Source organism: Chanos chanos, chromosome 1 (genome assembly GCF_902362185.1).
Source record: "Chanos chanos chromosome 1, fChaCha1.1, whole genome shotgun sequence".
In the NCBI taxonomy this organism is placed as follows: domain Eukaryota; kingdom Metazoa; phylum Chordata; class Actinopteri; order Gonorynchiformes; family Chanidae; genus Chanos; species Chanos chanos.
The window spans coordinates 30,424,289-30,489,439 of record NC_044495.1 but is presented as its reverse complement, the minus strand read 5'-3'; the positions used below and the strand labels follow the sequence as shown (position 1 = coordinate 30,489,439).

Below are 65,151 nucleotides of genomic sequence, written 5' to 3'. Positions count from 1 at the left end.
GGAGACTGCATGGAGACTTCAGCAGTTCCGCAACACAGGTTAATTATAAGTAGGTCCGCATGTCGTTTTGTCCATGAACTATTATTCATATTGAACGAGGCTGAGCACCGCTTTGACCATACATATCTCTCCCCATTTACCCATGACTTTGAAGCTGAACCGTAAGGCGTGTCATAGGGCAGGGCTAAATATATTATTTGTGACACTATAACGGAAATCGTTTTAAAAAATTAGCATCCAACTTTTTTTTTTCAAAATTGTAAGTGTATAAAGGGAGTTATTGACTAGTGATAACTAGATGAGCTCTTGTGTTTCACATTTTTATTTTCACATAATTGTTTTAAGAGGAGATGACGAGTACTCAAATGGAATTTCTCGACAACGGCTGAGTAACAATTTAAGGAGGAGATTACACAATTAACTTGTGTAAACTGAATTAAAAAGCGACATTTATCATTCGCGTGCATTAACACGTATACGTACGCGCGTCTCTTTATTTGTACGTTAGTTAGATAGTTAGTTTGTTTGTTTATGTGTTTGTTTGTTTGTTTGGCAAGAAACTGGGGACATGTTTATTTCATTGAGAGGCTATTGGATCACATTATGGTCTTTAATAAAATACTGTGAGATTTTCTATTTCTTGCAGAGGTCACTTCTTGCTATTCTGGAGCTTTGTGCAAAAAGGCAGTTGTATCATCTCATCTCTATGTTGATTGTCCTGTTCTCGGATCAAATTAAACAGGAAAATCTATGTTCCATGCCTTTCCTGAACCATGTGCACGCAGGACTGTATGTGACTTGTTACACTGCAGGGTTGCACTTCTGAAATATTACAATGGACCACTACAGAGACATTTAAAAAATCTTCAAATTATTCAGTTTTAGTTATTGTCACAAAACTTGCAGCTACAAAGATTTCTCTGATTTTTATGAAATGCCCTGGCAACACTTCATAACTGGTCTGTATTTTATGCATTTGATGAGTTATCTCTTTTGCAGAACATTTGTTATCCATTGCTAGAAAATGACGGCAGTATCCTTCTACTGAACTGAGGATTATTCCATTGAGCAGTATTGTGGGACCTAAATACCCTGTCAAATAGCAGGCACCTGGGCCTGGCCTGCATTGTCATGCATGACCTGCATCATCATAGGATTTTAACTGGCTGCTCAACTCAGGAACCAGACTTGTCGAAGCACCTGCTTTGAATATGTTTTATATCCTTCAGCTCATATTTTCTGTGTTACCTGTAGTTTTCTCACTTCTAAGAGCATAAATTATAAAACCTTCAAGACTGTGAAAAGGTTTGGAGTTGGCTGTGTAGATGTAAAGAAAGAGAGAGACTTAAAACTTTTCTCAAACATTCAGTATTATGATCACGAATCCATCTGTCCTCAGTTTCAGCAGAACATTGCTGCTCTTTCGCTTTATTCCATCTCATCATTTTCAGTATCATAAGAATTACAGACACATTGTTTGCCATATTTTATATCTGCTTCTCATATACCTTGCTGTTATCCTCTCTCTGACCCAGCAAATCACATTCAGTGTAAACACATTTTGAGGAATGACAGCAAGATTATTATAACTGGCCTCTAGATCCAATATTGTTATACTGAGTCATTCCACTCACAAATAGATCTATTCCTCAAAACAAACAAAAAAACAAAAAAAAAAAAAATAGGTTGGGAAACTGACAGGTAACGTAACTGCCATTATAATGCTGAAGTATATCCAGCCTATTTGCATTAAAATGCAAATACTCGCTTTTAAGTGAATGCTGTCTTAAATGGGTTGTTTTCTGAAATTAGAAATATACAGGAAGAAACCAGATTTGAATGACACCCTTTACTGCACAGCTTCCCACTACCGAAAATAGTTCTGATGATACTACTGTCCTGCATATGAAACAACTGACTTTACACTGGGCAGACATCCCTGGGTTGTGGTGAAAGTACTCGTATTCAGTATAAAGATACCAAGCAATGATCTATACTGGACGTCTGTTTACATGCATTCATCAACATATATTTTGTGTGATCTTAAAATTCCATATGACATTTCTGTTACATTTTCTCTGTTTAATCCAATCAATTCCTGTGACTATGCTGCCTGTTTGCTGTTTTGAACTTGTTTATAATGCACCACAAATAGTATTTATCACAGATGGCTAGCATTCAAAACCCTTGAACGTGCAGAGGAACATAATGGGAATACCCATTCTCTACTGTTTGCAACTTCTCAGCTAAGACATTGTCAACCAATGAAATGTTACATTGACTGTTAATGTAAAACCAAAATCTATACATATACATATACTGTACATACAGACATATAAATTTTTTCATCTATTATGGGCAAGTTTCCCTTCTGTCTGCTGTTGCATGCTGTCTTTAGCTTGAATGATTCAGTAATTACCCAGGTAAACCCCTGTTCCCTCATACATAGTTTTGATTTGCAGCAGTAGAACAACATACAACATCCTCCTCACACTTAACTACAGTCAGGTCAGAATGACATTATATTATCCTTCACCTCACACACTCAATCATGGGAAGTCTGTTAATCCTGAAAATGAAACAACAGAGAACAAATTAGAGACCTAAATATTCTCAAACCCACACCCACACCCACACCCACACACAGAAACACATATGGGGGAGCAGGTGTAGAAAAAAAAGAGCCCAACTGAAGCATAAAGCACACGGGACACCTGGTCATCTGCACTCTTTTGTCCTTGCATGAACATCAGTTATCACCCAAAAGGTTTTTACAGTATGTTTACCCAGCATATAGATTTAATCATTTCACAAAAGATGATGTTTTCAAAATGTAAGAGAGAGCTTCCTCCAAAGCTCTTGATTTACTGGTAAAAAAAAAATTGTAAAGGAGACATAGAAATGAAGAAAGAATTTGAGCCCATTTTCCTGCATGTCCTGAGTGAATTAAGAGCTGGTCATTAACTTTCTCTCAGTTAGGCATATCCCTGGAGATTACTTTGGTCTGTTTTTCCTTCTTTTGTTTCTTCAAGATTTTTAACTTTTCCCATTATCCCAAGATGTAGATAAAAGAAACATCAAAACATCAGTGGACAATAAATTACCAAACATTTTGAGTTTGTGTCCAGTACATCATGTAGTTTGTATGATGTCCTCTTGTACTGTATACGTTGATGTACACAATTATCTGTTTTCTTCAGGCAAGTGTACACGTGCATATATATGTGGTAAGAGGATCACAGTAAAAATACATTTCTTGGGTGAAATATTTCTGTTAATCATCCTAAAGATTGTTCTATCTAGTGCAAAATGCTGGACGTCAAAAACAACCAAGCAGTAACTATAGTTTTTTACACAGGTTTTCATTCATTCTTTAGTGGGCACATAGAAATGTCATTTGCAATTACCATTGACTTACACATGATCATACACATACACATGATTTGAAGATCATTTTAATGCACAAGAAATGTTAATGTCTCTTAAGGGTTGGTTTACATTACTGCATGAAATACCAGATGCTCTATTATTCTGAATACACAATTTTCCCTCCTCCTACAGTGTTGTGAGGATTGACAGGCCAAGACCCAATCACAGACCCAGTAGGTAAAATTAGGTTTATTTGAAAAATCAGGAAGCAATGTCCAGTCCAAGGTCAAAACCAGAAATCCAGAGAGCAAACAAATCCAAATCGTTAGGCAAAAGATAGGTCAAAAACAAGTTCAACCAAGGTCAAAGCCAGTGATCCACAGGGCAAACAAAACCAAATCTTTAGGCCAAAAACAGGTCAAGGTAAACACAGTCAAGAGTTCAAATCACAGATGGCAAAAATTCACACAGCCAGGCACAGAGAACAAGCAGTCACAATCTGACAAAGAACAAGTACAAACACAGGACTTAAATGCACAGAACAATTAACAGCAGAGACAGACTATTGGATGAAACAAACCAACTAATGATAGGGCTCAGGTGGTGGTCGGGGGGAGGGGGGGTACACAGGGACAAACAGAAGCACATGGCACGACAATACACAAAATGGCCAGCAGGGTGGCCAAGAGACACTGGCAGACGTACTGACAAGTGTAGACATTTGCCTTCAATTTATTTGTATTTCCAGTTTATTTGTATTTCTGAGAAAAACGTTTCTTCATGAAAAATAAATGCAGTGAGCATTGAACTTAAAAGGAACATGTAAACTAACATTTCCATCTGCGTATAATCTGTTATCTAGACAATGTAACAGTACAATACACTAGAATACAATAATAATAGAATATACAAAGATAGTGGTTGAATTCGGTTTAATTAATCATTTTGATTCTGCTCCTTTATGGAAATACTGTTAGGCAAGATAAAAATACATATCCTTTCATTGTTGTTCGTAATTTCATTCTTTGTTTACAATGTCTGAAATGTTTGTGCAGTTTCAGGCTGTTTGTTCAGTTGATTTGTACAAAAATACATAGAGCCGTCATGGTAACTAAATAAATAAATAAATATCATTTTTGCAAATCTTAAGGAAAGGAAATTTAAATTAATTGGACGAATACAGATTGCTTCCTGGGCCTGATTGGTCAAGTTCCATACCCATACCTTGCATGGGTGAATGGACAAGACATAGACATGAAACTTCTCTTAAAAATATTAATAGATACATAAGGACAAAATAGCAACTTCACTGGTTGTAGCAAACTGACACAACACTGCAACTAAAATAGAGATGCCAGAAATGCCAGTGAATACCAGTGATAAAAATAATTAATGTTTTCATACCTGAGAGAAGAAATACCGGTTCTCCATTTTCTCCTCTCTTTCCCATACATTCATGTGTATGACTTTGATCCTGTGTGTATTAATATACCTTAGCAGAACAACAGCTTATGTTTCCATTACATCAATCCCAATAGCTGCCCCCACCCCGAACTTTCCCAATACTGCTGATCCTTTTCTCTCTCTCAAATGCTGAGACATCAGCATAGGCACATGCATATCTGTCAGTCAGGCAGAGAAGAAAACTTGAGCAACATGGTAAACTGACCTTTAAATGAGCAAACAATGATCATAAATACCATATGGAGAGAGAGCATGAGGGAGAGATTTCAAACTCTGTTAAGACAAATTTGGGGAAAGCCATTAAACCTACAAGTTAAAGATAAGCAATTGTTAGCCAAACAAATACTCATAAGTGTAATATATTTCTATACATGCACCTGTTTTTATGTACAAGTCTTTGAGTCCAGTCCTTTCATCAATAAAACAGTCAAACCTTAAACACCAGAATAGGAATATTTGTGGTCTTTGAGCTATGGCCATGTCAATGCCTGACTAAAATCATTTCCCTCATCTTGGCCATGAGGTATGGCCCGCTGATTTAATTACCACAACACGTAATGCCCAGAATGTGCAAGGCCCTGAAAATCGAAGTATTTCTTTCTCTCAGCTTTACATTGGTGACATTTGAACCGATGTGTTTCAGTAGAAGTTAGAAAGGTTAGTCTGGATCACCCATTTGATTTTTATTATAGTATTCTTTTCATGTGGATATAAAATTACTAGGGTATAGTGTGGTGAACCAGCCTTTATAACGTGTCAAAACAATGATTTTTCTAAGAATTCATCAACAACATTTATAAATAAGACAAACTGAATTGTAATCAGATGGGGTCTGAATGTACAGCAGTTCCTGTACCGACGGTCATAAACCTGAGAGACTAAGAACCATGCTGATGTAGCTTTGTCTGTTCCGAACTGCTTTTTGCAAAGACATTTGATATTCACAGTTGTATCACAACTCATCAGGAAAAAAGTAATAGTCAGCACTTCTGCAAAATTTTACTCTTAGTGCTGTATTTACCCTCTCTGAGGAGGGAAAAATGTACATTTACTTCCTAGATTTAAATAACACAGACTTAAGCTGTCTTTTGAACTATACCTTTATGGTGATCCATTATTTTCTAAAAAATAGACTTCTGCAAATTACCACTCACTACTGTACTACACAAAATTCAGCCAGCAGACCTGCACAAAACCTAGTCATTATATTCTACTGAATGAACAGTGTGGAAGAAGCCCTGAGCCCACTGATTTTGACAAACCGATCACATAAAATTGTCATAGGACATGAAACCATTTACAGAAGCAGGAAGCTAGAGATGTCTGTGGTGAAACATCAAGACCCTCCATCTTTGAAAATGTATATATCATGCCAAAACACTGACAAAAAGATAGCCATTGGATTAGGACGAATATCTTATTTCAGACATGTGCTGATGCACTAAAATATACATGAGCACTGAGGTCTACCTTTTCTCTCACTTCCCTCTGCCAGTGTTACACTGGCCAGAGCAAAATCAGCAATTTTCAGTACTGCAATTTGCCTGATTCTACAGAGCCAGATGGTGATCACTGCTGAATCCTCAAGGCGTTCTCAAGTCATCTGCCCATGCATCAAGACGGATGATCACATTTGCAACCATAAACACAAATTTGTCAGCATTAGACTTGATCTAAGACCAATTTAATGTTGGCTCATTTACTATGTAGCCACCTCTGCAGACCTGAGAAGAACTGGTCAGCATAGTAACTTGCAAAGTTTAATGTGTAATGTGTCATATGGGATATAAACTGAATGAAAGTTAGAGACTTCTCAACAGACATATTATGTGTATGTTGTAATGTTCTCCATTAAATTAAATAATTACACTATCTGTTAGAAATATTGGGGGGGGGGGGCATAACATATGCGTGAGAAACAGTGGGAGTGCAAAATAAATATGGCACTGAGAGGGGCTTGGAGTTAGCTTGTTACACTCTCTGTTAATTGAACTACTGGCAATGCTGATGAGAAGAAGCATTATTCAGCATATCTAAGGGTGCATCTGAATAGTCAAAAAATTACGTGCTATGTCCTTTCCTAACCACTTTTCCTTGACCTCGATGAAAAACGTCATGAGATCAAGCAAAGATATGAAGGAGAATTCATAAGGACTTAGGAAAAGAGAACTGCGGTGCTGAGAGAATCCAACTACACTTACACTTGGCTGCGTAATTATGTGACGGCGGATGGCGTTGACCTGGGTCTGCCGTGGTGAAACTACAATGTTCTGAAGATGGACTACAAAGCGCATCTTAGATACTTCGCTCCGTACGCTCTTACCGTGTTGTTTCATGCAGGCTATTTAACGTGGACAACCCGGTTAAAAATTACTTCCTTAACAAGCCTGGAATTTAAATTTTAAAAAAGGAATATAGGCTACCAGTCACAAAAGTGAAACGAATGGTTGCTCACGTTCACCCTCCTGCCCACTCATATTTATCGACATGAATCCCAGTTGGTATTATTGTATGAAAATAATTATCACATTTATGCAAGATAGCCGTAACATGTTAGGCCTACAAATTTACTACTGTACATATCATCATTCTTAACTTTCAAACATGTTGAATTAAAAACATCATCTGGCTTTAAACTTCTCATCTCCCTTGTTGGTCATGTTGATATGATCCATTTAGAAATAGAATTTAATTTGTTTTGCAATTACTATTTGTACTTCCGTACTAAGACTTTCTTTTAAATAGTTGGAAAATTGTTAGTAACAGTTTAATTGTTTTCTATTCAGAATTTAAGAAAGAACGCATGAGCACGAGGCGGTTTGCTCGAGCCGTCCTTTTATAGTCAGAAATTGTTAGAAACTGTTCAGAAACTGTTAGCTTTTGGAGAGCATATACGTCTTTTGACCGACACCATCACTTTGTCATCTTACTTTTATTATTTTATTTTACATGTATTGAATCATCAAATCATTACATGAGAAAACTTCAGCCAGATAATCTTTGTGTCGCGTCAAGGATATGCTTGACACTGTCCCACGGTTAGTAGTGTTATATTCACGTAAGCGTTTGTTTTCCTGAACGGCCGAATGGTGCATTGCTTTAAATGTTGCTGCCGCAAAGACGAAATGATCTCCTTTCCTTTCGTAAAGGATGGTTCAGTGTACCCTATGCTAAAGGAGATAGGAAAGGAAGCACTGAAGCATCTTTCCTTAGCATTTAAAGAAGTCGACCAGCTCTTATCATGGCTACCACTTGGATACTTCCGCGGCATTTCACTTAGTTAGGAACCTTCCTAAGCAAAGACTATTGCACCCTTAGTTTGCACATTGAAAGTTCCAGTCACCTGTGCGGCAAAAATGGAGTGACACTGATGATGTACTTTCTGGAGGACATCTAGTGGTGGTTGTAGTGATGCACTCAATTAAAAATAAATAAATAAATAAAAACCACTTTACATGGGCACAAAAATTCACAAGGATGGGGATCAAAGAATATATTTTACAATTTTTTAAATGTAACTTTTAACAGTAATTTGTACACATCACCCATGTGTTGCAATGACTGAACAACTGAGCAGACTTCTCATGCAGGGCAGCTCTTTTAAGGACTTTGTGAATGTGCTTATTTACAGATTTTTGAAAACACTTCACTTGGAGTGGAAGCTGGTGAGGCCTTGGTGCCCACCCGCACGGTATGCTTTACCAACTCTCAGCAGACGCACAGCAATGTGGATCCCTCTGGAGGTCATACTTAATGCTTGTTGCAGTTAGCTAGACAAGATGCCTCACTAGCTGTGTGGTTGTGAAGATCACACTGTTTGTGAATGTGTGTGTGTGTGTGTGTGTGTGTGTGTGTGTGTGTGTGTCCATATATATGTCAAGAGCTGGTGTGAAAACTCAAAGTCCAATTTATGCAGCATGCAAGATATCCCACAACATACAAATGAAGAGAGAGAGAGAGAGAGACTGTTGCCTGTTGATGGGATGGCAACACTTACAAATAGAGCAGAGTGATGAAGAAATACATCTTCTTTCTCATGACAAGGCCCAAGCCGATCTAAGGTCACAGTAAAATCTCAGAGGTTTAGGGTTCTACCTGGCTTTCATAGACAAAATGAGAAGAGGTTTCAGGGGAGAACATTACAATCAGAAATGTCTCACTTCTACTTGTTCTAGCAGTGTTGTTGGGTTATCACTTGAATTCTTAAAGACATTAAGCATGATAAATAAGCATTTTGGCTGAATCGGACTACGCAGCCTCTGTGTATACATACAACAACATCTGTGAAAGTGTCATTGCTGGTTACGTACCCAGAGCAGGGTTTCCACTAAGATTTTTTCTTGTCCATCTGGTCTCCGGAAAGAATTTATTTTACCAGACAAATTTGAAACTTACCAGTCATGTTTCAATGTCAGTCTATGTTACAAATGTAAATATAATGTACACCTAGGTTGATGAAAGAATGACAACGACCTCAAATCAGTTTTACTATTTAATGAACAGTAACAATGAAGCAAAACAAACAGCAACGACTGACGATAACCTCAATATTAGCCACTAAAATGTAGGCTATTATGAAACATCTGTAACCTGTAACATCTGTAGCCTGTTTATAAAAAGGCTAGGCCTACATGGCATCAAATGTAGCCTGCAGCTTGCAAGGATGTTTCACTGTCAAAACACAAATGTCCTGTTTAGGGGATAGCCTTCATTATAGCTATGTAATCTAAGAGCATTATTACCAAAAATTCTGACCGGCAAATTTTTCATTTATCGATTTTCTATAAATTTTAACATAGCAAAAACCGGTAATTATGGGCTAACGGTAAGCCTGATCCAGAGTAATGTGAAGTGTAACGGTGATGGAAAAATTCCTGATTTTTTTTCTTGGCAACTGAAGACAAGTGCAATGCGCAAGTGCTTATAGTGTTCTCAGCACTTTTTTTGCAATGTATCCAAACTCATCTCTTATCCATAGAGTGAACAAATAACAATAAAATCAACTATAATAAAAATATTCTGTTGTCACCAAAGTGAAAGAGAACAAATCCTCTCTTATTATACCAGCTTTCCTTTTTCATCACAACTGTCTGAAATGAACAACAACACATATACAATCAGCACTGAAGGAGGAAAATACAGTGGAATTATTTTAATATCACCTCAAATTGTCAAGCTGTATATCTCATGTATATCACTGTGAAATACATAGATTTATCGGATTGCTAAATGTTGATCAATTAGTACAAATGAACCATACTACACAGATTATCAGTTATGGAAAAATGAGGTTGGAGCCAGTCTATTCTGTCAGATGTTGTTCCACAGTTAATCTACAAAAGCAAAAACACACAATGGTCTCTGTTAGACACTGTGAGAAAAACAAAATGCCTTGCTTACATGAATAATCCAAGCATATGCTATATGCAAACTGCAGACGTTCTTCAACAAAGATAGAGATCCTCAGAGGAACTAGTTTGGAGGCAGTTTAATTCAGCCCCCTCCTTTTTAAACTATGCTTGAATTCCTCTTATGACAAGGTAAGTACTACTCTCATATTCTATCCAATATATTTACATTTTTTTCCTCTACCCAAGTATATTTTCTGATAGCCACATGACTCAAACCTGAACACCGTCAATTTGAATAAACTTTTCAATTCTGAGATAGAGAGAGAGAGAGAATTAGTGTGTTAAACAGCACTCACGGACTGGAAGGCAGAAATAAGAGATTTCCAGGTACTTGTAGGTCCCAAAGCAAGGATCAGAAAAGATAGTGTGCGAAGCATGCACATAACAGCTGTGCTTGTCCATTACACCTTTGAAAGCAGGTAAGAAAAACAAAAGTGAGCAGACAGAAATATTATACTGTAGTGTACTATGGTATTAAGTAAATATGTGACAATAAATCTAGGTCTAAATTAACTCACTGCTTGGATACTTCAGTGAATGTTTTAGGAGCAAAGCAGTTTGTATTGGTGATCTGACCGGAAGGCCGTCCAGCAGAGCAAATTGTGCTATCTGTGCGTCCATAATTTGCTGTGTTGATCTGAATCACATAATTCCCTAAAAGGAATCACAAGATTTTGTTGCTGTTTTCAATTATTTTGATTCATTTATTGAAACTTTTGGTAAGCCCACAATTTTAAAAACAGTCAACCCAGTTTAGAAAAAAAACAAAACAAAACAAACGACATTAACAATTAGCACATGCACCAAATGTCTTACAACTGACAAAACCCTTGCTGTTGTTTTTAAGTTATACAATGCATTTTAAAATTAGTACAAAAGGCTATGTTGTGAATCTTGTAGACTACTAGATTTTGCAGAATCAAAGCTCATAAGCCTGCTTGTTAAGCCAACATGTAATAAATGTAAAATGGCTTTGATATGTCTTCACCACTTTAATCAGTGGAATATATTTAATTTGACCTCTTTAGGTCTACCAAGTCAAAAGACAGCACCGATATCATGTGGGTAAAAAATGCATGTTACCACTTAAAGGCATTGCAATATATGATGTGAAATTTCAACTTCACAACAAAATTGACATGTTGTTGAACTGCCACTGAGTGAGTTTTTTCAGGATGTGTAAGATTTGTCATGTGAGACTCACATGTGAGGATATGTAAGACTTTGCTCTTGGGCCATTGTGGGGACATCATACTTGGGACGTTAATAAAGAGAATCTTCACCACCGAAAGATGTCTTCACCCAATATCTTCAGTATCTAACAATTTGGAAATCTAACATTACTACGGTGTGATACTGAAAACTATTTAAATATATATATATATTGTAGTCTTGTAATCACAACCAAACTTCAGTAAAATCCTTTTAAGATCACTGAGATCTACATACCCATCAATGAACTGCTATAATCCCAGTCTTACAAGATGTAGCCCATGTAAAACGTACTCTTAAATGTTGATGCCAAGTTAAAATGTCTGAGTTGTGTTAATATGGTATGAGGGCACCTTTTTGTTCAATGTCAGAGGGGACACAGCGGCTTTATTATGGGTTTACCTTTTACAGTCATTTCTGTCAGAACACAATTTTAGTGTTAATGGGTATTTAACACTGAGAATATTTTTTATCCAGGACTGGCCTCAATCTGTGCCCAGACCCTTATTATTTTGCCATTTAAGAGTAATATTATTACAGCATTACATGACTCCCGATCAAGTTAAAACTTTGAGTGCAGTAATCCCGTTAAAAGACATATTTCAGGAGGGGAAAATAATTATTACAAATTAATATGACCACCATCTGAGCATCCATTAGACAAGCTTAACAATGGCCACTCATCATGAAATTTGGTGGATGTATTGCAGAGATGCTCAGAAGTCAATTTTTGCACATCCAAGGCAAGTCGTAAGTCTTTGGTCACAAGTCCAAATCAAGTCTCAAGCCTTGACTTGTTTGTAATGAGTGTTCCGTCATATGCTGCATGCCATCTGGTCTGCTTAGAACACTGCATTGCTATATCTAAGGAAGTCAAAGCATGTACAGCATTATCATCACTCCTTTATCTATTCGCATACAGCATCAACACTGATTACATGTTTGGTATATGATCACTTTAAAAAGGCTATTGCAATATGAAAAAAATACAGAATGAAAGCTTTCCTTTAAAACGTTAATAGCTGTATTGTGCAATTTTCACTCATCTTTTCAAAATATTCAGCGAACGCCACTCTAATCAAGTTAACCTCCCTTAGCTACAAAGCTAGTGGCAAGTTATATACCTGATGCTGAGCTAACATGTCTGCTAACCATAGGCGCTAATGTTAACTTGTCCTTCACATTACCAAGTGACTGACTGACCCTATTCAGGTGCGTTTTGAGGTGATAAAATCTGATGTGGTCAATCCAGCATACTTTATTTTGATAGTGCACACCTTGCATCTAGCCTTTCTTTAGTTTGGGCCTTGTGTGAAGGCATTACAGCCAAAGGTTATCACAAATGGCACAGCAGGTGTGCTCACCATGGTTACGGTGTTGTTGCTGCAGTTTACAGTCATCTGTGGCCGCGCGTATGCATAAAGTTAAGCCTGATAATAAGGGAGGGAAAGACATCCAGCTCGTCAGATATTTCCTTAATGTTAATGCACCAAAAAAATAAAATAAAATAAAATAAAGATTGTTCATGAGTCCCAAATTTCGAGTAAAGTCGAGTCTCAAGTCCTTTGAGGATGAGTTTCTACTGTTTGCAACTTAAGTGCGATTCGAGTCCAAATTGCAAGCTTGAGTCATATCTCTAGTGTACTGTAATCTCAGCATAATCTCAGCACACCTGGAAAAATTTAGGTGACTTGGGAGAGTTATGATAGGTAAACAAGTTTTATTTTTGGATATATAGTGTACAAGCTTTTAACCTACACTAAGTGATGCTTCAATTGGTTGGGATTATCACAGTCAGCAGAAATAAATGAGTACTTCATTTGCATGGACCAGAAAAATGGGGGTGTGACCTTTTAATGTACAACTATATTCATTACTATGTGTTCTATATTTCGTGAACACATCAATCTATCATCACACAGTTTAGTACACTTGCTCTACATTTGCTTGCAATGGAACAATGAAAAATTCATTGGATGGTCGTTCCTTGGTGGTGATACAACAAAGGAATTTGTAAAAATAACCCTTAGGCTGGCTGTTTGTTGAAGCATATTCAATGCACTCTTCATTTTGAATGGATGATTTTCAGGTAACATTTTAAGATTGCATTTTTTTTTTTGTGGTGATTTTAAACTTTTTTTGACTCAAGAGCACCTATGTCAGCCCTTAACAAATGAGTTAACTATTTACATTTAGATGTAGCACTGTTGCCACCTTCTGCCCCATTTTCAGTCACTGGTGTGTTCTACCAAGCTGCTCTATCATCTTGCTTAAAAACATGCTTAAAAGACAATAGAATGTGTATTAGTATGGCAGCTTATAAAGTCTTTGAAGGAGCACACAATGTATAATCAAATCTGAGCACAGTTCTTTCATTTTATCCAGAACTATCTCTGCTCATTGCTGAGATTTAGTAACTAAGTTTCTGTCATATTGTGTCTGTTTCTGCTTCTCCTAGATTATTGTGAAGGAATGTGTGAAGGAATGAATATCAGAAGGAATGAATATCAGAGATCATTCATTTTTCAGCTAATTTAAACATGTTGGAAGGAGGATGTCAATAGGGATAAAATAGCTACTGATTTAAAAAATTGTGGTGAAACAAAGATCAGTTAAGTACAAGAAGTGAGGACAAATTATTTACCACAGTTCAATTTACTGTATCCAGCTTCACATGTCAGGCTGGTCCCTAGAGGAATGAGACAGAGGTGGTATAAGAACTGATATGTCATGGTTATCATGTAGCTTACCCTTGGTAGATTAAAATAAGTCTAATTTTCATTTCAGATTTTAGTGATAAATAAGAATGGAGAGATACACAGAGACACACACTCACATGCTGGGATGCACTCATAGGTTGTGGTAAAATATTTGTAAGGAGGCTCATGGGCAAACACTGATAAATAACGTGTTAAAAGCAAAGTACTGGAACAAATATATTCTTTTAGATTGTTGCCAGATGACACACAGTGATTACGTTTCAACTACCATTTCTGAAGTGTAAAGTGTACAGGGAGCCAAAAAGAGGTGCTTAAGAAAATATGTCCATGTGCTTCACCTGGGTCTGCCAGCCACACTTTGTAAATGAGCTGCGTTATGACAATATCTGAGGCTGTAAACTGTAAATAGGCAGAAGCTCAAGTGCGTTCTTATCGTAAAGCGTTGAATGTTTGTAAGATTACAAGGCTGAGAGACTGTTTGCTCTCTTGTTTAGCTTGCAGTGCAGATAGTGTTAAACGAGCAGTATTTTGTCTTATAAATAAAACATTATTGTATGAAGTTACAGAATGCCATCATTGTACGAGTAAAACATCATATTGTGCCAGACTTTGCCACATCTCTCATTGATGACAGTAGTGAGTTATGATTCTCTGCTGCCCTTCCCAGTTTTGGAAAGAATTCAACTCTCAAAAATTCACCGTATTCAGTATATTTATACAGCTCATGTGAGCAAATTCAACCAATCATAATGAATGAATTGTCTGGCAAGCAACATATTTCAAAGCTCTAACAAGTGAGTTTGTGTAATCTGTCAGTCAGCTTGTTTTAGATATCTAAGTTATTTCGGTTCACTAAAGAAAAGAGTAACGACCTTTCATAACTAAAACATTTTGTATCAAATCAAGGTCCCACTCAGAGAGTGTGAAAGGGAGTGAGTGAGGTAGACAGAGGTAGATAGATGGAGACAAGGGAGAAAGAAGGAAATAGAACACAACCACCCTTGGTAGATTAAAATAAGTCTAATTTTCATTTCAGATTTTAGTGATAAATAAGAATGGAGAGATACACAGAGATACACACTCACATGCTGGGATGCACTCATAGGTTGTGGTAAAATATTTGTAAGTTCCATAACATGGGTCAGGAAGAGAAAATGTGTGAGGGTTGATCTCACACTCTCTTCTTCCATTACATCTGTGAAAATAGCAGAAACGTAGCTGTTTCAACACACCACATTTAACTTTTGTACAAGCAACATAACATTTCAAATCTTTATTATATCATTATCCTAACTGTAAGGGAAAAATACATTTTCAGCATTTTTTCAGCATATGCTTCTTGCTGATACAAGTGGCCATATTCACAGTTGTGATCTTGTTGTATTTGGTTATTTACAGCCTTACAGCCAAAACAGCTATTTATTATTAAGGGTCCTGCTGGCAAATATATCAGATAGCATCATAGAATGCAAAAAACCTCCACCACATGCAGGAAGGTATCATGCTTAAACTGACTTTGAGTAGAGGTTGCGGTGTAATTCTGGAGAGCAGTCTCTGTATGAAAAGATCTGGTTGCTCATCTGTTTAATGTCTGGTTAATGCTATAGCCACATACAGCAATCTTTTATCAGTACTGCACCTGTCCACACAGCATGCATAATGAAAGCAGTACCCATATTATATTTAAATTGTTTATTTCATAGCAAGCTTTACAAACAAAATATGGATAAAGATTTGCAGATCAAAAGAAAGAGATCAATCACAAAGTACTTCAATATCCAGCCTCTAAAGCAGTAAAGTTGACAGTGTGCAAAGGTCATGAATTAGCATTGTGGGTATTCTCTTGGTCTTATCAAGAAAAAAATAAAAGTAGTTACATTTGTGAGATGAGTGGAACCGCCTGCAAACAATTTGTGTTTGCCAGCTCCGTTGGAGGTCGACCGATACTGCATAATTCTTTGTCTTTTCGTCCATATGTAGCTGACTGTACATTTATCACGCCATCCACTGAAAACAAAAAGTTTGGAATAGCAGATGATGTTACATATTAGTGGTAAATCATGTTTGATATTATCATAAATCTAATTATTTGTGAAGTTCACTTAAAGAAAAGTTAAAGGATCCAAAGAATACGGGTACAAGGAGTAGCCCAATATTTAAACAGCCTTAATCTTTCAGCAGTGCAAGCTGTTTTAGTGGCTGGACATAAAGAAGCAGCCACAGTTGTAGTCACATCCCACTCAAATAAAGATGGGCTTAGGTTGGTTCAATCAAATCTAGTAGTGTGGTAGTGCTGTAAGTTTCTTTAATATCAGGTGGTTCTTGAGTAACTTACCACAGCTCAAATGCTGGACATGTCCATAACAGGTGATTACAGTCTCTAAAAGAGTGAACAGAATCACACATATTCATCAGTAAGCTTATCACTGCAGTTAAAGAGAGATCATTTTGATGTAATTTCATTTCTGTTTTGAGGTAACCAAATATATAATGTTTTTTCTAATACTTATCTTACTCTGCTGTATTATAATACTTATCTTAATCTTAATTTGAATGAATAATTTACATCAATTCTTATCCTTCTGAGCTCATGCAATAATTCAAAATTGCCTGTTCATTCAGTTTTTGGTCCATTTCCCACTACATTTGTCTAAACTTCACTACTCTATAAATTAGATCTTTTCATTTCATGCTATTTGCTTTCGGCATTACTTTTATTCACGATTCATTGCAGTGTGATCCACATTATCATGTTTCAGCTGTTTTTACTTGTTTGCTGAAGCACTGTGAGAGGCAGCAGCAACATACAAAACATTGATATCATTATGATGTTTAAAATTTGCACTAAAAAGTAAACAGGTCTTGACAGAGAACTTGCATCATGGCATGAATTCTTAATGCATTGTCAACAGTGTTTCACTGTGGCTCTCTAAAGACATTGCAATTTCCAAAATTTGGTTTCTAAGAGATGGCATTAAAAAGCACTACATAGCTGAAATAATAAGATACTTGATTACCTGCAGATATGTGCAAACTGGAGACTGCAAGCAGCCCTAAGGATAAAGACAACATTTTAAAAATACATACACACACACACACACACCACACACATATATATATATATATATATATATATATATATATATATATATACACACACTTTGGTAATATAACAGGACTAACCACTAAATACAACAAAACATACAATTCATACTTGTACAGTAATCTCTTTTTAAAATGAAATTCACTATAAAAAATATTAACAAGCAACAATCTGAACTTAGCATTTAGTAACTTGTACCCAATCCACTCATGCTAGTATTATGCCTTTTGAATTTCTTAAGGACAACAGCAGACACTTACACATAAATAGAGTGAGCTTCAGGCAGAGCATTTTGTAGCAGAGGTTCTCAGTGAAGATAATGTAACTGCTAGTACTGGCAGTACAGGGATGGAGTTATTCTTACATGAGCAGTTCTTATATAGCTATTTGGCAATAAGGAAATGGCTTCCTAGAAAATAGAGCCAGTAATGGCTCATTGGTTGGTGTGTGCGCAAAGATAAGAACTGATGTTTGTTAAGATTTCCTGTATGTTGCATACACTCTTTCAACACAGCTGAAGGACTGCTTTTTTTTTTTTTTTTTTTACTTTTGTACTAATTATCGTAGTCCTATTGCACACACAACACATTTACACATCATGCCATTAAACTGTCTTGAACTCTTGCTCAGTTCAGCAGTGTACTGACAGTTTTCAAGGCCACAGAAAGTCATATTTTTATTCTTTGTTGTTGATTCATTTGAGCTTAGTGTGTAAAAAAAAAAAAAAATATATATATATATATATATATATATATATATATATATATATATTGCCTGACAGCAAAAGTCAGAAAACTGGCTTAATGAAATGCTAGTTTTTCTGAATTCTGGACACATTTTCAGTTTATTGAAGACCAAAGATTGTAGCTCTTTCAAAAGTGAAAACAAAATAACTATAAAAAACAGGCTTGATCATTTCATAATCAATAGTTCAGTTCAGTTCAGTGTTATTTTTTATCTGCCCACATGTATTTTCAGGAAACAGCCAACAGCAGCTGACTAAATGTCGTTCATAAATCTATGCTCTTGTACCCACCAGACCTCTCTGTGGTCCCTCATCACAATGCCAGAGATTTAATTATTATTTTCAAAAAAGTGCAGATATGTAGTTAGAATTAATTTAAAAATAATCAACATCCAGCAACTGTTTTTTGAAATATATAGAACCCACTGAGCCAATTTTGCTAGAACTCAGCAAAATGTTTTGCCTGGATGCTGCATGTTTGCTCCTAATCCTAATTCCACTGTACCAATTAGTGAGACCTCACTTTCTTGCAGTAGCAGTATGTGTGCTGTTATTAAGCATCAACCACAATGAGCAGATGAGTTTAAAGCAGAATTACAGCTCATTTGAGATGGAGGACTGGGTTTACTAAACTTGTATGTGATAATGTGGCAGCACACAGGGAAAAGATGCTGGGGGACTGAGAGCTGTACTTGTTTTTCTCGCATAATATTCTTTTCACACAGTTATACACAAACATAAGGAAGTAGGTTAATGAAGGTTATATAGCTGATTAACCGTACTTCTCATAAGGGTAGAGGACTGGAGGTGTGTGTAAGAGACATCTAACTCTATGTAATAGGTCATTCTCATCTAAAAGCTAATCATTGCATGGCTGGATGAACGTAAGATCTGACAGTCCATGAAAACCACATGAGAAATGTATATATTTTGAAGACAGTATTTTGAACTTATGGATGAGAGTTAGTTGTCTACGTTACTGCCCTCCACTGGTCACCTCAGGAAGCACTGTACACACTGTTTCTTCTGGTTTCTACAGGTGAATTTAAATTTCCATCCTCTCTCCCACCTACATCCTGAGATACTGTGTATACAAAGACTAAAAAAAACAGTTAAGAGCACCAGTATCTTGGTCGCTGCAAAAGAGAAGTTAGTTTAACATAAATAAAGATAACAAAAAGAGTATAGGCATAAAACGCATATTTAATAATGGACTCAAGTTAAAAAGACAGCAAAATCAAAAGTATGCCGTAACACTTTCTCTTTGAACCAATGACATTAAAAAAGGGGCTGTCACAGAGCTGTCAGTGGAGAAAAAAGTGATTCAGAGGTGACTGTTTACCAAGTCATTTCCTGCAGTCTTGCATATACAAGAAGGTCTGTAATAATAACAAAAAATTCAAAATGTTAATAGAAAAAACCTTTACTGTCTCGTATTTTAAAAATTCAAGTTTAAAAAATAAAGGAAAATATTTTTGAACAGTCTTGGAAACAGTCTTTGACCAAGTGTCCATCAAGGAGTTGAATTTGCGGTGTGCAGGTACATTTTAGCTCCAGTGACTACGTCTCAATCTTCCAGGGCAAAATCGAAGGGCTCGAAGTCAGTGCGCACTCGTTTAGTCATAGCTTCTTCTTCCTCTCTACTGCTTTTACACTCCCTCCAGTCAGCTCGCATGGGGATGTTTAAGACTGCCTCACTCGCAAGTACCTCCCTGAGAGTAACACATACACACAACATACTTTATAGACAATTTACCATAGATTTCTCTCAAAGTGTTACATACACAAAGGCACACATACAGTCTTCAGATGACATCTTTAAGTAATAAACATGTAGGAAATAAAACAAACAGCACATGCACATACACATACACAGTTCCACCATAATATAGTGCACGTGTCTTACCGGCCAAACTGCAGGGGAAAGTTTTTCTTAATGTGATAGAAAAGCTTCTCTCCAGAGTCCAGTTCCACATAAAAATAAGGTGTTCCCGGAGGTGCAATCTAAGGAAAATGAAGAAAGACAAACAGAGAGATCGGTCAAAATTCATCATGAACATGCATCTCTGGTTAATCAACAGATGACTAGAACAACAGTGTTAAGAGTCGGCAGTCTGGGGTGATTTAGTAGCCTTTGTTGAACCTGTTTGAGGTCTGTGTGCTCTGGGATCTCCATCAGCTCCATCTGCTGTTCCTGCGCCTGCACCATGAATGCCTCTTTAATGTCTTCAGTACTACACCTGTCCATGGGCACTGGGACCACCTTCCACACAAACACACACAGACACAGACACAGACACACACACACACACACACACACACACAAAGAATGAGATGAAACAGTGATGACAAATAAAAAATAAGTACACAGAGAGTGCAGAGCAAAATACAGGTATTGTTTTCAACATCATCGGGAGGGAGTCCCTCAGAGTTGTTGTTCGTCAGTGCAGAAACAACATACAACTTCTGCTCAGACTTAAACTGATGACAAACTGCCAGTGAGTCAAGGTTTGGTGGAGAGTGATGGTCTCTCTTATCCCCACCTCAGCGTGTGTATTTAGACTCACTTTTATAATGTATGTGGGTCTGCTGGACTGGCCTCTCTCTTCAGACCAGTCTCTAAGGGCAGCAACCACAAAAACCAAGAGGGTGCTCACACACATGCCCATATATCTAGGTTACCTGCAGCTGAAGGTGCTGACTGCGATAATTCCTCTCAAACAGAATGCACCGGTATCCGCGGCTCTTACAGAACTTCCTGACAGCGCTCTTATATTTTTCCATCTCTTCTACCACTTCTGAAGCCAGGTCCACCACTGACTGGTAATGACCAATGGGCAGAAGCAGCACATGGTCGGGAGTCAGTCCACCCTTAGCCAGTGCCATGTAACACTACAAACACAAACACCGTTCAACATGCCATTTCCCAAACAAACAAACAAAAATCTTTATACAACCGCATATCTTGGTCCACTGTACACAACCATAACTGTTGACCACACTAATCTTTGCAGTACATCTGACCATACCACTGTATAACAAACACACTCAGCCTGTGTAGTCGGACCACAGTACTCACATGTGTGCCAATGCTGATGACCAGGTGTTTCTCCACCTCTGGGCTAGCTAGACAAAACCAGCAGGGTCCAGATGGCTGAGCTGTAGGAGCAGTGGGAGGGCAGAGGTTATACTGTGGTCTTGGAATCATTATGAGGGACAGGTCTCTTCTATGGTCTCTAAAATCAGAATCCATAATGTGGTCCTCCATCCAAACAGTTTACATACAGCCTCAAGTTGACTTCTCCTGCCTTGTAGATCTTTGAGACTTTAATAGTGATACTGGCCTCTAAATAAACTTGAAACTTGTAGCAGTGTCTGTAACATTACTTAAAGAAATACCTGCTTGTTGGCTGGACTCTGGGTGCTGAAGGAATCTGAGCGTGTGTGTGTGTGTGTGTGTGTGTGTGTGTGTGTGTATATGTGTGTTATGGGTGAAACTTACGGGGTCTGCGAGGCTGTTTAGGCTGGGTGTGTCTATCTCCATCTGAGGGTCTTTTCCTGCCTCCTGCACTGTGCTGCTGTTGATGTTGTTGTTTCTTCTTCCCCAGATCAAAGAAGAACTGAGCTGGTGGCTCTTCCTTTTTGAAGAGAAGAATAGTTCATCTGAATCACATTAGGCTGAATGAAGACAACACCAATTAAACCACATTTACAACCAAATAACACATCACTCATATGTTCTACCAGACAATGTCTAAACAAAAAAAAAGTTTCTACAATTAAATACCTGCATCAACAAAAACCTGTGCAGTCTGAATAAATGTTTGACCACTTAGACAAATCATACTATAGATACTGCTCACGGTCTGACTGGAGATTTATAATCAGAAACACGGATGGAATTCCCATCATCCTTCTGCAGACTAAAGATCTTGCCCAGGCCCACCCCATATGCAACATGCAGCAGACTCATACCTCAGCAGCGGCTGGAGGCTTGGCTTTCTTTCCCTCCTTCATGGTTTTCCTGTAAGGGTTCTCAGTCACATCCTGGGGTTGTTTGACCAGCTCCGCTGGGTCCATATTTTTCATTGGAACAATGTTGAATGCATACAGGTACTAGGAGGGCGAAAAAATTGGCGAGCACTTCACTACAAATTCTAAGAGTCCAAACATCCTCAACAGGATTTGTAACAGTTCTGAAGTCAAAACACTGAAGAAAAAGAGGGGAGAGAGGTGTGCTCTCAGGGAATCTACCTTTTTCTTGGCTGTGTTGTTGACCGTAGCTAGAGCAATGAACCTGGTAACATGCTGGGCATTCTCCTGAAGGACCACATGATTCCTGTAAAACATAAAACAAATAGCATGCATTCAGTTCTACAACAACTCAAAAACATAATCCAGAGAATAACGTCAGTGTGAGTCCTCTGCTTATATACTGCAGCCTACCTGTATGGAAGCCGTTCATAGTACACTCCCTCCAGCGCCGAGAAGTGATAACGAGGCTTAAGTTTATCAGCCAGGTTTGCAATAGAGGCCACACCACAAAACTTTGTGTCAACTTCCTAACAAGAGACAAGAAGAGTTTAAAGTAACAATGTTCCAGTGACATCCCAGTTAAACAGATTCGTAATAATGAATGCAGTAAACTCCTCACTGGATTGTTTCCATACTGCCACACTCCACGGGGCCACTGGGAGGTCAGCAGTATGTCCACTCCTTTAAACTTGGAGTTGGATGCCAGTGGATTAATCAGAGCAGTGATGTCCTTTGGGGTGAAGCAGTGTGCTGGAGCAGGTTCCTGTAACCCCTCCCGCCCACTGACGTATGCAATCTGTAGGCCTGATGCCCCCGTAAAGGTGCCCCTCCGACCTGGAACGCAGCACACTTCAGTCATTTATATTGTGGCTTATAATAGACACTTGAAACATCACCTCATCCTTACAAGACAGGATCTCTCACCAAGATAAGTGATGTTTTCAGCCAATTCGCATCCATCTGCGCTGGGGAAATACTTCACTGTGTCTTGACTTGCTGCCCCCAGGATATATGTGTGGATGGGTGCTGGAGTTCACATAGAGGAATTGAGCAATATCCTCTTACAAATACATTAAGACATATAGGTATACGTTAAAAATAGGAGCTCCGACAATAATTACCTTTCTTGGCTCCAGATTTGTATTGCTCCCATTCACCTTCGGACTCTGGAGAGGAGCCGAAAAAATCCCCAACGCATAATAACAACTGCGAAGAAGTCAAAAGGAGGACATGCAAAATGTTTCTGATGACAGAACATCATAATGACATTGAATGTTTCATTCATTGCACGATCAGTGGAAAGCACACGTGTTTGTGCTTACATCAAATTGCCCGCTCTTTTTCTGGATGGTTTTTACCCGATTAAACAAAGCGTCAATTCTTCCTTCAACGTCACCACAAGCAAGCCTGCGAAGAAGTATTACGGACCAGCGTGAGTCCACACAACAACAATCTAATTATTTGACACTCATGTTTTCCCTCCACTCATATTACGTAGATGTGAATATACACCCGAAGACACACAAATAAGTTCCCGTAAAGAAATATATATGCATTTTTAAGAATTCAAACGACTCCGAATGATTAAACTTACACCCTTAAAGGCTGGTCTCCCATTCTGTCCAAAGCTCAACAGTATAAATACAAGAACGCGACGTAATGGATATCAATTTACCATTTTTATATTTTGAAAACACATTGAAGAACCATTTCGTGCATCGGCAATATGAGCCCTGAAGAAACACAGACAATATCGGTTTGGTTGGCACATTATAAAAGGTGTGGCGTAATATCAATTTTGCTAGAGAATATATCACTCTTTTTTTGGTACTGAATATGATAATTTACCACTACACATAAGATATAAAGAATTCTACACGTTTTTCAACATTTCTTAGCATCAGGTCTCTAAAAAGAGCATAAGTTTCTACCCGAAACATATACACGACCGACACCAAGGCGATGACAATGTAAGCATCAACTATGCGCAAAGTCTTCGTAACTTATAGACTTGTCAAAAAAAGGAAAATTGAATATTATCAGAAGTGGTTGTGTCATGTCAATATGAATACACATATATATACTTAATCAATAGTACTCACTTTCTCTGTTAACTTTCAAGTTAGGTATATGGAGTTTATCTAAATTCAAGAGGTATGCGCATTTTTGACGCAAGTGGCCTGAATCGAGTGACGTAGAAGGACCGATATCAAAACAGGAACTGTTTTCCATGTATATAGCAACCTGCATAGTATCTTTCAAATGCAAAGATAATGTGGCATTTTGGTGCATCATATCTCAGTAGTGAAAGTTCAGTGCTCGAACAATAGATTCAGATTCAGCCGAAACATGTCGTGGGAAACGAACAGCATAAACATTAGCCATTCAAAGTCGAATGGTACACTATGCAGACCCGTAACTATGCTCGCTAATTACATAGACAAATAGGTAAATTGCAACGTGTTTTTCGGCGACATTCGGATTCCCTTAATGCTCCGCTTGTTTACATTTATTTTATTTTAAAACCACCTAATGTGAGTTGAAAGAGTAACCATACATAGCACTGGATCTATGGGCCGAACATTACCATATATAGACTTCGTGACTGTATCAGGAGTTGCAGAGAGCGTCCTAGCAGGAGAAATGTAAACGAGGGACGTTTCCATTACCTTCGACTAAGAGCTGTAAATAACAACATATGCGAAACCATAGAAAACTAAAGCCTAACTAATAAGACATGTCATCACCAGAACAAATAATTGAAATTATTATGGATGATAAAACGTACAATGTCAGCAAAAGTAAACTGATTGAAAAGAGCGACTACTTCCGTGCATTATACAGCTCTGGGATGCGTGAATCTGGCGAGGACTCGGTTCAGTTACAGGGTCTAAGTGTACCAGGGCTGGAACTGGTCCTAGAGTTCATCAACACGTCTAAAGTTCAGGTTGTCAATGAAACACTGGAGGATCTAATTGAAACAGCTTCTTTTCTGCAAGTAACGTCGATGTTGAAACAGCTGCTGTCGGAAATTAGACAGGATAACTGCGTGGAGCTCTTCAAACTCTCGGAAGTGTATGGAACGTACGACCTGCGAAATGCATGCCTCAAGTTCATGAGCTGTCATTACCATCCGATGTTACGGAGGCCAGAGTTCCGCTCGTTACCTGCATCTCTGCGAGATCAGGTCAGAGAGATGCGTATGAAAGGGACGGCCACTTTGGTCGCCATTGGAGACTTCATTGGCACCTGTCTAGACTTGGCAGACCAAGACGAGCCTTGGTCCATGCTTCGGTATAGCGAGTTGGAGCAACGCTGGAAGCCCCTCGCCAATAACCTGCCCCAAGACATGGTGAACGTGAGGGGTTATGGGTCTGCCGTTTTGGATAACTATTTGTTCATAGTCGGTGGGTATAGGGTGACAAGCCAAGAGATCTCAGCAGCACATTGTTACAATCCATGTCGGAATGAGTGGAATCATGTGGCGCCTTTGAATCAGAAAAGGTAATTATTCTGTACAGCTCATTACCTGTTTTTTGACTCTGCATTAATACTCAAGGGTGATCGGACAAGATTTATGCTAGATCAGTTACATATTGTCTTTTATGATAGGCTCATGTAATTGCTTGTTAGTAGTGAGCTGCAATGTTTGTATGTAGTAAGATGTTTTGAGTAGTGTTTCTTGCCCTAGTTTGTTGTGTGTGCATTGCAGGTCGAACTTCAAGCTGCTGGCAGTGAGAGGGAAGCTGTATGCAGTGGGTGGGCAGTGCCTAGGTACTGTGGAGTGTTACAGCCCAGAGCAGGACTGGTGGACCTGCGTCTCTTCCCTGCCCGACCCGCTGGCCGAGTTCTCGGCCTGCGAGTGCCAGGGTATGATCTATGTTATGGGTGGATATACTTCCAGAGGTATGTGCTTGTGTATGCTCAATGCCATTATGCATGGTGTGAATGTTATATATAGACCCAGCTTGATACTGTGAATGTGGTCTGTTTTAGTATCTGCAAGTCTTCTCCTGTTTAAGACAATGCATTTAGACAATTGAAAAGACTGCCCAACACTAAAACACCTGATATAGCTAACCAAGGGCCTAATAACTAGTTAATTCATTGAATCACATGGGAAAGGCCGTGTCTAAAACTATGCACCTCTCACTATATAGCCGATCAATAGTTCATACAAGCTGATTATGTATAATATGACATACTGCTGAGAATATATGATTTAGCACACTGAAGAACATTCTACAAAAGGAGTATAAGGATGCCTTGAAAGGGAACACTGTCAAATCATATGCAAAAAAAAAAAAAATGCAGCCTTAGGGTAGGAACAAAAGTAAGAGCAAAATATTTAGTGTTCTCCATAACAGAAGTAAAAGAAACACAAAACTACAAGAAGCAGTTTAGAGTGTGCTACAGTATTTGAATGTACTATATATATATAGGTAGATATGTATTAATAGGTGGTTAATAGCATATCAGCTCATGCTCACCTCTCTTGTGTCTTGGTGCTTGACAGACAGGAACACCAGCGTGCTGCGCTACTGCCCCGTCTCTGACACCTGGTCTGTGTTCAGTACCTGCTCTGCCCATGTTCGTAAGCAACAGATGTTGTCGGTGGAGGACACCATTTACCTGGTGGGTGGCTACACACACGAGCTGGAGCCGGGCCGTCGGAGGCCTAGTCAGACAGAGGATGTGCTGACGGTGCAGTCCTATAACGTGAGCACAGGTCAGTGGCTCCAGCTGAAAGAGAACACGTCCAAGTCGGGTCTGAACCTCACTTGCACACTACACAACGACGGCATCTACATCATGAGCCGCGATGTGAGTTTGCCCACCAGCCTGGAGCACCGCGTCTTCCTCAAGTACAACATCTTTTCAGATGCCTGGGAGGCCTTACGTCGCTTCCCCGCCCTCGGCCAAAACATGCTGCTTTGCTCTCTCTACCTGCCCAACGTCCTCTGAAACTCTCCACCCTTCCTCATGCTGACAAGAGCCTCAGAGTTGTGCCACTGAGTAGCAATCGCAGCCCTGCACCAGGGAGAAAGCAAGGTTTGATTTTTTTTCACGATGGATCAGTTTGAAGCTGGAGCCTGCGCAGTAGAAACTGCTCCAAGCCACCTTTGTGAAATGTGTGCACGCCCTGTGTTGGTTACGGAGCAATGTTATCACAAACCACGTGAAAAAAAAAATCACTAGTACATTAACTATTATCAACACTATAGCAGCATGTTGCTTTGGGGAACTTTAAGTATCCTGTGTTGTAAAACTCCCAAGCACAGCTCAAAGAACGCTGTGTGTGTGTGTGTGTGTGTGCGCGCGCGCTTTAAATAAAAATTTTCAGGGCAAGAAAAATGTAAGCACACCAAACTGTTAATGCCAATGCACGCATACATACTAAATACAAATGCTCAATTCACAACAGGTTTACATGACCAATGCAAAGGAGGGTATTTAACAGTGAATTTAGAGAGGGGGTAATAATAAAAACACTAAACTGCAACTTAAGCATAATCATAAGTAATACACCATTAAGGCATTCTTATTATGGGAGCCTTGTTTTAGGTCTCGGAGTACATTTACTTATGAGTAGTTCCATAAGAAGATCCTGTGGATGTCTTAAGAAGTGAGAGGTTTTGCACAAATGGAACAGAAACACATTATTGCCTGACCAAAACCGCTGTGAAAGTGTTACTCTGGTAGTCAGAAGTCTTAATTGAGGCAGTACGGTAGCCAATGATGGATGAATAGGAGCTGAGATGCCATTTTAAGTTTGAAAGGATTCTCTGAGAGGTAGAACTTCTGAGACTGGTACTTTGTGTTTTTTTTGTTTTGATTTTCTATTACATGTATATGTTTTTGCTTTGTTTTAAACTTGAATTTATTTGAATGTTGTGTAGCCTGAATGTGGTTCTACAGGAAATACCTATGGATGCCTTGAAAAAATACAGTATGAAATACAAAAAGAAATAAAATATTCAGGGAAGTGAATAAACCATGTGTCCTATCATTTTTATCTATATCCAACAAAAGAAAAAGACATTTTTCCAGAATTTTTCCCCAAAGAAGATCTGATAAATAGAGGTGTCTCTTAAGAGCAGGTTTAGGTATTCCATTGCATTTACCAGTGAGACTCAAAAAGTAAAAGAGTTCTCAAGCATGACTTTGTGAAAAGAGCAGAGCGCAGTCAAATTCACAGGGAGACAGCTGGTTGTCTAAAGACAGCAACAGTCTTCTAACTGTGTCCAAACCACACTTATCCTGCCTTAAGAGAAGAGGAGAATTTTGCTGAGCTGAATATGTTTAGCATGTGGCTGTGTTTCCCTTTAAAAGTCCCTGTGACAGCTGTGGGCCCTTTCTTCTCTGCTCCTCCTTTCCTCCCTGCTCCTCTGTCTCCTCTCCTTTTTTCTCTTACTCTGTTTCGGAGTGTCAGTTCTCAAGTTCTCCTCTTCAAGGAAGTCCATGTGGACTGAAAAGACTTGCTGTCCGTAGGCCGTATAGTCTGTCACGCTGCATCGCCCCTTGATGTCAGTGGCATCATCCGTACAAGGTACCGGGCTGAAGGAGCGGATGAAACTCCTGTCTCCGAAGGCTACAGAGGTCCACTCCTTCTCCCTCACATTCGGCGTGAAGGAGCTGTCACATCTTAGCCAGTCATTGCTGAGGCTTGTGCTGTTATCAGATTCAGCCAGCAGGGGGGGTTGTGCTGAGGACACAAGGTCAGAAGCCCCCTCTGTCCTGGGCTGACTTTCTAAGCTGAAGCCTTTCTGAGAGCTGGATTTTTGCTGTGAGCTGGACCTGAGAGAGAGACTAGAGTCCATAGGCAAAGCTTCTATCTGGAGACTGAGCTGGTGTGGGACTCTCAGAGGCTGGGTGTAGCCACAGATCCGTTGGTGAAGCTCAGGAATGCTCAAGGCCAGACGGTGCAGGTCCATGTCGCTGAGAGGCCCATGCTCTGTATTAGTCACTCGCACTACCGCATGATGCTTTCGCATGGGAACAGCCACATCTAAAAAACAGGGATGAATAATTAGCTAAAGCCATACACAAAAAAATTAGCTGTAATATCATGAAAAATTATTTTGAAAGAAGAATTATGGGAGTCAGAGAGAAACATGGTGTTCAAGAAAAGCCACATGAACAGCAGAAGTAGTAACATGTTCTTCAGTGAACATGAAACAGAGGGGCAGAAAGGCTTTAAACAGCAAACTTTGAAATTAGTATTTACCTGACTGATAAGGAGCTTCAGCCAGAGAGCAGTAAGTCAACCTCAGCAAATATCTCTCTATGAAAGTTTGAGACTCGTCCATGTTCTACAGTAAAATGTTGCTTGTGCTTTTATTTGAAATCACAGTGGACATATCTGAGATTGTTTTGTGCGTTTCCATAGAGACAGAATTAGTACAAATTCGGAGCTCTGTCGAGACCACCGGGCTACTCTATGACACAGATTTCGTATTTCATTTATTTATTTATTTTAGTTTGAATAATGAAAGCGAGAGTACGGCCAAAATTATACACACTAATTTATCGATATGTCAGCTGTGCAGTTAAAGCGACGTTACAGCGAGTTCTTTCGATATAAGTAAATAATGGTAGACAGACACGTGTGATTGTTAAAACTTTATTGGTGTCACAAAATAACATACCACCTATTTCTCTCACCCACTCATTATCTAAGCCGCCTATCCTGATAAGGGTGGCAGGGTGCGCTGGAGCTTATATCAGCATTCATTGGGCGAAAGGCGGGGAAACAGCTTGGACAGGTCGCCAGTCTATCGTAGCACTTATTTCTTATTTTATAATACTTTAACATAAGCGTCGAACTCTGCTGTAGCTCCCACCATAAGAACTTTGACTCTGCTTCAGAATGCGAGTCATACTTTTTTAAAAATATAACTCAAGGCAGTTTCGCATAATTAGGGACGTGGAGAAAAATGTTCAGATTTTATCCATAAGAACGGCTCTCGACATAAACAACATCACTTTTCCTCACGGACAGACAGCAGCGTACACTCTGCACCACAGAACTGTATGACAATTATTAGGCCTAGTTATAGATCTCGTATGATCATTACAGATGTAAGTCACTTGGCAGTAGCTCCGAATGAACGGGCCTGCCAACGTTTACTCTCCCGCGTAGTGGAAAGCGCTCAGCAACTTGTCTGGCATCCATTAGTTCGATCACTATGTGCCAACAGCAGTTTGGAAAAAATTGTCTACATTTATTCAATACATGATATAATTGTACTATTTTCGTCTTAATGTACTACAGCGTAGGAGACTGAGAATGTAAACACTTCTGCAATATCCCTACCTGTCATTATGAGGGAAGCCACAGGATGGAGCTACATACTACCGTTTGATACATTTGCCTTTCGACAATGAGTCCATTTCTCTGCTTGTCCTTGTTCAGTCTGAGGTTCAAAGTTCAAGGTACACATACAGCATGAATATGTAAAATGAGTAATAGGACTAATCTATAACTATTGTCATGTCATATGCCTTATCAAAAATCAAAGTTTGTAGTCCTTCAATAACTCATCACAGGCACTTCCAACTGAGATTTTTTTTTTTTTGTAAGATTTGTTCAGCTTTGCTGTTTTAGTAAATTTAACAGAGCTCTATGTGTTGTCATCAGAGAAGTGGATGGAGTGATGGGGCAGTGAATGGCTGTCAATGGCCAGCTCTTTTGTCCCTTTAGCCAGCTGATCATAGCAAAAGAGTAAGTCAATGTCGGGAATCAATGAGCCCATCAATCTGTTAGCCGCTCCTGTAAAAGAGCTCTAAGACCACCAGAACAAAGCCAGGAGTTTTTAAGATTTCTAGGATTGCCTTCAGAGTGACAAATACACAGTATGTGTATGTCACATAAGCACACACAGGAGTTAAAGCGCTCCAGAACATTTAAATGTTGGCTGGTGTTGATGTACATGCTGTCATGTACATGACACTTTTATTTTAGCATTGGCTCTGTCTTTCATATTCATTTTGTTTGTCAGTGGATTTTCTGACACATAAGCTACATCCCCTTAAAGGACAATCAAAATCGACCAGATAATGATAGTTTTCTTTCATGACTAAATAGCAATGTAAGCGTTTAATTACCACATTCACATGAGGTATAGGCTAGAGATGTTTACCTAAGCCATCTGAATTGCCTTGTAGACAGGAGCTTGTTGAGCATGGAGACGTGTATTTGCTACTCATTCCTAAGGATGAGAGCTCTATCCTGTGCAATACAGTTACAGTAAGGGCCTTAAGAGTGGAGCACCTAAGGGAGTTTTGATAGACATGTAATGGTACACTGACTAAGTCAACTTAGGCAAAGGGGAATTGTGTGTGTGTGTGTGTATGTGTGTGTGTGTGTGTGTAATTGCGTTATGGTGGGCTGCAACACTCACTGTCAGCACTGAGAGCAAATTAATGACATAGAGAGGCAGACAGAATGTATGAGGACAAATACAGAGAAAGCGAGGATGAGAGAGAGTTAGATACAGGAAAGAAAAAGGAGAGGTAAAACGGAGGCTAGAGGATGAGAGAGAGTTAGATACAGGAAAGAAAAAGGAGAGGTAAAACGGAGGCTAGAGGATGAGAGAGAGTTAGATACAGGAAAGAAAAAGGAGAGGTAAAACGGAGGCTAGAGGATGAGAGAGAGTTAGATACAGGAAAGAAAAAGGAGAGGTAAAACGGAGGCTAGAGGATGAGAGAGAGTTAGATACAGGAAAGAAAAAGGAGAGGTAAAAAGGAGGCTAGAGGAGAATGTGCGTTTGTGTGCGGGTGAGAAAAGGAGGGAGAGCTAGAGAGAGAGTAGAGTGTGCAAGCATGAGAGGGAGAGAGAGAAAGACAGAGAGAGAGAGAGTCAGTGAGAGAGAGAGGGAGGGAGGGCAGAGTGTGTCTCTGCAGCACTACAAGGACAGAGTGCTCAAACACTCAGATAGAGGAACAGAGAGGTGAGGAGAGGAGAGGAGACAGACTCAGCCTCCACTGAAAGGTTCGGTGTTGAAAACCAGCATACTGCCTCTGCACTCAATGACCATGATACCAATTCTAACACAAGGCTGACAGCTGCCTGTTAACAGAGGACACACCAACACCAAGGAAGACAGGACTACATCGCCTCAGGAGAACACAGGAGAGCAAGCTTACATTTGAACTCTGGGGAGCCAAACAGAAGACTACAGTTTTCTTTTCTTTTCAAAGACTTGTTTATTAAGGACAACAATTGCATTGCTACCCTCTCTGAGGACATATTCAGGACATATTCAAGGCTGTGTCTTGTTTGTCTGTATGTGTGTGTGAGAGCGAGAGAAAGAGAGAGAGAGAGAGCGAGAGAGACTCAACACAAGCCAGGCTGTGCCTCACACTCCTCCTGCAAAGCTCTTCAGTACTCTGTCGTGAGCTGTGGTTTTGTAGCGTATTGTGTGTGTGTGTGTATGTGTGTGTATGTGTGTATACCTCTGTACGTGAATCTGTGTGTGTGTGTGTCTGACCAACCATGAGTGAAGCGAAGAAGAGCGAGCTTGACCTGCGGGATAAAGCCATTATGCACCAGCAGAGGAGGCTCAAACAGGCCACACAGTTCACTCACAAAGACTCAGCGGACTTGCTGCCCCTAGATGGACTAAAGCGACTGGGTACCTCCAAAGACCTGGTGAGTCTGAACTCTTCTGACATAACTGGAGAAAATCAGTTGGTAAGGTGTTGATTGCATTAATCCATGGCAAAGTCTGACAAGTGTTGAAATACGATAGATAACCGTCTGTTTAGCTTTAATAAACTGCATATTCGTCAAGGTAAATACATAATTGTGCTGTAACAGTGCCTCTATGTTTAGCTAAAAGCCCTGTGTTTTTTCACCCTTGCAAAAAAGTGCTGATTTACATATTTGTTGTGATCTGTGATTAACAAAAATTTGGAATTTCCCAACAATGCTAGATATGGGGCAAAGACCCTGGATTGACTGCATCTAGCTAAAACATAATAGTCTGTCATTCTCTCTCTCTCTTTCTCTCTCTCTCTCTCTCTCTCTCTCTCTTTCTCTCTCTTTGTCTGTCTCTTGGGTAAGGAGAATGAGGGTGTCCTGTAATAGTGGCTTTGTTTCCCTACTGTCAACTCCTGTCACTGTCTTGATTAGATACTGAATGCCCAGACTCCTGAATGTGCTCCAAGAAATCTCTACACTCACTGCCAAGCTTCACATTGTCAGCACATGGGGTGTGAGGTGTGTGTGGGTGTGCCTGTTATTACAGATGCAATTTAATCAGACACATGCAGAGCAAGGGACAACTGCAGACATACAGCAGGACTTCTTCCAATTTCTCTCTCTCTCTCCCTGTCTCTCCCTCTCTCTCTCTCCCTCTCTCTCTCTCTCTCTCTCTGTCTCTCGCTCGCCTGCTTCAGCATACACTCACTCCAAGGCAGATGCAAACTGATAGCCAAAAGCTATCAAGAGAGAAGAATTTTCTTCCATATTTTCAGTGTTAAATGAATATACAGCCTAGAATACTTGTATTAATTTTTCTTTTCATTTGTAATGACAAAAACAGTCAACAGTTGTTGGTGGCTCATACCATGAGTTAAAATCAGAAATGACTGATACAGTACATTTGTCTGGACTCAAGTCAATTTCACCTGCGCTCTCTCTCTCTCTCTCTCTCTCTGTTAGAACAATACATGATAAACATTACACAAATGTAATATCTATGCTTTTATTCAGACACAGATAATGTCAGGTGACTTTATGGAGATGACTATTTTTTTGCTTAATCTCTGCCCCCCACATTTGACGTTGTTGAGAACTGTTTAGAGATGAAGAAAGACTCACTGGTGACAAGAGGAGGAGGATGGCCTTGGAGAGGGAGCGACAGGCATCGCTGGGCCTCCCCCGCCATCTTTCTGTCTCTCCTGCTCTTCAGTTGGCTATGTCATGGCCAATCAGGAACTGAGCCCTGAGATGACACACACAGATAATGCTACATCAGAGAGAGACTAGGAGATTTCAGAGCTACAAGGATATCTGTAAACTACTGAACAGGGAGTTTGTCCTTTTGTACTCTGTCAATCTATCTTTCTATCAGTCTTGAGTGAACTGCAGACTATGTGAAGCTTTATTTCTTAACATGATCATTTTATTACATGAAGGATAATAACCCCAATAGCAGGTGAAGAGGTGACTTTGTTATGGAAACTACTATTGTAGAGTAGGATATAAGTCTTTATATATATTAATATATACTGTCCTGTGTGGTCTAGAACATGCAGCAGGACACAAGAGAAATCAGTGAAAAATGTCCCTTGTTTGTAAGGTACTAAATGCTTATTTCCAAATTTCAGTGTTTCAAGGCAGTATGTATATCATGGCTGTAAAGGATGTTGCACTAAATCCAGTCTTTGAAATGTACCTTAGTTAGCCAGTGCACCAGCTCTACGTCACGTGAAACAGTTGATAATTCAGCAGCGACTGCCGTTATATAACTGTGATTTGTTTTGCTGTTCTGTGCCCTGAGGCCCCCCCCCCTTTCTCTCTCTCTCTCTTTCTCTCTCTCTCTCTCTCTCTCTCTCTCTCTCTCTATAACAGCACAGTAACTATGCACACAATCCAAACCAAAGCAACACACATGAAACATGAAAGGACAAACTCAATCCACCATTCAAGCGTGTGTAAGAGAGAGAGAAAAAAAAGAGGGAAGTAAATTGAATATAAACATTTGTGTCTGCAGCCCTTAAAATGTTCTCACTCACCGCCCTGGTCCTTACCCCTATTCTGAGCTGAGCCCTCACTCTCATTCTCCTCCCCATCACTCAACTCATTCCTCATCTGCACCTGCTCACACTGCATCTGTGTGTGTGTGTGTGTGTGTGTGTGTGTGTGTGTGTGTGTTCTTGATGCAATATTTGTGTGAGTGTTTGTGGCCTGAGTGAAGGATAGCTGGTTGGGCTGACTGGAAGTACATATCTGATTGCGTGTATGATAGTCAGAGATGTGGATGGGTAGAAACAGTCTGTTTATAGCTGTACCAAGGGCATCAAGCAGTCAGCATGACACAGCAGGTCCAACTACAGATGCTCACCCTACTCAAACAGGCTTTTAGCTGCCCTACAGTCTATGAACATTTGGCAAACAGCTAGGGCATGTTGTTTAATACTGGTCATGCATACTGAGCACTGTTACTTTTTGCACACTATTTTTATCTGTTGTTTTATTACAAGGCATTTGCTTTCAAGACACTCCTGCTATACCTGAATCTGAGAGCTCTTTTTACTGTGACTCCTGACAGCTGTTCTAACTCTGACTCTGAGAGTTGCTTTAAGAGCTGTAAAAAACCCTTTAGCTTAGACTCTGATTGCTTTAAGTGTATTGATTGAGGGTCCTGCTACAAGGAAGGGCCGTGATTGGGGTTAAAACCCTGTGCTGTACCGGTTAGAGCAGGCTGGCAATAGAACAGCCACCAGGAGAGAGCACAGGCTAAAAATACCACCTTCTGTGGAAAAAAAAACAGCCCAAAAGCCTGTCTGAAAGAGACAGTGAGAGTGAAATAGACTGGGTTTATGTATGTCTGTGTGTGAAGGAGAGGCGGGCTGTGTGTGTGTGTGTGTGTGTGTATGTGTGTGTATGTGTGTGTGTGTGTGTGTGTGTGCATCTGTGTGTGTGTGTGTGTGTGTGTGTCTGTGTGTGTGAGATATCAAGAGCACAGAGAGAACACAGCTGTCTCAGCGTGTTGGCCCATCTCTGGCCGTGTGACAGGAAGTGTGCCGCTGGGCCTGGTGATCAGGAGAGGAGAACAGACATTAGTACGTGTCACATGACTCTCAGGATGAGAGAGAGGAGAGTCTGTCATAGTCCAATAATTAACCCACATGCCAATTAGCCACACAGGGAGAAATGGATCACGACAGACTGAGAGTGCATGCAAGAGTCACAGTAGAATTCAGATCAATGGTCAGGTCATTGATGGGTTCTCCAACTCCAGTAATGATTAACACATCATGAATTATCCTCATTCTGCACAGTAGCTTTAGTGTGACTGGCAGTTGAAATCTATTGGACTCTTGATAAAATGGTAAAGTCAAAGAGAAAGAGAGAGAGAGTGATGAGAGAGAAAGAGACAGGTGAGAGTTCCAGACAGAAGACAATAAAATGGTCCTGATTTTTTTTTAGGACTAAAATAATGTGCTATTCTTATGCAGTCCCAGTGACGGCCAAACATACATTGAAGTCAAGGCAATATGCATGAATTCTAGTAGATTAGGTTAGGGATTGGTCCTAGTGCTGAACAGGGTTGTCAATTACTGTTCCTGCCACTCTGTGACCCATAACACATTTCCACGTTCACAAATGCAAATGAGCAGTGAAAGCACGCTGCATTATTCATGAGGCTGGTATTATCTAGTCAGGGACTTGCAGACAGTGCTCTCACACATACTGGGAGTCGTGCATTTCTTCTCTCTGTGTGGCAGATGGACAAATAAAATGTAGCAATGTATGGAGGTCATACAGTGTTTATGCATAGAAGACAGTGTTGTTATGTATGAAGGACATGGTGTGTCTGTGTTTTTGAAGGATGTAGTACAGTGGTTACGTAAGAAGGACATGCTGTGCCTGTGTTTGGGGGATGTAGTACAGTGGTTATGTATGAAGGACATGGTGTGTCTGTGTTTGGAGGATGTAGTACAGTGGTTATGTATGAAGGACATGGTGTGTCTGTGTTTGGAGAATGTAGCACCATGGTTATGTATGAAGGACATGGTGTGTCTGTGTTTGGAGGATGTAGTACAGTGGTTATGTATGAAGGACATGGTGTGTCTCTGTTTGGAGAATGTAGTACCATGATTATGTATGAAGGACATGGTGTGTCTGTGTTTGGAGGATGTAGTACAGTGGTTATGTATGAAGGACATGGTGTGTCTGTGTTTGGAGAATGTAGTATTGTGGTTATGTGTAAAGGACATGGTGTGTCTGTGTTTGGAGAATGTAGCACCGTGGTTATGTATGAAGGACATGGTGTGTCTGTGTTTGGAGGATGTAGTACAGTGGTTATGTATGAAGGACATGGTGTGTCTGTGTTTGGAGGATGTAGTACAGTGGTTATGTATGAAGGACATGGTGTGTCTGTGTCTGGAGAATGTAGTACAGTGGTTATGTATGAAGGACATGGTGTGTCTGTGTTTGGAGAATGTACTACCATGATTATGTATGAAGGACATGGTGTGTTTATGTCTGGAGAATGTAGTGCCGTGGTTATGTATGAAGGACATGGTGTGTCTGTGCTGGGAGAATGTAGTATTGTGGTTATGTGTAAAGGACATGGTGTTCACTCATAAGCCTCAGTGCTGCCATTACTAGAATTCATCCGAAGGATGATGTCATTCAACAACATGTGAACTGCCTGTCTTTCACGGGGGGGGGGGGGGGGGGGGGGGGGGGTGGAAGGCTGCTCTCTGCCACATTGGCTCTGGTTACATTTAATGTGATTCTCTCTTTTATAAATAATCCATCTGTCCATTTCATGAGGCTTAAATGTATCCACTCTGACAGTCAGCTTTTTCTCACTGAAGCTGCATGTACTTTTTTACAAGTAAAAGTCGAATACATCTGATGTACTTTTCACTAGTTTTCCTCTGACTAACCACCTAATTGCTTCTGCTGGCCAACGAGTGAAAGGATATTTTCAGAGGACAGAGGATTTTTTTTTTTTATTTCTTAATCTAAACACTAATCCCTATGCTAGAGGGAAAGAACAATTTAATTCTTGTAAGAAATCATCTCAGCCTTTCCAGCTACTGAAGGAGAGTAGTGATATGAAATAACTAGTCTGGTGCACTGTCTGATATGAAATAACAACCCCTCCCCCATTCATTAACCTTTGGGTAAAACATACATGCACACACACAAACACACACACACTCATGGACACCACACACGCACAGATAGTGTCCCTGCCTTCCCTGGCAAGCTTTAATTACCTACCCCCACTGTGTGTGTGTGCTTCCGCACACATGCCATGTCTATTGCTTATTAAAGCAGGGAGGTTCATCATAGTTTTATTAAACTAATGATTTAAGGGGGCTATTAGATGCCCAACGAACAAGTTTTATACAATCAAATGAGCTCATGATTGCCCTGTGTGTGATTAGCTTTGATAGGAGAAACACAGGAGCCTCTTTGTCTCTGTGTCTTTAAAGTGGAGTGTACATTAGACATTAGAGGCCACAGAGTGTTTGGCAACATGCTTCTTTCATTTGCAATATATGCCATGTGGGATTAGTCCAAAACACTGGAACAGGATAAACCTTCGGGTACACACATACAATGATTTTAATCTTCATGTCCTGTGAAGTATTTGTATATGAGTGCTATCTTGTTGTAATTATTTTGCAGTTTAACAGATAGAAAGCAGAGGGCTTGGCTTTCAGCCCAGTCCTGCTAATGGAAGGTGAACGTGTGTGTGTGTGAGTGTGTGTGTGTGAGTGTGTGTGTGAGAAGGTGAGAAGGTGGGGTTGCATTACTAGAATTTAAGGCATCTCTACATAACTGTCATATAATTACCACAATAAGCCTTTTTACCCAGTTCAGTCATTAATGTAATGTAAGTATTGTACCAGGAGAAGAGGTAGCCTCTAAGCTAACTGCTAGAACTGATTTGTTTCTGTCTCTCTGCTCTTGGTTATATAGCTGGCTGGGTGGATGTACAGTCAATATGAGCTGTATTCCTAATAGGGGTTCTGTTGACTTTTTTGTGTCAGTGTATTTGCTGGGGGGAATGTTGAGTGACTCTGTGACTTTTTGAGATTGATTTGAGTTATGACAGGCACAGTCTGCTGCCACACTTTTCTTTCATGACATTTTTCTCTTGTATTCAGTGAACTTGCGTGGCAAAATCGAATTTAATTTTAGGACTGCTAAAAACATAGTAGTAGTAATAACAATAATAATATCTTGTTTCCTGTAAAATTACAGAAGCCTACATGGAATTGTCCTGCAAGTAAATTTACCATTACAGTAACACTTACAGTAATATTCTGTGTAAGGGAAGGACGGCATTTATACTTAATAGCTAGCAACTTGCATGGGATGTATGTGATATAGAGATGTTTATATTTGTAAGCGTGTGTGTGTGCGTATGTGTGTGTTTGCGCCTGTGTGCCTGTGTGTGTATGTGTGCGTGTGTGTGTTTAAAACTGTAAGCAGTCATTGCTATAGATTACATCTTCTAAATCAGCAGACTTGGCATCTGATGTTAGCTACAGCAATAGAGAAAATGTACTGGACATTTGACTTGTATCTGACCTACACAGGAAATGTGCTCTAGATGAGCAAATAGCAGTCAGAGCATTGCCACGTATGGATGTGTCTGTGCGTATGTTTAAGTGATGAGTGGACAATAATGTAACCATACAGAGCCATGGCTCAGAATGAGATTATAATATTACTGAGGCCTGCTTTTCTCTCTCTCTCTCTCTCTCTCTCTCTCTCACTCTCTCTCTCTCTCTCACCTCTCTCTCTCTCTCTCTCTCTCTCTCTCTCTCTCTCTCTCTCTCCCTACCATTTCTCATCTTTCTCTTTATTTCTCTTTCTAACCCAGCTTAAAGGCAGCAGACTCGCCATGCTGCCAAGGCATTTCCAACACAATATGATTTGACAATGTAAAATGGAAACAGGGCCACCTTTATTCTCTCTCTTCTCTCTCTTGTTTTTTCAGACCAGGCATAGGGTTCATGATTGAGAGACACAAGTGTTTTGGGTTGGTTGTCTGGTAACAGCATTCTGAATGAGTTCTATCCTCATTACCGATGCATCCCTCCTGCCAAGAGCAATCAGAATTCAGCAAACAAAAACATAGTAAAACATATATAAAGACCGAACAGCTGTCCGCAATGATTGCTGTCATAATTTTTATCTGCATGTTTTTTGTTTTTTTGGTTTTTTGTTTTTTTTTTTTTTTGGGTCAAAACAGACCACCTCATTAAATCAATGAGAAAATAAGATTCCCCTGCCCCACCTCCCTCACGTTTTCTCCTTTGCCCGTAGGCTTATGAAGACTCTTACAGCATATGGAGAATTTCAGTTTTCTGGGTCTTAGTCACATGGCGATTCTTTACGGAATCAGCACACAAGAAATTTCAGGTTATTAGGCTGATTATTGGAGGTCTCAGAGCCAATGGCCATTTCAAAGAGGATTCCATCTACATTTTTAGGGACAAAACTGACCTTAAGAAATGGCCATCCTGTGACATTATACAGACACTTCTGATTATAGATTGCTCTAACTGAAGAGTCTTTCATATAAAATTGGCTGTCCTGCTGTGGCTGCCTGTTATACAACAGTAAAAAGTACCAAGCATTGCACTGTGAGGAGCTGTGGAGGATAACTCTTATGTAGAAGGAGCTAACCTACTGTGGCAAAAGCAAGTGCCAGGTCAGATAGCATCAGTCCAGAGGAAGCAGGTGATCCGCTCTTAAAAGGATTGTCATTCCCTTCATGTATTTATGTGGTTGGTCTTTCAGTGTGTGTGCAAGATGACTTTGAAGTGTAAGGAGTGATTGCATTACCGGGGCAAGAGCAGGAGATCTAGGATAAAGGCTGTGCCTGGTCTCCTTGTTGCTTGTTGAATGAAGAGATGAAAGGCCAGTCAGTAGAAGAGTTAGAAAGATGAAATATCTCAAGAGTAAAAGATGGCATATTCCCTGTTTATGACTGCAGAAACCAAACAAACATGCATTACTAAACATAAATAACAGAGTTTACCAATCCGCTGCAGACATGTTGTTTCAGGGCTTGTAATACTTTGTCTGTGCTCTTCATAATGCACCACAAATAAATTCATTGAACTACTAGGCCTATTTTTTATTCTTGTATGCCTGTAGCATTGTTGAGATAACTTATGAGAAGTTATGAGAGGTTGTGGCAAAACCAGCTAAATTTCAGTCTTTAACAGGCTACTATAAGACCTCTATACATATACCTTGGCCAGTGTCCATGTCTCACAATGCATACACACACATGCTATATTTACATCTTAGCAGATGTCCCTGTATCAAAACACATACACATGCTACTGTGCATAATGAATGTTCAGGAAAAACCCTCACCCAGGACTAGAGTCTCTGCAGTTAATGGCATCTCTAGAGACAGAGAGCCCTACTGTACAGTGATTAGATTTAATTAGGATGTTCACTGTGGCTGGAGCATCTACAACACATGATCCTGATCCAATCTCCTCCTTTCTCTTTAATCTGCTGTGTGTTGACGTCTCCTCAGATATGTGTTGCATGGGTTAGTGGTCAGTCTTTCCACTGAAAACTCACTGAATGGGCCCTGTGGTGTTAACCTGAGTGTCCTTGTTCTGTGACACAAATTGACTTTTCACCACTGTACCACAGCAGTCTAGTCAATGTCATTCACAAGGCCCTGTCAGCAAAGCAGTTGAAACTGGGCTTTTTAAGTGTAATATTCTCCTCTGTGTGGAAGAGAGGTGTTGTTTAGAGTGGTGGGTGTAAAATACGTTTTTTGCCTCAGTCAAGGGAAATGCTTCAGGAACATGTTTACAGCAAAGGATTCCCAATGTTTTAACCCCTGCACATCTACAGATCTAGTTAGTTTTGATGCCATACATCTTAAGAAAATATTATGAGTCGACATTTTGGGGTGAAGAGAGGGCAGCATCGCTGTGTTTTCCCAATTAGCATCTTTCTTCTAACTGTGCCCCTTCCTGTTTCCTCTACAGCAACCCCACAGTATTGTGCAGCGGCGTCTCCTAGAAGGAAACATCACGCGCATGCGGGGAGAGGGGCGCGACCCCGCAGCCAGGGTCCGCTCCCCACTCGCTGACAACAAGGAGGGTGGCACCGAGAAGGAGGAAAGGAGCGAGAGTACAGCAGAGGACTCCACAGAAGAGAGGGAGTCCCCTGAGGAGAGCGAGAAGAGCCTGAGATCTGAGGAGGAGGAGGAGGAGGAGGAGGAGGTGGAAGAAGAAGAAGAAGAAGAGGAAAACGGAGAGGAAGAGGAGGACAGCAGCAGTACCGGAGGAAAACGGAAGAACGAGAGCGATAAAAAAGTTGAGCAGAAGAAGAAAGAGAGAAGCAGGACAGAGGAACAAAAGAGGGCATTCGCTCTTGCAGCCCTGCTGGTCCAGTGCAAGGTGCGAATCTCTTTATTCTCTTTTCTTTCTCTTCACTCTCTTTGTTTCTGGTCCTTTCTGTTCCTTCAGTGCTCATAATGAAACAACACTATTTAAGTGTTTCTGCAGTCCTCTCTGACTCATCCCTTCCATATCTCACTGCTTTTTTCTTCTATTCATGGAGCAAAGTTTCTTTTCAGATGCTTAATGGCCTACGTTTTTAAGAAAGCTCTGCCTACACCCCACTCCCAGGCACTTCTCTCTCTCTCACTGAGGTGGCCAGACATACAGGTCCATCTGCACTCAAGAATCATCATTATCATCATCACCATCATTATCATGATCCACCTCCTCCTCGTACGCGCCACACAAATAATTTTAACTTCTCTTGCAATGGGCTCAGCAGGACTGAACGCTCATTAAGGGCACTATCTGAAATCCATATTGAGCAAACAATGCAACTCTCAGACGCAAATATTATGGAATTATAATGCCAGATTTAAGTGTGTGTCTGCATGCAAGGATTGAGTTGCTTCTCAGAACTCCCATTTTCTCTTAATAAATGGAGGAAATGTACATTAGGGAACAAATGCATTTTCCCTCAACAGAATGAAAAATACACATCGAAGTTAAAGCATCAGGCTATTAGGCGTTATTCTGTGTAGTACTTCAAGTCGTTTATGAAGAATTCCAGTTCAGAGTTTAAAAAATGAAGCTCTGCTAAATTAACTGTAGCCATTCCACATAAGCTCACATGTACCAATCCTTGACTATTGCTTTAATGAAAGATGGGGCCAGTAGTAGACTGAGGCTCTGACCGTCAGTTTAGATGCTCACTTAGAACCAAAACAGATGTGAGAGTTGCACATTAAAACACATGCAATTGGAGAATATACACACACACACGCGCACACACACACAAAGAAACACCACCACAATGGCTTTCAACCAGTGCATTTTGCTGCATTCAGAAAACAACCACCACAAAACAAACACAACAAAAATGTAGATTTAGGTGTCTGTTAGAAGCTGGGAACAGGTTTTACACACAGTACCAGACCATGGCTTTAATGCCACGTCCCCTGGACTGATCCTCATTGTGACGAAAAGCTTCTGCATGTGGGCCAGTCTTTACTACAACACTGAATAAATCAATACACGCAGCCGATCACCCCAGGAAAGACACACTCACACACACACACACACACACACACACACACAGACAAGCAGAGGCAGCAGTGACACTTTGTAAAAAGGCAAGAACAAAAGCCAACGTGATTTCTCTTTCAAATAAAAGAGACAACAGAGTCACAGCATAATTATTCGTTGTATAGCTATTTTTAAAGCTTCACAGTTAGGCAGAAAAAAAAACAGACAGAGACACAGAGAGGGAGGTGAGAGAGAGAGAGAGGGAGGTGAGAGAGAGAGAGAGAGAGAGAGAGAGAGAGAGAGAGAGAGAAAGATGACAAAGGCCTCGGGGACTCTATGAGCACAGCTTGCTCCATATGGTTAGTGTGTGTTTGTGCATGTGTGTGTCTGTTTGGGCTGACTGAGTCTCCCAGTGGTGGGCTTTCATAAGATTGTGTGTGTGTCTTTATGTGAGGAAGTGTTTCATTTGAGGGCATCACACATAAACAGAAACACACAAGCCAAGGAGGAGTGTGATGGTGAGATGCAAGAGTGAAAGACTGAAGACACTCTTCCCACCTGTAATGTTTGAGAAAATGAGTGGGACGCACAACAAAGCACAGGCTTGGAGCATTGCTGAAAAAAAAGGAAAAAAAAAGACTAATTCAGAGCAGGAAATTTAGGGGTTGGGCGTTTGCAACAAGGTGGTGACCTATCTTTTATGTGGCTGGAAATTTCAGAAAGTGTGTGTTTGTGTGTGTCTGTGTGCTACAACACCTAGTGTTTTTGAGAGTGGTCCTTCCGTTGACTGTAGGAAAGTTGTGAGGGTGGAAACCCAGCACGGTATTCAGAAGACACACTAGTGCCCCAAAGACTACTGACATGTCTCAGGTTGATGACTGTAACGTGCTGAGACATGCAGAGGCAAGTGTCTTTCTCTCTCTCTCTTTCCGTATGGTATAGACCACATTATGTGCAAGGCTTCATATGTGGCCATGGACCATATGTCCCCCATTTCCTCTGTGCATCTGCAGCGTTGCTTTCTCCTACGACAGGAAGTGGTGATTAACTGTCTTTCCTTGAGATGCCCAGTATGGGGGTGGGTGTCAGAGATGAGAGAGAAAGTGTTTGTGTGAAACAGAAGCCCTACAACGGAAGTTCAGTTCAAGATGTTCCACTGAAGAAGATTTTACACATGAGAAGGTTCCATTCAAGTCAGCAGAGTCATTCATGGTAATGTGAAGTCCTTTACCAGAGATAAAAACTTTTCTGTGATGAGGGTCAATGTAAACCTTTCAGGTTTGAGTGCATTAGGACATTCTCTCAAAACAGGATCTGTGTGTGACTTATTAAAGTCATAATGAGGTGTGTTCTTTAAAGGTTGCTGACATTGTTGCTGACTTGACATGGCTCATGACCAGTCTGGAAGGAGCTGATGGGCTGATAAGTTAAACAGTGTGAGGAGAACCACTGATAATGTGAATAAATAACAAACTGGTTAAATATCCAGGGGGGAAAAGCGAAACACCACCACCACTAATGCACACGGCTGAAACATCTAGACATGTTAGTTTACTAATTGCAAAGTAAACATTTCATGCTCTGTTTAATCATGGTAAATTTTGATGAGTTGAGACTTTCTAAAGATCTTGGGGAACACAAGGTGAGAAGGTCAGGCCAGCTATTTACTGTCTTGGTGAGATTTAAGTTTTGAAAATGCTGAGAAATGTTTTCCATGGGGAATAGAACTCCATTAGTGTCCTCCACTGCCTTGTGGTGTTCACCAGAATTAGCCAAATGTCATCTATCAAGACACTTCCGCAGTGAAAAAAAGAGAGTGGGAGAGAGAAAGTCAATGCTAATTGGTTTTGTGTTGAAAGCAGTTGTGTTTGACACAGAGTAAACACGATCCATTTTGCCTTCTCTAATGAGACAGCCAGTAGATGCAGTGGCAAAGCTTGTCTTTTATGTGCTAAGTTAGTGTATTTAGAGCCTGGAGAAGAAGAACAGTGTTGTTGCGTTGTCTGCCTTAGTGGAGAAGTAAAACGCTTCGACTAAAGATAGACAAGATCATAGCTGTTTGTCCTGCAGTACTGTTGCAGCTGTAGTTCCATTAGTTTAAAGCTGAATGTGATGTCTGAGATAGAAGACAGTATAGATGCTCTCTATTTAAAACCATGTAGCACTTAGAGCCTACGAACAGTTTGTGTTTTGCTCACTTAAAAAGGTTTTTATAGATATGGTCTCTTTAACAGTGTGATATTTGAACATTATGGTATTTGTTTGTGTTGCAGTGTGGTGATGCACAACTGGAGGTGCTCCTAAACACAGGCTGCCAACACAACCACATCTCCAGCTCCTGTTGTAGAAGACTGGGGTGAGGCCCTGTTCTCAGCACACACACACACACATGCACACACATATAAATACACACATGCATGCACACACATGCACACACGCACGCACACACACACACACACACACTCATACACATTCACTTTGACACTCAATTATTTGGAGTAGTTTTTAAACTTCATTACCCAGATGAACATGGGCCCAACAAAAGATGACAAACTAGATCATCACAATCTAAAGACAAAGATATGTGTGACAGACAACATCAAGAATTTTAACAAATGATCATGTGTGCTTATGTTGCAGACTGACAGACAGTGTAGATGCTAAACCTCACACGGTGAAGGAGCTGCAGCTACAGCTGGGCAGAGAAAGAGTGAAGTGCAGTGCTCAGGTCACAGGTACCTTTCTCACTCTCCTCCACAGACTCACACTCTTTCTTTACAAACAGACATTCCTCATTCACATTCAACTCAACAAGTAAATGAGTGCTGAAAACCCTTTTCTGTCTTTCCTATGAATGAATGGTTATGAATGCTAAGCAGCCTCAACATTTACAAATGAAGATTGCACCTTTTTAAAAAAAAAGAAAAGACAGATCTCATTTTGATAATGATAAACATTAAGCTTGATGGCCCTGTTTCTGAGAGCGTGATTGATTTGTTCAGCATATATCTGTTTTGCCGTGAGCATGCACACGGTATTGTTCTGTGGGGAAGGCCTTTTCTGTAACACTACCAATGGTCTGCTTGTATGCTAAGTGTTCAGAATGCCACTGACCTTTTCATTTCGGATGTATGACACCCAGGTCACGGAGACAAAGACCAAGAGGCAAAGATACATTAGGTCCTCTAAACGTTCAGAGTTCATCCAGCACAAAGGCCAAAAAAAAACACCTTAAAATAGCATAACGATTCCATTCACATTCAGCCTCCATTTTGCCAGTGTCTCAGCTAACACTGTGAGAGAAGATTCATTTTTCTTTCACCCCCCACCCCTCACTCTCTCTCTCTCATCTTCTTATTCTCTATCTGTTCACAGAGGATGAGGAGTTTGAGCTGAGCCTTGGGCTGCAGACTCTCCAGGAGCTCAAAGTAAGTCCTTCATTTATTAGTGTGAATTAAACAGATGTTATCATTGTCTTCCATCACTGACATATGTTTCTCAGACACCTGCTCCTGTTGTGATTTTACCCTTTAAAATGGCTCCAAAGGATCTGTTGGGTTTTTTTTTTCCTTTTTAAAGAAAATTCTCCGTAGTGTTTGAGTTAATCTGTAATAATGAGAAAGCAGCGATAACCACCAAGTTAATGGGAATCAGAACCGGGAGAACTACGGTGCTAGCATAACGGGTTTCAGATTTCTCCTGTCACAAATCAAGCTTATCTGAGCTGTGTCTGAATCAGATTATGGCAAAGTAGCGTTAAACTGACGTTAAATTAAAAGCACTCTGCTGATTTAGCTGAATGAGAACTGAACAGCAGGATAAAACTCAACACACAAGACATGTCAAATCACAATGTGGGTGGACTTAAAATACTGACATTTCCAACAGAAAGCACAAGGAATAGTCAACTGATTCCAAGACAGAAAAACAGAAACGACTTAACTTCCGTTGACATTTATCCCACCAAACAAGGCAAATGGGAGGTGGTATTTAGCTCTATCATAACTTACAGTGGTTCTATTTAAACACATGTAAAAGAATGTGAGTTTAAATGTGTGTTTCTCTCAGAGAGAGAGAGAGAGAGAGAGGGAGAGAGAGGGAGGGAGACAGAGAGAGAGAGAGAGAGAGCAAGAGAGAGAGATGCCCAGCAGACACTGAAATGCACAGAAACACAAAGTGTGCAAGTCTAATTAGGTGACCGGGCACTCAGTGAATGCTTAAAATAAGCTGAGATTCTCAGGTGTTATTTCTATGCACACACACACACACGCACGCACATGCACACAGAGGATATGCTTAATTTAACACCCTGAAGCTGAGTCCCATGAGACGTCATTCTGAGAGCGCTGAACAAATGATTGTTTATGTGCTTCAGTGTGTGCATTTGAAACTCAATGTACAGTCTTACCAAGGAACAAAATGGCATTTATAGACCACTATATCAGAATCATTCATTGGGCATCATATCTCTGCTGGATCCGGGTATGTCTTTACATAACAAATGGCTTATGTAATACAGAGAGTAAGTATAAGATGCAAGTAACTACTGGATTGTCTTGAGAGTTTCTAGATTGTAGACTAAAGGATTAAAAGTCCCCAGTCTCGGAATAAGAGTGTTAAATTGTTTTGCAGGGGTATACATGGATTACTGTTTGTCAACTTTGCCCAGCCTCCCAGAGACTGGTCAACTTTACTGTTCTGGAAAGAACAACAATAAGCTGTTTGTCTTTGTTCAACATTAAGAGACCAATCAGCGCTCTCTACCTAGTATTTCATAATTAGCATTTACATTTTACAGCTCATTTTTGAAGATGTCAGCAGGTAATAGTCATGTGACTTGTAATTTATTGCTTTGGAAATGTCAGCTCGTGATTCACTCAAACCAAAATTTCCAATGTTGTTGATGAGGGCACTGCCAGCCAATGGTTCCCTAAACTGTATTAAATAGTTGTAACAGGACACATCATGAGTGGTGTGATGTATTTATTGAGTTTTTAAAGTGGAGGCTCAAAGGAAGCTCTGAAGGATTTTGCACAGAAACACAAGGATTTTGCCTGGTTGTCGGTTATAAGGAAAAACCAAAAGATCATGTGGTATACAGATTGTTTTTTAATATAATTTTCGGAGTCTTCTTTTGACCAGCACTCATCACAAAATTAAAGTGTTTCAAGAACTGTGAACAGTGACAAGACCTTTCCTCTTTTTCTTCTAATTAAACATGTCAACAACTTGCAGAAAAAGCTTTATTTCTCACTAGCTGACAAAATTTAATAAAGTCTGGGCATGAAATAATTCACCATGTGAGGGCATATCAGTTTGAGTGTGAGACTGCATTGCAATAAACCACATCTTTGTCTTTTAGCTGTAAGCACTTTTGAATATGTTCAGTATGTTGTACTGTATGACCATGTCGGGTAAATGAATCCTTTTTGGTATGTTTCAATAGAACCAGTGTGACTGTAAATTTCTTTGTACCTCCTCAGTGCTGTGTTGACCTCAACTCCAAAGTGCTGAGGCTTCAGACTACAGGAGAAGAGTTGCCATTCCTGGACACACCAACCCAAAGTCTGTGCCATCGTGACAAAAACAAGAACCTGTGAGGCCCTGACATCTGCCCACATCCGTTTAACCTGTCTCGTGAGAGGTGGGAGGTCCGGGGATGGCGTGTGTGTTGAGCGCTGTCGCCAGAGACACACAAATTCCTCTCCTCTTCCACCTTCTCCTCTCTTGTTTTGCCTCACGCTGTCATGTTTGTTTCTGTGCCATTTTCACAGGTGACCCATCTTGATTATCTTGTGTTTGATTCAGTCTTTGATTTTGTGGAGCCGTACTGATGGAAAAGGGTCGTGTAAGGTTATGTATATCGTATATTCGTTGTCATCTCTTACCATTTCTGTTCACAAGGCTTTACTGGAATCAGCCAAAATAAAGGACAGTAATTATTTCTTGAGAAATGAAATGTGCTCGTAAATGCCTCTTTTGGATGAATATTCTAATTTGACTGATTTTAAGTAGTCAGGGGAATCAATTCCTCCGGTCACAAGAAATCTTCCTGTCCTTCCTGTCCTAATCTGTCCTTACAAAGTGTACTTTCTAGAGCATCACTGGACCTGCAAAGAAAGGCTGCATTTCAGTTAGGTCTCTTAGATGCTTCCAGAGATCTGGGGCTTGTCATCTCTGTTTTGGTCCAGTGTGACCAGAGACAGAACTTTTAGAGTTTTTTACATTTCATTGACAGATACATTCATATCCATTCTGGATGAGATAACAATTGGTAGTTTTCCTGGGTTACTGATAAAATGGAGGTCTGTCATTTTTATTTGAGTCCCACCTCTAAATCTGATGATTAATCATCAACAACAGTCCATTAAATTTCAAACGCTGAAACAGCCATTCTCAAAAAGGCAGTCCTAATCCTCCTAAATCAGCAGAAATCTAACAAATTGTTTCTCTTCTGACTTTCGTCAGACAGTAGTCTCAGAACATTCTACCTGCTTAGGTTCATAGATGTCTGCCTTGTATAATGCTGCACATTTGTATTAGAGTGAACGAATCAAAAGTCGTGTAAAAATACAAATTGGGAAGCGATGCTCACTTCATATTTAGACTCCCAGACCTCCTCTCCTTGGCTCCAGACAGGAGCAGTCCTGCCATGGCCCCCCACACCCCTCACCCCACCCGCCTCTAGTCCGAGGCTGAACACTCAGTCCTTGGCCTCACTGGACCTCCATTTAAATATGACTCTTGTTGTTGGGGTTTGTCTCATAAACACCCCATGTTCCTCTGATCTGCTGTAACTAATGCAGAGTTTTTCACGCTTGCTGACAGCACCCAGGCAAGCAAATAAAAACCAAAAAACCACAGGGGCATGTATAATTCTGCCCCTCTAACCATGTGGAGCCCTCCTGGCCTATGTTTTCATTTGAAAAAAATAAAAGCGTGATGAATGAGGAAGACGGAAAAATGACGCTTCATTTGTAATTTCATCCTCTGTCACTCTCTGGTGCCATGTCACTGCGGCTCTCCGACCGTCTTTCGCTGCTGGTCCATTGTGGGGTTAGACTACATTTTGTTCTTCTTTGATGTGAATTAGTACTTTCTATACTCTATTGTAAGGGAAATCAATGTCTTAAAAAAGTTTATTTTTGGTGTCTTATTTTTTTCCCCTGGAACAGTATTTTTTTCTCTGCCTAATAAAAAAATGATGTATTCTGGCTATGCCTGAGTCCTCTGTGCTGTTTCTCCGGGGGGGGGGGGGGGGGGGAGGGTAGTGTACAACCTGGAACGTGGACACAATATACAATTTCCTTGAAGTCCAAAACAGACCAACAATGAGCTGATAATTATTGAACTGATCGGCTGTGCTCAATGTAAAGGGATAAATTATTCTCCAACCCAAACATTTATAGCAATCTGAACATGCATATCAGTATGTTCACGATATAACTATAGGTAGAAAAAAGGTTGTTGAGTGTGAAAGGAGGGGAGAGTTCACCGAGCTTTTGCAAATGACAGCACATTGTCCAATATGCAACATATCTCTTCCATTCTTTCACTTTTAGAGCTGGCTTCCATGTAGATGTATCAGTGTGTGTGTGTGTGTGTGTGTGTGTGTCATGGCCATGCCCTCTGCTTACGTGACGCTATTAAAAGGATCTGATCATGAAGTTGCAGGGAGAACAGATGTTCCCACAGAGAGCAGGAGTCTGAGGGAAGGAGGAGGGGCTTGCTCCACCTCCTCTAAACCCACCTTCCTCTTTCTAATAGGGTAGAACCCTCTCTGATATGAAAGTCATGACCAAACTTGACCGTCTGTCGTAGTTAGACATCAACCCCTTATTCTCCTTATTCTCAAATGCCTCATTATTAGTGTACCATTTACTGATACATTCTGTAAAGACATACTGATGAAAACTGCAGTTCCCATCAGTGTAGATAAGAACACACCCTACGTCATTAGTGAAGCTGAACATCCTGAAGAATCTGACCCAGTTCCGGGTTAATTTTTTTTTCTTTTATGTCTGTGTGCATGTGGAACAGATGGGCTGATTTAGCCATCCTTTCAGAAGGTCTCTTGGCTTAGAGGATCCCATTTTTTTTTCCCACTGTTTCCTTTCTCTGTTGCATCAGAAGGTCTCCCATCATGCCTTTGACTGCCACAGCAAAACCTCCACAAACGCATAGTGCTTCCCCAGGGAATAATATTACATCAAAAAGGAAACAAAATGTCTGAGAGAGAGAGAGAGAGAGAGAGAGATGGGCTGCTTCCCACAATGCACCAGGAGGCCTGTGGCGCTTTCTTTTGACTCAGTGCACATGCCACATCCTGTCACAGCTTGATGAAGAACACACATGTCTTGTTTATGTGCTGCCAAGAGAGACACTATACTCCTGTTTCAATGCATATTAATGAGAGCTTTAACAGGTATTTTGACGGTCTCTCTCATGCACGCGTGCACACACACACACACACACACACACAACCAAATATGGAAATTAATACATACACATCTTTTTTTTATTCAGCTTCTTATCAACATGAATATACAAGAGGATCGCTGAGACTTGAGCATATCAATAAGACTGTGAGCTTGAATAACAAAACATAAAAAAACAATGTTTTTCACTAGGCTCAGAGCAACATGTTACAGACGCTGCCAGAGAAATGTTAAGTTTTATCATATCTAACACCTCAAGTATATCTTCTCTTCAGTGATGTGCCTACGAACACCAGAGGCTGAGAGAAGCTACAAAAGAGATAGCCCTAAAGTTATACTTTGAAACACATCATTCCCTGCCCTATTCTGCTAATCAGTGCCGTGTCATCTGAGATAAACAACCAAACTCTTAATATACACAATACACACCGCATGAAAACTGAAATCTTGCTGTAATGATTAGTTTGTTTCAAGGGTCAAATCTATAGAACAAAACAGGGCAAGGATGGTGTTTGTTTTTACTGTATTTTTATGGCCCCAAGAATGACGAAGCTCAAATGATGACCAATAGGTTATTGCCTTTTACTCCAGATGTGACATGGCTGTAAGACACAGGTGCATATGTGTAGTCCTGCCTCTCTCCTCCCTCATTCCCTCCATCCCATTATCTGTCTCCAGAGCCCCCTCTGAGGGAAATTGATTTGCTGTGGTTGTCTGCTGTTTTTCCACTCTCTCTCTCTCTCTCTCTCTCTCTGGTGATTTGATATTCCTGTCCATCAGAAAGGTGCTCCCTTGAGAGCGAGACACCATCTCCCATACTCATATTCACCGAAAGAAAAAAAATATTGGTCAGACCTGATAGGTGGAACCACCTCATACATACACAGCATGCCGAATAAGTGTGGAAAATCCCATAAGGGGTTCAGTGAACTAGAGCACAAAAACGGGGAAGAGAAAAAATAAGAGAGAAAGAGAGAGAGAAAGAGAGAGAGAGAGAGAGAGAGAGAGAGAGAGAGAGTAAACACCAGAGCTCCCTCCTGGGTACAATGAAAGATGCATTGAGCAGTTGGATCATAATTTCATGGGGTACTCTGGAACACCATCAATGGAGTTAAACATTATAATCTACCATATTCTCCATGGACGTCCGCCTGAGTGTGTGGGTGGCTGGTGGACACATTAGATATAAATGCAGCTGAAAGCAGCCGCCTATTAAAATTGTCACCTCTGTCATTTGGTGAGAAATGTGTGACCTGCAGGGAAGCACCAGAGTGATATTACCCAGCATGAAGATTGACACTAAATGAATTGGATATCACTCATTATGTTATGCTAGGCCACAGAGCAGTGGAGACTCCAAGCAGCATATTAAGGACCTTTCTCAGACACACGCACACATGCACACACACACACACACACACGCGCACACATGCATGCACACATTCTTAAAGAACATTCAAGAAAAACCTACACACATTCCTAAATTCCACATGGTTCAAGAAATTTCTCTTGTTCTGACATCACGTCCTAAGAAATGATGGCCTAGAAGTTCTATAGATTCAAAAATTTACTGAAAATAATTATGACTCAAACTTGTTATGCAACATAAGATGAACAAAATAACTACATACAGAAAATCAACACAACAAACGTAAATAAAAATGAACTTGAGACAGTTAGTATGGCGCCTTGCGTGGAAGACCAAAGCATTCAATCAAATTACACATTATGGTATATAAAGACCAACGTAAATGTAGAACTACTTTATAGAGTTTCCAAGGCTTCAGTTCCTCAAAACTCCATCTATTCCTCCAGTCCATACTACTTCAGAGGTTCTAGTAACACTACAGTAATTACTATGTTTGCATTTTGTGAGAGTAGCATACAAATGAACAGACTTGATGGAACTCAGACAGGAAAAGGCAGTGAGCACTGACCACATGGTGCATTGAATGGATAGAAAAACAACTCACATGTTGAGATTCACACATGATGAAATTCAGTCTTTATACTAAAGGCATAGATGCAGAGGGATAGGTGGAGTTTATACACATAAAATAGATGAAACAGAGGTCAAGTGATGGACAGAGCTGGAATGAATCTGATCATGTCACATATACGAGAGACACCACACTTGAAAATGAAGCTGTGGAGAGGCCCTACTATTGTGACCAGTGTGAAGAAGGCTCTAGAAGGTTCAGTGTCAGTCTCAATTATCGAGGGAAAAAGAAAGTCTGTCACTCACAAAAAGAGAGAGATTCTCTCCGAGTCTGCATCGTCACAAGATCTCCTACCTTCACTGTTGCTATAGATAGATAGATAGATAGATAGATAGATAGATAGATAGATAGATAGATAGATAGATAGATAGATAGATAGATAGATAGATAGATAGATAGATAGATAGATAGATAACTTGGCTGATTCGAGAAGGAAATTTGTGTACAAACAGATCTTCAGCTGCTGATTCAACCACAAGGCAAAGATTTAATTAATGAATTCATTTGCATTTGTTATTACATCGAGGTTAAAAGACACTAGGGATGTTGTTGATTCAGAGATTTTTGCCTAAATGTATATTAGTTTTAGTCTATCACACACACACACACACACACACACACAGAGAGAGAGAGAGAGAGAGAGAGAGAGAGAGAGAGAGAGAGAGAGAGAGAGAGAGAGCACTGTAAATAGAATGACTGCACTTTAAAGAGCTTGCGTTCCTGTTGTCAGTTGTCATAGTCTCCAGTACTGCTGACAGCATGCATTACTTCCATTGTTTTTACAGAGTTTGTCAGTGTCACTGTGCTCCAGCGCAGCGTCTGAGTGAGCAGTCTCTCTCTCTCTCTCTCTCTCTCTCACTTACTCGCTAACTCAGTTTCACCCTATGGCATGACAGTCAGGTATAGGGATGTAGTGAGGGACTAGAATGACAGGGGATTGATAATTCATTTTGTATGTACACAAACTAGTTCTCTCTATTAAATACATGAATTAAATGGTTCAGACACGTGATAACATATATTTAAACACTCTATCGGTAAACAAACATACATACAACATTTCTTTCTCCACCACTCTCTCTCTAACAAACATGAATTGCTCCACGATGACCCAGTCCAGGGTCAGATGCTGCCTTTGGCAGATCTCTCTCAGTTAGAAGTTTCCCAGGATCCTTTCTGCCCGTTCTATATTAAACGTGTTTTGGGCAGGCTTCCCACTATTTGGAAATGTGAGGGCAAAAAGTGTAATTCACACAGGGTTTGCTGTTCTCAGGCCATACCCAGTCTGAAACTGTCTACAAAATACTCTCGCCGATACATTTTATTGTAACTACTCCAACATGCTTCAACAAGATATCTCAGATATCCACTTCAAAGAGACATGAGCTCATTGTCTTCAACCATAATTGTTTTTACAGCGACAATTCTTATCAAGATGATGACATCTGGAACCTCTTTCACCAAACCACCTCGTTCAGAATGTTTTAGACCAGTCTTTAGGCACAGCAGCCCATAGGGTCAGACTGAAAATGGTGCCAGCAGACAGGGGACTGGCCCAGCAGTCAACAGATGGCAAGACTCTTGGTTTTACTCTTCCTACACACATTCCTTCAGACTTCACATGACTATGGCTCCAGGTCCTGAGAACCACTGAAACCAGAGCTCATCTTACCATTCAAGGTCAAAAAGGAAACTATTACGACAAAAATAAACACTACCCAGATCTCCACTTCCATACAGACTTATAAGGTAGCAGACTCTGAGCAGAATAGGGACATTTTTATCACAGAAAAATGTATTGCTAACTGTCAAATAAACATGAAATTCTGAACTGACTGAAAACTAGAAAAAGGTATAGCAGTATGACTTTGTATGTAAAATGCAGCTGACAGCAAGCATAACAAATCATTGAACTGAAGGAAGGGGCTAAAAACCACCAAAAAAACCCTCTGGTTGGTTATTTCTGCCAGTGCCAGCCAAAACATTCCATTGTTATACCCTCCTGAAGAGCCAGTCTGCCCAGCGGATGCAGAACAGAGCAAATATGCCTTAAGGTTTCAGGGGACAAGGAGGACCGTGTTTTAATAGCCACGTTAGGGCACTACCTGGCACACAGTGGCACTGTCAGAAATCATGACAGGGAGAGGACTAGACTATCAAGTAATGTGTGTGGCATGGACAGCACTGTCACTGAGTCCCTAATGCTCTAGCCAAAGCAAGCTTTGGCACGAGTACACCCACGCTAGGCAGCTCCATTACGTCGGGAAACATAAGCCTGGAAATACACACACACACACACACACACAAAACTCCTTTCTGATGTATAAAACCTTCACAGACACAGTCTCCTGGGCATCTTCTGTTACAGGGCAGTAAGGCCAGGGAATTCCACTCAGGAGTCAAGTGTCACAAGTCATAGTCAATATTCATCCTCACCTGTGGATTCCATAACCAACAGCCAAAACAACGCACTTCTGGGAACACTCAGTTTCTGTCAGTCAAAAAAATGTCTGTCTAAAAACTGGTCATATAGACTAAGGTACTCAACTGAATTCTTCAGCAGTGCTCTACAAAGGCAAATGTAGTACCAACACAAAGCTGAAACTGAGGAAGATGGCTTAATTACATTTTTTTGTCCAATCAAATATGCAATAGGTAGATATGTAATCATTTCTCTGAAATAAAGCACAGTTAATCCAAAACAGTTTGTCACAGGATAATACAGAAAGGTTAAAGGCAGATTTTAGTTGTAAAATGTGCACTTATTGTGCTCTGTCTTTGTATGGCAGCACATACTACAACAGAGGGTGAACTTTCTTAGTTATCCAATGTCATTTTGGTAAACTACCAAATATCATAATCCAAAAGACGAAAAGATCAGAAGCTCTCAGATAAATCCAGTTTTTTTAGGATGTAATCTGCCCTGAACAGCATGTCTCAAGGACAATAGCCAGATATGAATGATATGCCTCAAGACACATGAAGGAACAACCAGATAAGAGTATGGAAAGTTTTGGTATCTTTTTATTGCCAGACTATTTACAGAGAGAGTAGGGTTTGTATTAAAGAGGGCTAATCGGTCCGGCTCTGTGTGTCTCCGTAGAGCAGGTCTCCAATCAGCTTCCTCACTGCACGTGTGTCATTGGCATCTGTCAGAGAAAAGCACAGACAAAAAGACCTGAAGACACCTGTTGGTCACTCTGAATGTGAGAGGACTTTTTGAGGACTGACTGAATTCGGTGCGTTGTAGTAAAACCTAACCAGCAATGTAGCTGAAGGGTATGTGCGTGTGCGCGCGCGCGCGCGCGCGTGTGTGTGTGCGTGTGTGTGTTTTAGAAATCTAAAAAAAGACATGAGTGCTCTGCTAAAATTAATTCATCATCCACTAATTCATCCATTAATTTATCATCACCAATTTAAGACTTCACACATTGTCAAATTGAGGCTCACATGTCAGAATAGGAGTAGGGAACATTTATTAAACATTTTTTTTAGCTTTTCTCTCAATTTTTCATGTGTTATTCATAAGGACTATTTAGCATAAAAGACTAAGTGAAATTTCAGTGAAAACACTATTTGGTGAAATAGTTTAAAATGACAGTTCAGAACAATGTCTCATGAATCATGTAATACATTTGGAACCAAATAAAAGAAGATAAGTCAACAGACATTGATTTGCTTTTGAAAGAAAGACAGCAGCTTAATCATAATCTTGATCACTGTTCAGATAATCAATTTACTAGTTCACCTAAAGCTTCTCTTCAAATATTAGCATTTAGCATGAAGAGTCTAGAGCTACCACAATGAAAGCGCTCTCCCTCTCTCTTTCTCTCTCTGCAGTGCTATTAAAAAAATAGCCATCTGTATAAACACTTAACACACAATCAAAAATACTTCTCCTATTTTCCCTACGGTTATGTAAGAGAGCATGGTGTTAAACGCTGTTGACATAGCCAGTAAAGGCCTTGTTTGTCGATTTAATGGGTGGGTAGGCATTGGTGTGAACAGAGGCATAACAACAGAGGCAGTGAAAACACTTCAACCTTGTGAGTACAGTTGCGTGATCTTACACGCAAACAACCAACTGCATTTTATACAGTCAAATGAGTTCAACAAAGTCAACCATTCACTCAAATGTACCTCATACACTGCTAAACTCCTAAGTTTACCCCTCTCTCCCTCCCTCCCTCCCGCCCTCTCTTTCTTCCTCTCTCTCTGCAGCTGAGTGCCACTGCAGGTTAGTTAAAACTCCTTCTGAAAACTCACACTGTGAGAGAGCAACCAGTGGTTGAATTATTAACAGGACCTGCAAGAAGCCTGACCGACTCCTCCTGCTGTAGTATGAACAAGGCAGCACCTTCTGCAGCCTGTATGTGTGTGCGTGTGTGTGCGTGCGTGGTCCTGGGCTCAATGTTGAAACCTGGAAGAGTTCAACAGTTCCAACCTTGTTTGCTGTACCGTGTTTGTGTATAATTCCAGAGCCGTCACTCACAAACTGTTGCCCTAAGAGGGAGTCACACACACACACACACACACACTAAGGAACAGAGCCAATGAATGACTAGGAGCTAAACCATGGTGCATCTTTTTTCTTTAACGGTAAGAATTGTGCATTAGATTACAATTTCTTTTCTCAAAAGGGAAGGGAGGCAAGCAGCAGGTCCCCTGTGGTTCAGCTGAACAGTCCTGAAATGTGAACTAGACTGACAAGACATATAAGAGTAACACAGCCAGTGACCTTTACTCGCCTCGGCAAACAGGCGGGAGAAGTGGAGGTGTCCTGCTGTCAGCCAATTCTTAAGTGATTTCCGGTGATATTTAAGTTCAGTGAGACGATGAACTCTATATTTTGGGTCTGAAAACCCTGACGGATCAAAATTTGATCATTTCTGTCCTTGATATAGTCAAACATTACATTTGTGAGGGATCCATGTTGTTTGCTGATGATTTCTCATATTGCGTAGATGACATATTTGATTCATTTTGCAGACGTTCAAGAGTAAAAACAAGAGCGAAAAAAAAAAGGCAAAACAAGGAAAGCATAATAAATCAGAAATCAGTGAAGAATATTTTAACTCTTGTTGAAGGAGAGAGGAGACTGTTTATGCTGTGTGTGTGTGTGTGTGTGTGTGTGTCAGCCTCACCAATGCCCAGTTTGTGGAGAAGAGCCTTGTATTCAGGACATTGTTCAAGTACTCGCTGCAGGTTAGTGGGCTCCATGCGTTCCAGCTCCACCCTCCAGTAAACGTAGATTTTGTGGTTGAAACTGACATAAACCAGACAGGGGCTGTTCTTTCCCTCTTTACAGGCATACTGACCTGCAGCAAAACACACCCATCCATTACCCACACTGAAGCCTACACACTTCAACAGCCCAAACAGAAAACACAAATAAGCATTCACTCAATGGGAAGAGGAACAACTTGTTCATTTAAAAACAAACTGACAAAGACTTTGAAGAGGGAGGGACTCAAAAAACATGATGACTGCCATCTCTTCTTAATGACTCAAGGGCAAAATAAATGCACCAATTCAAATAAAGCTAACAGTTCAAAGGCCCTGGTTCCAGTTCATTGAGTGTGTCTAACATTAAGAAATACTTATGTTTCCATGTGCCAGACCTGAGTCAAAATTCTTAGCAAGCTTTATGACATCATATAAAGCATTAATGACCTACGTGGCATTTCAGCAGCGATGTGTCATTTGTGCACTAACAGTGCAGGATGTCTGCAGTGTGAACTATGATGAGCTAATGCTAGTGTCACTGATAAACCAAGGCTCAGAGTGGTAAACACAAGCCTTCATCTCAACAGTGAAAATGAGTTTAAAATTACTAAAGCTAAGCCAGCATTTCCTCATTCCTGTTTTCAGTGGAACAGCCTACATAACAGACTGACTTACAATAGTGCAACAACCTTGCTCTATCGCGCTCCTCTTCCGTCTAACATTCATCCATTGCTTTAATCCTTTTATTTCAAGCAGTTTCACAGTCTCACCAAGGTGCAGTGGAGGCTCTACGTAAGGATGACTTGAAGTGAAAGGATGAGAAAATGAAATAGTGTGCGAGACAGAAAAAAGGAATGAGAGAGAGAGATAGAGGGCGAGAGAAGGGTGGAAGCTAAGGTATTTTTGAGTTGTTTTTAACTGCCCTCTAGTGGTGACAAGATATGAAATTGAAAATGTTGGAAAATAGCAGTTACCTAAACCCGACAAGCAATAAGTCATCTGAGGACTCATGGTCAGTTGTTTCAGGAGGAGAAAGCATACCTGCACAGAAAGCGTTCACGTTTTCGTCAAACTGAAATCTCACAACCATGCGGTTGTGGTCAATAATGTAGGTTTGACCGTCCCATGCACACGCCACCACTTCCTCCCTTCCGTCACCCTAGAAACAGAGACGGAATCAAAAACATGCTCAATCACAACACAGAGATTTTGACTACATTTTCACTGGTAAAACACACTGTAAAGTGACAGAATTCTTCACCTTGACCCATTAAAAGGCAAAATATGAGGATAAATACAATAACGCACACGCACGCACACGCACGCACACACACGCACGCACACACACGCACGCACACACACGCACGCACACGCACACACGCACACGCACACGCGCACACGCACACACGCACACACGCACACACACACACACACACACACACACACACACTCACAGTAACGTCCAGTTTCTGAAGAGCAAAGAGCTGGTGATCCACCTGTACAGACCACAGCAGCTGTTCTGAGCTGTCCATCAGCTTCAGAGTGCCTGCATACGCCAGAGTAAACAAAAAAACCTTACATTTTCATACATCTCTCACCACAAACTCAGTGCATCCCCTGATAAGCAGTATCAAAGCTTTCTATCTCAAGACAGTATTGATACAGTCATTTACCAAACAATAGTGTGAATGACACATGAGGTTAGTCAGATCTGAGTCACACTCCTGTCTACATCAAAACACTTAAAAACTAAAATCCTCTCCAAAGTCCTCATCTCTGGGGTACAGATATAGCTCCTTTGTTTCAAATCTTTCATTTGCTATTTCTTTTCTTTTTTTCTACTGAACAGGCGGGAGACACTGCGGGTTTGAGGAGGAACAGAGGGCTGTTATTCAGTGAGGAGCGGACAAAGCCAATCTCCCTGCACACCTGTGACAAAGCGCACACACAGACAGACACACACACGCACGCACACACACACACACACACACACACGCACGCACACGCACAAACACACATACACAGTCCAACACTCCAAACTCTTAAATGAATATAGGCTGTGTATTTTCTGCATTGTCTTAGAGTGACATTCATCTGTTTTGTGTTAAATTAGAGGGCATGTCTAGACCTGTGTGAGGAGGATATACTTACCCAGCTCTCTGTGTATTCAGTACACGTTGGCCTCACTGAATTATACCACACTTCTCATTGCATCATACTATACCTCTCTCATACACACACAATTATAATCCCTGACAAGGCAACAATAATCTTGAATATTAATTCTACTGCAATTATTTTAAGGAGCTTATCAAAATCAAGGACAAGAACACTATTAAGTGAGTGCAAAGGCTAAGATCCCGCACACAGCTCTCTGACAGAAACTGGTCATATCGTGCAAGTCTTACTGAACTGGGACCAGTTTCAGTCCCTAGCATGTGTGAAATAACAAGCTGTAGGTGAGAAAGCTTATACTTTGAGTGTATCTGAGGATTCTCAGGTGTGTAGCTCTCACCGTCTAAAGTGCAGAGAGCAAACAGACCACATTTGTTGGAGTCATCTTTGGAACCTAACAGAAAAAAAAAGAAAAGAACAAATATGAACACAGATTTTTGCATGTGTGTGTGTGTTTGTGTGTGTGTGTGTGTGTGTGTGTCACCTCTGCTGATGCTGCCTATGAGGTGAGTAGAGACATTCTTGTTGTGAATGCGGCCGGTCGTCAGGTGGAGCTGGACATCTCTACTGAGGCTCTCTCTGTGGCAGTAGCAAAAACAAACAACCTGAGAATCACTATGGAAATACGAACACACATCTCACCAAAAAAAGCTTTAGCTCAATATGAAAACCATAACTCTCTTATCATTTTTGTAGATTTCTAGACAAAAAAAGAAGAGGATGAAGCATGACCAGGTACCGTACATTTGTATGACAGAGCTGAAAGGCATGTCTATAGAACAATCCAGCTAGAGCACAAGTACACATTGCTGCATGTGACACTTCATTTTTAATGTGCTCTAACATTTCGTACTCTGAGTGCCATAAATACTATTACCACCATCGCATAATTTTTGTAACTGTAAAAGTTTTTAAGATCAGTCCAACTTGCAAAACAGATATTCAGTGACAAAGTTCACTGGAATGAACCTTTCTACACAAATTAAACATGGATCTGCATTGTAATTAAAGAATGACAGTCATGGGCATACAGTGGTTGTAAAAAAATCAATCACAGCTTCTTTTTTGTTTGTTTTTGGTTTTGGTGTTGAACAGGGCTAAGTAGCTGGGATGCAGTGCTTCTTCTCACCCCCCAGTACAGGCAGGTGTGTCTTCATCAGGCTCTGCATCACCCGCCTGCGTCCAGGAGCAGAGCAGGATGGCATAGCCACAACCAGGCTGCGAGACCATAAGCTCAGGTAGTCCCTCTGAACCTGGGTTAACTGACAGACTGTCCACCTGGATAACAAAACAAAGGAGAATTAGGGACTGGAGACATTTAATGTGTGTGTATGGACAACAGTGAAACACAGCAAGCACCTATATTTAAACTAGGCAGCCAATCAAGTTTTGTGAGAGCACAAAATATGTCATTCACTGTATTTAGGCAGTACATTCATTCATGAATTATGCTTGGGTTTGCGTGTGTATGTGTGCGTGTGTATGTGTGTGTTTACCTGTCCCTCCAGAAGCCATTTTTTCAGCAGAACCAGCTGTCCACAGCTCTGGTCTGCAGCATCACTGGGCTCCTCCCAGCGAAATGCTCGTACTACTCTGTCAGTGTAGCCCACCACCAACTCACTACGTCCATCACCGTCTAGATAAAAAAAAAAAAAAACAAAAAAAAACACATCCCTTCATGTAAACCCATAAAAAGAAATAAGACAGGCATCCTACACAAGGACTGTGATAAAATCTGAACTGAACTGAGAAATGATCAGCATGTCCATTTCAGCTAAGGAATCTGTACCTGAAATATGATAAACAGGAAACAAATTATCGATGCATGCACAAAACAAAAGTCTAGAGTTCATGTTAACTCCCAGTTAAATGAAGTTACATTGAATTTTTATGCAGTAAGATTCAACTTCCTGCAGATCTAATTCACAAATTCATCATGAAACACATATCCCAACATAAAAAAAAAAATTCACTCACACACAACATTATCAACACTCATTTAAAACAACCACCATAGTCAAACAGTCTATTAAGTCCTGCAATCTGAAATGTACAAAATCAGGGCACACATGCATCAAGCACACAGGAGTACGAGTACTGATATATGATCAGCCCACCAGAGTTTATACGTTTCTGTTGATCAGATTACAAAAGGCAAAAAACTGAACCCAGATCAGCGTTCCTATTCTGGAAAACCTGAACCAATCAATGGCAGATCTAAAAGAGCAGACTAATCAGTTAGAGGTAACTGACCAATGTCACTGATGAGAATGACTTTAGTGTTGGCCGGGATATGCTGTGTGAAACTCGGCTTTTGTTCGTCCCATGCCACACCCTCCTGTTGGCTACTGGAGTCTGCCTTCGCTACAGCAGCACTAATATCAAAAGCATGAAACCAGCCTTCAGCTCCAACTGCTACTACAAAGTTCTATCACAGAAGAGAGCGAGAGAGAGAGAGAGAGTAAAAAAATCAACATTCAGTATGAATATTTCAACATTCGCCCTGTTCAGGAGCATTGAGAGGCATCACCTTTCCTTTGTTGCAAACATCTCCCACGCCCACACAGGTCAGCTGTAAGAAGAGTAAAATCATAATTCATTATGTATAATATGCAATTCATCAAAATTTGACACAGGACAACAAAACTGAGTTAAAACCTGTGTGCCCCTACTGGGGTATAACCCCAGAAAAAAACTTGCGCGTCCCCACCATCATATAACCCAACGTCGAAATTGACTGACCATGCCAAGACAAGAGCGTGTGATCCACGGCCTGGGATCATCATTCTTATAAATGTACAGCTTGCCACTGGTGTCGCCCACTACCAGTTCATTCAGCTAAGTGTTTGAGTGAGAGAGAGAGAGAGAGAGAGAGAGAGAGAGAGAGAGAGAGAGAGAGAGAGAGAGAGAGAGAGAGAGATTTCATGAAGCACGCACTACAACACTTTCTGTGCAAAACAGAGTTACAAGTAAGGCACTAAAGACATGAAACTTAAATTATACGACACGTTAACGATAACATTCAACCTCTCCAGCAGCCTACAAAAGGATCAAATATTTTTTAATATGCTGTACATATCCGAATGCTGTTGACTCATGTACAACTTAACACAAAAACTACAAATGAATTTGCATATTTAGCATTCCTTTAACTTACCGAGTCGTTGTCTGCATCTCCAAGACAAATAGCGTGAGGAAACAAAGTCCCAGTGAAATCTAAGCTCACACGCTCAACATAACTGAGCGAACGCATCTCTAAACTGTGTTTTGCGAATGCTAGGTAACTAAACTACCCAACTAGCAGTCTGCCACGGTGCATCAGCTTTGACACAGCCAAAACTGTTTTGACTAAATCCCAGACAATATTACGCTAACATCGCACAGGTCTTTCTGAGTTGCACGAAAATCATAAATGTTTAATTATCTGTGATTCAATTCATTGAACGTTCTTCCTCTACTCTAAACGTAAACACACTGAACGTGACTAGTATGCTACGGAAGCTCGTTTGGAACAAATACTTCTCATACAAAGTGATCGCAGAAATGTTGCACAAAACCGCTAAAAGAAGAAAATGTCACAAATGGCAAAACTAAAAAAAAAAAGATATTCAAAGAAACAGCTGACTTATATTGATGTAAACATATCTAAATTTAGAATGTTTTGTTGACGTAATACAGTAAATGTCCTCCACCAACAGACAAATGTTGTGCATTTGCTTGTACCTCTGAAAATTAGTTTAAGAAACTCTCCAGTAGAGGGCAATACAGTATAATAAAATGTGCGGTCCTGCTTTTTTCCACCCCCTCTGACATATCAGCTTAGAAAACTCCGTGAAAAATGTATGCAAAAGAAAGTTCGTGTAATGGATTGTGTATCACTCAGCACATACATCACCTTGCTTGATTGTTAAATTTCTGAAATAATATAGCCTATTACCGTTATGTGAATAGGAATACGTACAAGAAAAATGGACCTTTCTGCC

General features: G+C 40.3%; 5 protein-coding genes across 5 annotated transcripts; 2 read left to right on the top strand and 3 right to left on the bottom strand.

Annotated features, from left to right (window-relative positions):
• Positions 1–10,161: 10,161 nt before the first annotated feature.
• On the bottom strand, positions 10,162–17,490 carry LOC115817850 (L-rhamnose-binding lectin CSL1-like). Its single transcript, XM_030781027.1, is given in 8 exon segments — positions 10,162–10,166; positions 10,541–10,640; positions 10,642–10,651; positions 10,763–10,898; positions 14,101–14,145; positions 15,262–15,371; positions 16,054–16,183; positions 17,478–17,490. Coding segments are annotated over 8 exon segments (549 nt in total).
• Positions 17,491–19,567: 2,077 nt separating this feature from the next.
• cwf19l1 (CWF19 like cell cycle control factor 1) lies at positions 19,568–23,676 on the bottom strand. The gene is made up of 14 exons (XM_030786493.1): positions 23,654–23,676; positions 23,382–23,466; positions 23,181–23,265; positions 22,984–23,085; positions 22,679–22,893; positions 22,471–22,586; positions 22,279–22,363; positions 22,000–22,140; positions 21,527–21,662; positions 21,104–21,183; positions 20,707–20,916; positions 20,168–20,287; positions 19,931–20,028; positions 19,568–19,736 (listed from the first exon to the last, which is right to left on the bottom strand). Exons 1-14 carry the CDS (start codon positions 23,674–23,676, stop codon positions 19,592–19,594), a joined length of 1,641 nt encoding a protein of 546 aa, XP_030642353.1. The 3' UTR covers positions 19,568–19,591.
• A 1,066-nt stretch (positions 23,677–24,742) lies between these two features.
• Positions 24,743–27,069, top strand: klhl42 (kelch-like family, member 42). The gene is made up of 3 exons (XM_030785862.1): positions 24,743–25,563; positions 25,772–25,965; positions 26,576–27,069. The coding sequence occupies exons 1-3, from the start codon at positions 24,797–24,799 to the stop codon at positions 27,022–27,024; spliced, it is 1,410 nt and encodes a 469-aa protein (XP_030641722.1). The 5' UTR covers positions 24,743–24,796; the 3' UTR covers positions 27,025–27,069.
• A 5,488-nt stretch (positions 27,070–32,557) lies between these two features.
• Positions 32,558–49,082, top strand: nrip2 (nuclear receptor interacting protein 2). The gene is made up of 6 exons (XM_030788462.1): positions 32,558–32,713; positions 41,788–42,201; positions 45,603–45,685; positions 45,970–46,064; positions 46,705–46,757; positions 48,813–49,082. The coding sequence occupies exons 1-6, from the start codon at positions 32,558–32,560 to the stop codon at positions 48,927–48,929; spliced, it is 918 nt and encodes a 305-aa protein (XP_030644322.1). The 3' UTR covers positions 48,930–49,082.
• A 7,727-nt stretch (positions 49,083–56,809) lies between these two features.
• itfg2 (integrin alpha FG-GAP repeat containing 2) lies at positions 56,810–64,421 on the bottom strand. Its single transcript, XM_030787169.1, has 12 exons — positions 64,326–64,421; positions 63,911–64,006; positions 63,699–63,740; positions 63,422–63,596; positions 62,665–62,804; positions 62,298–62,446; positions 61,653–61,747; positions 61,509–61,562; positions 60,448–60,539; positions 60,035–60,152; positions 58,912–59,085; positions 56,810–56,916 (listed from the first exon to the last, which is right to left on the bottom strand). The coding sequence occupies exons 1-12, from the start codon at positions 64,419–64,421 to the stop codon at positions 56,840–56,842; spliced, it is 1,308 nt and encodes a 435-aa protein (XP_030643029.1). The 3' UTR covers positions 56,810–56,839.
• Between the last annotated feature and the right edge of the window lie 730 nt (positions 64,422–65,151).

Coding starts and splice junctions, on each gene's coding strand:
- itfg2 (XM_030787169.1), bottom strand. CDS start 64,421: ATGCGTTCGCTCAGTTATGTTGAGCGTGTGAGCTTAGATTTCACTGGG. Junction 62,447..62,664: donor AATGGCTTCTGGAGGGACAG/GTAAACACACAC, acceptor TTTGTTATCCAG/GTGGACAGTCTGTCAGTTAA. Junction 61,563..61,652: donor CATAGGCAGCATCAGCAGAG/GTGACACACACA, acceptor TTTTTCTGTTAG/GTTCCAAAGATGACTCCAAC.
- cwf19l1 (XM_030786493.1), bottom strand. CDS start 23,676: ATGGGAGACCAGCCTTTAAGGGT. Junction 21,184..21,526: donor TAAACAGCCTCGCAGACCCC/GTAAGTTTCACC, acceptor CTGCTCCTACAG/CTCAGCCATCTGGACCCTGC. Junction 20,029..20,167: donor AGCACACAGACCTCAAACAG/GTTCAACAAAGG, acceptor CATTTTCCTTAG/ATTGCACCTCCGGGAACACC.
- nrip2 (XM_030788462.1), top strand. CDS start 32,558: ATGAGTGAAGCGAAGAAGAGCGAGCTTGACCTGCGGGATAAAGCCATT. Junction 45,686..45,969: donor TCCTGTTGTAGAAGACTGGG/GTGAGGCCCTGT, acceptor CTTATGTTGCAG/ACTGACAGACAGTGTAGATG. Junction 46,065..46,704: donor GTGCAGTGCTCAGGTCACAG/GTACCTTTCTCA, acceptor ATCTGTTCACAG/AGGATGAGGAGTTTGAGCTG.
- klhl42 (XM_030785862.1), top strand. CDS start 24,797: ATGTCATCACCAGAACAAATAATTGAAATTATTATGGATGATAAAACG. Junction 25,564..25,771: donor GCGCCTTTGAATCAGAAAAG/GTAATTATTCTG, acceptor TGTGCATTGCAG/GTCGAACTTCAAGCTGCTGG. Junction 25,966..26,575: donor GGGTGGATATACTTCCAGAG/GTATGTGCTTGT, acceptor GGTGCTTGACAG/ACAGGAACACCAGCGTGCTG.